This window comes from Mobula birostris, chromosome 1 (assembly GCF_030028105.1).
Source record: "Mobula birostris isolate sMobBir1 chromosome 1, sMobBir1.hap1, whole genome shotgun sequence".
NCBI lineage: Eukaryota > Metazoa > Chordata > Chondrichthyes > Myliobatiformes > Myliobatidae > Mobula > Mobula birostris.
The window spans coordinates 4092497-4164585 of NC_092370.1; the positions used below are offsets into that span (position 1 = coordinate 4092497).

At 43.8% G+C, this 72089-nt stretch overlaps 1 protein-coding gene across 3 annotated transcripts; it reads left to right on the top strand.

The window, feature by feature from the left end:
• Window positions 1-13490: 13490 nt before the first annotated feature.
• cfap418 (cilia and flagella associated protein 418) lies at window positions 13491-53033 on the top strand. Of its 3 annotated transcripts, none has more exons than XM_072275133.1 (6): window positions 13491-13642; window positions 17715-17808; window positions 26722-26777; window positions 39302-39367; window positions 39886-39981; window positions 51441-53033. In XM_072275133.1, exons 1-6 carry the CDS (start codon window positions 13509-13511, stop codon window positions 51592-51594), a joined length of 600 nt encoding a protein of 199 aa, XP_072131234.1. In that variant the 5' UTR covers window positions 13491-13508; the 3' UTR covers window positions 51595-53033. The 3 variants fall into 3 exon arrangements, with proteins under 3 accessions (XP_072131234.1, XP_072131905.1, XP_072132515.1); XM_072275804.1 differs by having other exon boundaries at window positions 13491-13631; XM_072276414.1 differs by lacking the exon at window positions 13491-13642 and adding an exon at window positions 14863-14947.
• Window positions 53034-72089: the final 19056 nt, after the last annotated feature.

Here is a 72089-nt window from a genome sequence, read left to right on the forward strand (position 1 = left end):
CAGCGGACATGGTCAAGAGGTTCAGTTGTTGTTCAGACCAAACAACAGAATGGGGAAGAAATGTGATCTAACCATGGAATGGAATGATTGTTGGTGTCAGACAAGGTGGTTTGAGTATTTTAGAAACTGCTGATCTCCTGGGATTTTCACACACTACTCTCTAGAGTTTACAGAGAATGGTGTGAAAAACAAAAAAAACACTGTTCTGTAGGTGAGAACACTTTGTTGATGAGAGAGGTCAGAGGAGAATGGCCAGACTGGTTCAAGCTGACAGGAAGGTGACAGTAACTCAGATAACCACGGGTCACAACAGTGATGTGCAGAAGACCATCTCTGAATGCACAACACATCGAACCTTGAAGTGGATGGGCTACAGCAGCAGAAACCATGAATATACACTCAGTGGCCATTTCATTCAGTAGAGGAGCAGCCTAATAAAGTGGGTCCTGAGTACACTATGAGTCTTTGCTAGTGGAAATTCAGATTCACCAAGGTATCGGAAGCCACCTTTAGCCAGGCTTCTTCACCACACATTGAAAGTATTTCACTGATTTGATGTAACAGTCATCCCACAGACTATCCGTCGCACTGAAATATTTGGTTAATATCTCTGAACTGTTAGCTCCCTCCAGTGCTTTCATGCAAACTTTAACTTTGATTTCTTAATGCACTGTACTGCGTACATGGTTATGTCTTTCAACATCCTAACTTGCAAATTTACAAATAAGCACATGCATTTGGAAAGGTAAGTGATTAGGGATAGTGAGTGTGAGGAAATTGTGTGTGGTCATACCATCATACAGCACTACAACACAGAAACAAACCCCATGTAGTCCATGACAAACTGTTATTCTGCCTAAGGCTCTAGCAGATTACTGTAGATGTACTATGGAGAGCATTCTAACTGGTTGCATCATTGCCTGGTGTGGAGGCTCCAGTGTCCAGTGTTGGAAAAAGCTCCAGAGTGTTCAGCCAACTCCATCATGGGCACTAGCTTCCCCAGCATGGAGAACACCATCAAAAGGTGATGCTCAAAAAGGTGGCGTCCATCATTATGGTCCATAAGACCATAAGACATAGGAGGAAAATTAGGCCATTTATCCATCGAGTCTGCTCCGCCATTCCATCATGGCTGATCCTGGAACCCACTCAACCCTATACACCTTCCGTCTTGCCATATCCTTTGGTGCTTTGACCGATCAGAAAACTATCAAATTCCGCCTTAAATATAATCACGGACTTGGCCACCACTGGAGTCTATGGCCGAGCATTCCATAGGTACACTACTCACTGGCTAAAAAAAATCGTCCTTACCTCTGTTTTAGAAGGTCGCCCCTCCATTTTGAGGCTGTGCCCTCTAGATCCAGATACCCCCACCATAGGAAATACTATCATTAGTAGCTCCTGTCTATCCCTGCTTCACTTTCCCTAACAAGCCGAAGGTCATCGAGCTAACATGGTCTCTAAGAAGCTGCAGCTCGATGCACTTTGTGCAGATGTGGCCATCGAGGAGGCTGGGAGTCTCCTGGAAATCCCACATCTGACTGGCTGTGCAGACCTGCCCCCTATCCATCATCCAGGACATGCCCTCTTCTCATTGCTGCCATCAGGGAGGAAGTACAGGAGCCCGAGGACACACACTCAATGATTCAGGAAAACCTTCTTCCCCTCTGCCATCAGATTTCTGAACGGGCAATGAACCGATGAACACCACCTCACTATTCGTGCTCTTCTTTTGCATTCTGTATTTATTTATTTTATATTTCTCATTATAATTTATAGTATATTTTATGTATTGCTCTATGTTGCTGCCACAAAAGGTTCACCAGATTGATTCCTGGGATGGCAGGACTTTCATATGATGAAAGACTGGATCGACTAGCCTTGTATTCTCTGGAATTTACAAGATTGAGGGGGGGATCTGATTGAAACGTATAAAATCCTAAAGGGATTGGACAGGCTAGATGCAGGAAGATTGTTCCTGATGTTGGGGAAGTCCAGAACGAGGGGTCACAGTTTGAGGATAAAGGGGAAGCCTTTTAGGACCGAGATGAGGAAAAACTTCTTCACACAGAGAGTGGTGAATCTGTGGAATTCTCTGCCACAGGAAACAGTTGAGGCCAGTTCATTGGCTATATTTAAGAGGGAGTTAGATATGGCTCTTGTGGCTAAAGGGATCGGGGGTATGGAGAGAAGGCAGGTACAGGGTTCTGAGTTGGATGATCAGCCATGATCGTACTGAGTGGCGGTGCAGGCTCAAGGGGCCAAATGGCCTACTCCTGCACCTAGTTTCTATGTTTCTAGGTTTCTAAAACAACAAATTTGTTGGTCTCATCTCCTGGTCTGATGGTAACTGAAGCACCTGTCTGGAACTGCGGCTTTCCGGGGCCCATTCTCTGGGCACAGAACTCGGAAAAAGCGACGCAACAGACTTTTAACATTGTTAATCAGTGAGTTCTTTGTTATGTCTCACCCCTCGCTGTGAAATGGGGACACCTCTTTTTCCCTTATCAGGGAAAGAGAGAGCCTGTGATATGTCGAATTACCGGGTGGCCGGGGTACTGCAAGTCTGTGTCTGCTTTCATGTTTGCTGCACGCTTGAGTGCTCGATGGAGGATGCTGTTGCATTTGTGCTGGTGGGGATGGTTGGGGGGGGTCATTGACTTGCTGCTGCTTGTGCATGGGAGCAGGGAGTTGGGTAGGCAGAGTTTTGGGGTTTCAACGTTTAACTGTCATTCATTCTTTGGGGCACTCCACTGTTCTTGCGGATGTTTGCGAAGAAAAAGAATTTCAGGATGTATATTGTATACATTTCACTGACATTAAATGTACCTATTGAAACCTATTGATTTATGAAGTTGCACTTTATGGTGGAGTTTTGTTGGTTGATGAGACAGTACGATGCACGGTAACAGACAACAAGTTTGAATTGCTGGGCTTGTTCTGAACCTGTCCAATTTAGCATGGTAGTAACGTCACACATACACTAAGTTGTGTCCTCGGAATGCGGACATAGAACATAGAACATAGAATAGTACAGCACAGTACAGGCCCTTCAGCCCACAATGCTGTGCCAATCCTTAAATCCTGCCTCCAATATAACCCCCCTCACCTTAAATTCCTCCATATACCTGTCTAGTAATCTCTTAAATTTCACTACCACTGACTCAGGCAGTGCATTCCACACACCAACCAATCTCTGAGTGAAAAACCTTCCTCTACTATCCCCCTTGAACTTCCCACCCCTTACCTTAAAGCCAAGTCCTCTTGTATTGAGCAGTGGTGCCCTGAGGAAGACACACTGGCTATCCACTCTTTCTATTCCTCTTATTATCTTGTATACGTCTATCATATAACCAATTTCCCCCGGGATTAATAAAGTATGACTATGACTATGACTATCATGTCGCCTCTCATCCTCCTTCTCTCCAAAGAGTAAAGCCCTAGCTCCCTTAACTTCTGATCATAATGCTTACTCTCTAAACCAGGCAGCATCCTGGTGAAGCAACACACATAAAAGTTGCTGGTGAACGCAGCAGGCCTGGCAGCATCTCTAGGAAGAGGTGCAGTCGACGTTTCAGGCGGAGACCCTTCGTCAGGACTAACTGAAGGAAGAGTGAGTAAGGGATTTGAAAGTTGGAGGGGGAGATCCAAAATGATAGGAGAAGACAGGAGGGGGAGGGATGGAGCCAAGAGCTGGACAGGTGATAGGCAAAAGGGATATGAGAGGATCATGGGACAGGAGGTCTGGGAAGAAAGACAAGGGGGGGGGGGACCCAGAGGATGGGCAAGGGGTATATTCAGAGGGACAGAGGGAGAAAAAGGAGAGTGAGAGAAAGAATGTGTGTATAAAAATAAGTAACAGATGGGGTACGAGGGGGAGGTGGGGCATTAGCGTAAGTTACAGAAGTCGATGTTCGTGCCATCAGGTTGGACCTCCCCCTCGTACCCCATCTGTTATTTATTTTTATACACACATTCTTTCTCTCACTCTCCTTTTTCTCCCTCTGTCCCTCTGAATATACCCCCTGCCCATCCTCTGGGTACCCCCCCCCTTGTCTTTCTTCCCAGACCTCCTGTCCCATGATCCTCTCGTATCCCTTTTGCCTATCACCTGTCCAGCTCTTGGCTCCATCCTTCCCCCTCCTGTCTTCTCCTATCATTTTGGATCTCCCCCTCCCCCTCCTACTTTCAAATCCCTTACTCACTCTTCCTTCAGTTAGTCCTGACGAAGGGTCTCGGCCTGAAACGTCGACTGCACCTCTTCCTAGAGATGCTGCCTGGCCTGCTGCGTTCACCAGCAACTTTGATGTGTGTTGCTTGAATTTCCAGCATCTGCAGAATTCCTGTTGTTAGCATCCTGGTGAATCTCCTCTGTACCCTTTCCAACGCTTCCACATCCTTCCTATAGTGAGGCGACCAGAACTGGACACAGTTCTCCAAGTGTGGCCTAACCAGAGTTTTATAGAGCTGCATCATTACATCGCGACTCTTAAACTCTATCCCTCGACTTATGAAAGCCAACACCCCATAAGCTTTCTTAACTACCCTATCTACCTGTGAGGCAACTTTCAGGGATCTGTGGACATGTACCCCCAGATCGCTCTGCTCCTCCGCACTACCAAGTATCCTGCCATTTACTTTGTACTCTGCCTTGGAGTTTGTCCTTCCAAAGTATACCACTTCACACTTCTCTGGGTTGAATTCCATCTGCCATTTCTCAGCCCACTTCTGCATCCTATCAATGTCTCTCTGCAATCTTCGACAATCCTCTACACTATGCAGAACACCACCAACGTTTGTGTCATCTGCAAACTTGCCAACCCACCCTTCTACCCCCACATCCAGGTCATTAATAAAAATCATGAAAAGTAAAGGTCCAAGAACCGCTCCTTGTGGGACACCACTAGTCACAATCCTCCATCTGAATGTACTTCCTCCACCACTACCCTCTGCCTTCTGCAGCAAGCTAATTCTGAATCCACCTGGCCAAACTTCCCTGGATCCCATGCCTTCTGACATTCTGAATAAGCCTACCATGTGGAACCTTGTCAAATGCCTTACTAAAATCCATGTAGATCACATCCACTGCACTACCCTCATGTATATGCCTGGTCACCTCCTCAAAGAACTCTATCAGGCTTGTTAGACACAATCTGCCCTTCACAAAGCCATGCTGACTGTCCCTGATCAGACCATGATTCTCTAAATGCCCAGAGATCCTATCTCTGAGAATCTTTTCCAACAGCTTTCCCACCACAGACGTAAGGCTCACTGGTCTACAATTACCTGGACTATCCCTACTATCTTTTTTGAACAAGGGAGCAACATTCACCTCCCTCCACCCTTCCGGTACCATTCCCATGGACAACGAGGACATAAAGATCCGAGCCAGAGGCTTAGCAATCTCTTCCCTCGCCTCATGGAGAAGCCTGGGGAATATTCCATCAGGCCCTGGGGACTTATCCATCCTAATGTATTCTAATAACTCCAACACCTGCTCTCCCTTAATATCAACATGCTCCAGAACATCAACCTCACTCATATTGTCCTCACCATCATCAAGTTCCCTCTCATTGGTGAATACTGAAGAGGAGTATTCATTGAGGACCTCTCTCACTTCCACAGCCTCCAGGCTCATCTTCCCACCTTTGTCTCTAATCAGTCCTACCTTCACTCCTGTTATCCTTTTGTTCTTCACATAATTGAAGAATGCCTTAGGGTTTTCCTTTACCCTACTCGCCAAGGCCTTCTCATGCCTTCTTCTTGCTCTTCTCAGCCCCTTCTCAAACTCCTTTTTGCTATCCTATATTCCTCAATAGACCCATCTGATCCTTGCTTCCTAAACCTCATGTATGCTGCCTTCTTCCACCTGACTAGATTTTCCACCTCACTTGTCACCCATGGTTCCTTCACCCTACCATTCTTTATCTTCCTCACCAGGACAAATTTATCTCTGACATCCCGCAAGAGATCCCTGAACATCGACCACATGTCCACAGTACATTTCCCTGCAAAAACGTCATCTTAATTCACACCCGCAAGTTCTATCCTTATAACCTCATAATTTTCCCTTCCCCAATTAAAAATTTTCCTGTCCTCTCTGATTCTATCCTTTTCCATGATAATGCTAAAGGCCAGGGAGGGTGGTCATTGTCCCCCAGATGCTCACCCACTGAGAGATCTGTGACCTGACCCGGTTCATTACCTAGTACTAGATCTAGTATGGCATTCCCCCTAGTCGGCCTGTCAACATACTGTGACAGGGATTCCTCCTGGACACATTTAACAAACTCTGCCCCATCCAAACCCTTGGAACTAATCAGGTGCCAATCAATATCAAGGATGTTAAAGTCACCCATGATAACAACCTTGTTATTTTCGCACCTTTCCAAAATCTGCCTCCCAATCTGCTCCTCGGTATCTCTGCTGCGACCAGGGGACCTATAGAATACCCCCAATAGAGTAACTGCTCCCTTCCTGTTCATGACTTCTAACCATACTGACTCAAAAGAGGATCCTGCTACATTACCCACCCTTTCTGTAGCTGTAACAGTATCCCTGACCAGTAATGCCACCCCTCCTCCCCTTCCCCCACTCTCTATCCCTTTTAAAGCACTGAAATCCAGGAATATTGAGAATCCATTCCTGCCCTGGTTCCAGCCAAGTCTCTGTAATGGCCACCACATCATAATTCCATGTATCTCAGTTCATCACCTTTGTTCCTGATGCTTCTTGCATTGAGGTACACACACTTCAGCCCTTCTACCTTACTGTCTTTACACCCTTTATTTTGCTTCTCTTTCCTCAAAGCCTCTCTGTATGTTAGATCTGGCTTTACTCCATGCACTTCTTTCACTGCTCTATCGCTCTATTCACCTGACCTGCTGAATTTCATTTCTATATTGGATTTTGAATTTATTATGTTGCATTTAATTGCAACTATCAACCATGCAATGCTGGTAGAGGCAGCTACAGTAGAGGTGTTGTACTGGTCTATTTTCAATTACGCGCCGAAGAATGAATTAACTACAGCTTGCATAGCTTGCTGCACTCACATCTCTTTTGAATGCTTATAGCAAATGGTTACATAACACTACATCATAATTCCATGTATGTATCCAAGCTCTCAGTTCATTCTTTGTTCCTGATGCTTCTTGCATGGAGGTACACACACTTCAGCCCTTCTACCTTACTGCCTTTATACCCTTTATTCTGCTTCTCTTTCCTCAAAACCTCTTTATATGTTAGATCTGGCTTTACTCCATGCACTATACTTGCAGTTCTCGCATGACCTTTATCCTCCTCCACCTCACTATCTGCTCTAACACTCTTGTTCCCCTCCCCCTGCAAATCTAGTTTAAACCCCCCAGAGCAGCACTAGCAAACCCACCCTCAAGGATGTTAGTCCCCCTCCAGTTCGGGTGCAACCCGTCCCGTCGGAACAGGTCCCACCTTCCCTGGAACAAGGCCCAATTGTCCAGAAACATGAAGCCCTCCCTCCTGCACCAACTCCTTAGCCGCGTATTTAGCTGCATTATTTTCCTATTTCTAGCCTCACTAGCACGTGGCACGGGTAGCAATCCCGAGATTGCAACCCTGGAGGTCCTGCCCTTCAACTTTGCACATAACTCCCTAAGTTCTCTTTGCAGGACCTCCTCCTCCTTCCTATCCACGTCATTGGTCCCTACATGGACCACAACATCTGGCTGCTCACCCTCCCTCCTGAGAATACTGAGAACTCGATCTAAGATATTGCGGACCCTGGCACCAGGGGGGCAACAGACCATCTGGGATTCTCAATCTCTTCCACAGAATCTCTTACCTATCTCCTGGACCGTGGTATCTTACCAAGGACCGTGGCAGTGATATCAGTGCTGGCACAGATTGGTAGCTCTGCCCCTGGACTAGGGACAAAGTGAAGAAAGTTCTCCCCTCCTGTGGACTCTTTCCGGATCAGTTTAGTACCTGATCACTTTGTGACTCTGCAGGCTTAGTCAGTATTGGTGGATGCTGTTGGAATCTGATTTTTTTGATCCAAAGTTCTTTCAGAAGTCAAAAAAGGTGTTATAATTTCAGAAGATCTGTTCATACAGTATGTGCAATTACGAAGAAAGCATGGCAGCAGCTCTACTTTCGTAGAAGTTGCAAAAATTCGGCAAGACAACTAAAACTTTGACATATGTGTTGATGGAGAGTATAATGACTGAACCCTTGGACACTATCTCACATTTTTAATATATAATATTTCTGGTTTTTGCATGTTTTTAAACTATTCAATATACGTATACTGTAATTGATTTACTTATTTATTTATTTTTTCTCTCCGCTAGATTATGTATTGCATTGAACTGCTGCTGCTAAGTTAACAAATTTCACGTCACATGCTGGTGATAATAAACCTGATTGTGATTCTGATTCTGACTCTTGATTGCATCATGGTCTGATATGGAAACACTAATGCCCTTGTACAAAAGTTAGTGGATATGGCCCAGGCCATCACAGGTACAACCCTCCCCACCATTGAGCACATCTACACGGAGTGCTGTCACAGGAAAGCTGCATCCATCACCAGGACCCTGACCATCGAGGAGCAGAATTACCATTGAGTTTGCTCTGCCATTTCATCACAGCTGACATTATCCCTCTCAACCCCATTCTCCTGCCTTCTCCCCATAACCTTTGATGTCCTTACTAATCAAGACCATATCAACCTCCACTTTAAATATGCCCAATGACTTGGCCTCCACAGCCCTCTGTGGCAATGAATTCCACAGATAAATTTTAAATAACATAACTATGGAGAGAAAGGCACCTAGTATTATAATGCCCTTCATAAAATATCCTCTTGCCACAGTAAAAGCACTTTCCAGTCCTGATGAAGCTCTCACCCCAAACGTTGCCTGTTTACTCCCCTCCATAGATGCCACCTGACCTGCTGAGTTCATTCAGCATTCTTTGTGTGTGTTGCTCTGGATTTCCAGCGTCTGCAGATTTTCTTGTTCGTGAGTGTTCATGAGTTCATGTTTCATTCAGAAATCTGATGGTGGAGGGGAAAAAGCTGTTCCAGTGTTTGTCTAGAGGCTCCTATAACTCCTCCAGGATGGTAGCAATGAGAAGAGGGCCTGTCCTGGGTGATGGGAATTCTATATGATGGATGCTGCCTTTCTGAGACATCATCTTTTGAAGGTGTCCTCGATGTTGGGGAGGCTGGTGCCCATGACGGATGGCTGAGTTTACAACTTTCTGCAGATTTTTCTGATCCTCTGCATTGGGGCCTCCATTCAAAGCGGTGATGCAACCAATCAGAATGCCCTCCAACGTACATCCATAGAAATTTGCAGGATTTCTCACCTTGTCCGCAACCTACTTTTTGGAATGGCCTCCTAAAATTGATATTTTAACTAAGGAATAGAGATCACACTCAAACTATTTACAGAGGGCAGGCATTGATTCAAGTTTTATTCATTTTTATTTAGTGATACAGCACAGAGCCAGCCTTTTCTGCCAGTGCTACACATGCCCTTACACTTCCTCCCTTACCACCATTCAGGGACCCAGACAGTCCTTCCAGGTGAGGCGACACTTCACCCGTGAGTCGGCTGGGGTGATATACTGCGTCCGGTGCTCCCGATGTGGCCTTCTATATACTGGCGAGACCCGATGCAGACTGGGAGATCGCTTTGCTGAACACCTACGCTCTGTCCGCCAGAAAAAGCGGGATCTCCCAGCGGCCACACATTTTAATTCCACGTCCCATTCCCATTCTGATATGTATATCCACAGCCTCCTCTACTGTAAAGATGAAGCCACACTCAGGTTGGAGGAACAACACCTTATATTCCGTCTGGGTAGCATCCAACCTGATGCCATGAACATTGACTTCTCTAACTTCCGCTAATGCCCCACCTCCCCCTCGTACCCCATCCATTATTTATTTATATACACACATTCTTTTTCTCTCACTGCTTTTTCTCCCTCTGTCCCTCTCACCATACTCCTTGCCCATCCTCTGGGTTTCCCCCCTCCCCCTTTTCTTTCTCCCTAGGCCTCCCATCCCATGATCCTCTCATATCCCTTTTGCCAAATAACTGCCCAGCTCTTGGCTTCATCCCTCCCCCTCCTGTCTTCTCCTATCATTTCGGATCTCCCTCTCCTCCTCCCACTTTCAAATCTCTTACTAGCTCTTCCTTCAGTTAGTCCTGACGAAGGGTCTCGGCCTGAAAAGTCGACTGTACCTCTTCCTATAGATGCTGCCTGCCTGGCCTGCTGCATTCACCAGTAATTTTTATGTGTGTTGCTTGAAATTCCAGCATCTGCAGATTTCCTCGTGTTTGCCTTCCTGCCCCTCAAGCTATGTCACCACAGCAGTCCCCGACAAACCCAATTAACCCTGTTCTAAGCACAGGACAATTTATAATGGCTGATTAACCTAACCAGTACATGTTTTGGCTCGGGAGAAAAGCAGAGCAGCCGGAGGAAACCCACACGTTCCACGGGGAGGATATACAGAGACTCCTTACAGAACGGCACTGGAATTCAATGCCTGGAGCTGTAACAGCATCACACTAACCACTACACTACTATCCAACCGTGACACAACTTCCCAGGGATTATGGATCTGTACTCTGATCTACAGCTCTCCTCAGTGCCCGACCACTCACTGCGTAAGTCCTATCGTGGTTGCTCCTCCCACAACTGCAACACCTCACGCTTACCTGCATCACATTCCATCTGCCATTTTATACATTAGTTCTGACACCTGCCGAAGCCCTGCTGCCAAAAACTTGTTCACCAATCACACCGCTGCTTACATTTATTTGCTGGCTGGCTCCCAGTCTGACAGTGCCTCAGCTTGTAATTGAGGCAATGAGACACCTCAGGGTGAAGGAGCACATATTCTGTCTCGGTACCCTCCAACTTAATGTTATGAACATGATTTCTCCTTCAGTAAATGTTTTCCTCCCCTTTCCTGCTTCTTCTATTCATCATTCTGGCCTCTTTCCTCTTCTTAGACCAGAAGACAAAGGAACAGAATTAGGCCATTCAGCCCATCGAGTCTTCTCTGCTATTTCATCATGGCTGATCCCAAATCCCACTCAACCTTATTCTTCTCACCTGCCCATCACCTACTCCGGTGATTCTCCTCCTTCCCTTTCTCCCATGTCTACTCTCCTCTATCAGATTTGTTCTTCTCCAGCCCTTTACCTTTTCCACCTATCACTTTCCTACTTTCTTACTTCATTCCCCCCCCGCCAACCTACCAGGTCTCACCTATCAGCTCCAATCGTCATGGCTTCCATGCCATTGGAATCAGTTGGTTGATTTGTGAAGTATCGTGTGCTTCTTGTAATGCCACATCAAGTACACCTTAAACAAATACATGCACAGGCATCTTCGCTCTGTGGGTCACTTCTTCAGAATGAAGACCATCATCCTCGACCTTGAGAGAGAGCCACAACAATCACCTTCCAGCATGTCCTCCTTCCCCTCAACCCACCTTTTTATTCTGATATCTTCCACCTTCCTTTCCGGTACTGAAGAAGAGTCTTGGCCTGAAACATCGACTGTTTATTCATTTCCATAGATGCTGTCTGGATTTCCAGCATCTGCAGATTCTCTCAATTTGTAAATTGTTGTTCTTGTTTTCGATATTCTCCAAGGCCTCGTCTCTCTCTGCCTGTCTGTCTATATAATCTCTTCCAGCCCCACAGCAAACCTGAATCTGGCACTACTAGGCTGCAAGTCCCGGTGGAGTTGTCACCTTAAAGAAAATTGCAAAATCAAGTCCAGTTGACCAAATACTGTTTTAACTGGCTACAGGCCAAATAGCTTCAAACCCCTAAAACAAAAACTGGTAGCTGGCACAATCCAAAACACGTGCTCCTGTTCATTTTTTAAAGGTGTCTTTTGCCAAAAGCAATAGGAATGTTCCTCAAGTAAACCAGAAGACTATAAGACATAGGAGCAGAATTAGGCCTTTTGGCTTATTTATCATCCCTCTCAACCCTATTCTCTTGCCTTCCCCACCCCTGGAACCTTTGACACCCTGACTAATCAAGAACTTATCAACCTTCACTGTATATACACCCAATGACTTGGTCTTCAGTGTCTGTGGCAATGAATTGCGCAGATTAACCACTGTCTAACAAAAGAAATTCCTCCTCACTTCTGTTCTAAATGGATGTCCCTCTGTTCTAAGGCTGTGCCCTCTGACTCCCCCACTATCCTCTTCACATCCACTCTATGGAAACATCTCAATATTTGATAGGTTTTCATTGAGAAATCCTTCATTGAGATACTTATTCATACTCCACCAGTGAGTACGGGCCTAGGAAAAGGAAGGAAAGGAAACTGCCTTTTAAAGGCATGAGACAGCATAGGCCATGAACTTTTTGTTGTTGATGTTTCTGTAGCAGGCAATTTCTTTTTTATGAGGTCAAGTTGCTAGCTCAACACTCAACCCAGCACAGATGGAAAGCGGGCTGGGGAGGCAGGCTGGGTTCGAACTCAGGAGCCTTCACTCCAAAGTCCAGTGCTGATGCCACTACGCCACCAGCCAGCTGAGGACAAACCCAGAGCTATGTGTTAATCCCTTCATTCCTGGAATAATTCTTGTGACTCTCCTCTGAACCCACTGCAATGGCAGTGCATCTGTTCTTAGGTAATGGGCCCAAAACTGCTCACAATACTCCAAGTGCAGTCTAAAACCTCAGCATTACATAGTTCCATTTTATGGGAGGTTTTCTTTTGACTTCTGCAGGCTGATTTGATGAAGCCTCAGAGAACAGGAGTTTGAACTAAAGCAAGAGAAGTCAGCTGCCCTTCCTGCAGAAGAAATCCAATCCCCTTCCTCCAAACTTGTATTCACAGCCCCATATACACTCAGTAGCCATTTGATTAGGTACCCCCGTCCCTATAAAGTGACCACTGAGTGCATGTCCGTGGTCCTCTGCTGTTGTAACCCATCCACTTCAAGATTCAACATGTTGTGCATTCAGAGGGGCTCTTCTGCACATCACTGTTTAATTTATAGTAATTTATAGTTTTATTCCTATGTATCGCAATGTACTGCTGCTGCAAAACAACAAATTTCACGACATATGCGGATGATATTAAACCTGATTCTGATTCTCATTCTAATCGTGACCCTTCTTCCTATTATTTGTTTTACAAATTTATTCAACGTATAACAATGTCAAGCAAAGCAAATTAATGAAATGCATTTGTTCTAAGATAAGTCTTTAATTTCACAGGCTAACTACCTATTCTGTGCTTTCACTCCACACGCTGACCGACAGTCCCACCGACACGGAGACAGCCCGCTCGCTTTGCCGCCGTTCCCAGCCGCCTGTTGCCAAGGCAACGTGCGCGCTCCCAGCACCCCCCCCCACCCCCCCCCCCCCCCCACCGCGCTCCGTTCGCGTGCGAGCTCAGCCCGTACGTCGAGACGTGAAATATGAACGCGCGCGTAATGACGCTGGCTCCAGGCAACCGGCGAGGTCGCGATGGCGGACGACCTGGATGAGCTGCTGGACGAAGTGGAGCTGCGGTTCTGCAGAGGCGGCTCTGCGGCGGCGGGGGCGGGCCGCGAGGGGGAGGAGAGGACGGGCGGAAGCCCGGTCAAGGAGGTGAAAATCAGGTTAAACCCCAGAATTGTGTCTCTGTGGGAGCGAGGGGTTGGGGGAGCGATTCCTGAATGAAAGGCCCTGACAGGTGGGACCAGCAACACACTCAACCTCAACATAAACCATAGAGGTTCTGCAGGTGCTGGAAATCCGGAACGACACACACAAAATGCTGTAGGAACTCAGCAGGACGGGCGGCATCTATACACAGTCAAATATTTGGGACGAAACTCCTCGTCTTGAAGAAGGGTGTCAGCCCGAAACATTTCCATAGATGCTGCCTGACCTACTGAGTTCCTCACCTCAACACAATTGATGTAGACAGGAGCATGTGGACCGCCCCCCCCCCACAACCTTCCTTAAACTCTGTCCCGCTCTTTTGCTGCCATTGAGAGGAAGGTTGTTGTCTGGACACCATGTCATTGAGCTCTCTATCTCCTTACAATACTTCAACTCATTGCTATTTCATATATAAGGTCATAAGACAAAGGAGCAGAATTGGGCATTCAGCCCATCAAGTCTGCTCTGCCATTCCATCATGTCTGATTTATTATTCTATTCCATTCTCCTGCCTTCTCCCTGTAACCTTTAATAACCTGACTAATCAAGAACCTCTTTTGTAAACATACCAATGATTTGACCTCCACAGCCATCTGGAGCGATGAATTCCACAGATTCACTACCCTCTGGCTAAAGAAATTCCTCCTCATCTCTGTTCTAAATGGACTTTTCTCTATTCCAGGGCTGTGCCTTCTGGCCCTAGACTCCCCCACTGTAGGAGACATCCTCTCCGCAGATATATAGCCCACTACTGTCGTATCACCTGCAGACTTGTAGATGGATTAGTGCAGAATCTGGCCACGCAGTCATGAGTGTACAGTGGGTGGAACAGGGGGGTGGTGCTGACGACTCAGCCTTGTGAGACACCAGTGTTTAGAATAATGGTAGCAGAAGTGTTGCTTCCTGATTGTCAGGAAATTGAGGATTCAGTTGCAGAGGGAGGCATTGACTCAGTTGCGGAGTTTAGTGATGAGTTTGCTTTAGTAATAGTATTGAAGGCCGAGCTGTAGTCGATAAACAATTGTCTGACGAGCTGACCAGATGCTGTTCTTTCTCCTGGTAATACTTTTCCTTCCTTCCATCTCCTGCATTTGCATCTTAAAATTTGTTGCATCACTGACTTTCATTACTGTTGAGATCACTGACCTGAAACATTATGTGCTGCTTTTCAGAGACGTTGTCTTGTCCTGTGGATTTCTAAAGTTCAAAGTAAATTTATTGTCAAAGTCCATGTACGTCATGATCCTGAGGTTTCAAAGGTACATTTAATGTCAGAGAAATGTATACAATATACATCCTGAAATGCCTTTTCTTCGCAGCCATCTGGAAGGAAAAATGGAAGATCAGATTATTATTTAAATGGTAAAATATTGCAGCATACTGCTGTGCAGAGTGTCTTGGGAGTGCTTGTGCATGAATCACAAAAGGTTGGTTTGCAGGTGCAGCAAGCTATCAAGAAGGCAAATGGAACATTGGCCTTCATTGCTAGAGGGTTTGCATTTAAGAGCAGGGAGGTTATACTGCAACTGTACAGGGTACTGGTGGGGCCGCATCTGGAGTACTGTGTGCAGTTCTGGTGTCCTTACTTGAGGAAGGATATACTGGCTTTGGAGGCAGTACAGAGGAGGTTCACCAGGTTGATTCCTTGAGATGATGGGGTTAGACTATAAGGAGAGATTTAGTTACCTGGGACTGTACTCACGAAAATTCATAAGAATGAGAGAAGATCTTATGGAAACATATAAAATTATGAAAGGGATAGATGAGATAGCGGCAGGAAAGTTGTTTCCACTAGTAGGTGAGACTAGAACTAGTGGACATAGCCTCAAGATTCAGGGGAGTAGATTTAGGACAAAGATGAGGAACTGCTTTTCTCAGAGGGTGGTGAATCTGTGGAATTCTCTTCGCAATGAAGTAGTGGAGACTTCCTCAGTAAATATATTTAAGACCAAGTTGGGTAGATTTTTGCATAGTAGGGGAATTAGACGTTATGGGGAAAGGCAGTTAAGTGGAGATGAGTCCATGGTCAGATCAGCCATGAATACCGGAGCAGGCTTGACAGGCCAGATGGCCTATTCCTGCTCCCCTTTCTTATGTTTCCTTTCCCCTTTGCTCTGTTGAACCTGCCAAGTATTTCCTCTATTTTTATTCCTGATGAAAATTTTCAGCCCAAAACATCAACTATTTATTCCTCTCCATAGATGCTGCCTGGCCTGCTGAGATTCTGCTGCATTTTGTGTGTGTTGCTCTGCATTTCTAGCATCTGCAAAATCTCTTGTGTCCATAATATTTTGTGTTTAGATAAATGCTAGTATTAATTTGTTTAATCTGCGTACAAGTCACAGTCCATGTAGATTATGGGCATTAGGGAGAGGAAATAGTCACAGAAAGTGCTGAAAATACTCAGGATGCGTCTGTGGATGAGAAATGGAGTTAATGTTTCAGGTCAATGGGCTTTCATCTGAACAAAGGTAAATTAGAAATCAAACTTCTGAAGTTGTAGGGAGGTGGAGTGTGTCTGTGAAAGAACGAGTGACCTTGTGACCGGCTGGGTATGATGTCTATCTGAGATAGAAATAGCAAAAGAATAAGGACAAGAGAGAGCAAATTTGAGATGCAAAACACTACAGAGCCAAGAAATTTAAAGTAAAAAGAATTCTGGAAATGTTTAGCAGATAAGTCAAAAAAAATCTAAGTTAACATTACAAAATGTGACCTTTCATCACCTCCCTCTAGTACCTCTCCACCTTCACTTTCTCTCATTGTCCACTCCCCTCTTCTCTCAGATTCTTCCTTCTTCAGCTTTCTACCTCTTCTCAGAAAGGCGACGTCTATTATTAAGGACACCTAGCACTCAGGACTTGCCCCCTTCTCATTATTACCATCAGGGAGGAGGTACAGGAGCCTGAAGGCACACACTCAGCAATTCAGGAACAGCTTCTTCCCCTCTGCCATCCAATTCCTAAATGGACATTGAACCCATGAACACTACCTCACTTCTTTTTTATTATTTATGTTCTTGCACTACTATATTAAATTTAACTATTTAATTAATTTAATTAACTAATTTAATTTGATTGTGTGAATAGTCAGAGGCTTTTTCACAGGGCTGAATAAGGTGCTTGGAAGTAGGTCAGGGGTAAGATTTTTACACAGAGAGTGGTGAGTGCGTGGAATGGGCTGCCGGCAACAGTGGTGGAGGCGAATACGATAGGGTCTTTTAAGAGATTCCTGGATGGGTACATGGAACTCAGAACAATAAAGGGCTATGTGTAACCCTGGGTAATTTCTAAATTAAGTACATGTTCAGCACAGTATTGTGGGCTGAAGGACCTGTACTGTGCTGTATGTTTCTATGTTACACATACACTTACTGTGATTCATTTATTTTTTTCTATATTTATTGCCTATTTCATTGTACTACTGCCACTAATTTTACAAATTTCGTGACATATCCCAGTGATATTAAACCTGATTCTAATTCTGATTCTTCCTATCACCTCCCAGCTTCTCACTTCACCCTTCCCCACCAACCCCCCCGCAATCCCTTACCTGGTCTCACCTATCACCTGCCAGCTTGTACTCCTCCCACTCCACCCCCCCCCGCCTTCTTATTCCGGCTTCAGCCGCCTTCTTTTCCAGTCCTGAAAAAAGATCTCAGCTCAAAATGTCAACTATTTAATCTGCTGAACTCAATGGGCTAGAAGGGCCTGTTACGTGAAATAAATAAATAAATTTGCCACTTAACCATTGAAATTTGCTATTGGAGCAAATTTTTGCATGATGGCTTCTTAATTTTTTGTGACCATGAGAAGAATTTCTTTGTCTCCTAAAGAATGTGAAAATTTCTGTTTGTAGAGTAGGTTCTGACTAATCTGAGTTATTGCTGTTTTACATTTTGATTTTAAACATTTGGAAGTTATAGATGTTGCTCACATGTTGCTGTGAAATATTTGGTGCTAGATTTCATTCATCACACTTGCTCTCATATCGATTGACTTTGACATATTTTGTTCTGGTTTTCAGCTCACCTTCAGATGAAACTTTCCAGGAAGAAGATGATTTAAATGATCTTATTAACGATATTTTTTATGATGATCCAAGTATATCAGACCTTTCTGTAAGTGATATGAAATTTGTTTAATGCAAACTCACCTAAAGAAAATGTCCAGGATAAGTTTAGATAACATTTTTATGTATTTAAAAATTATTATATACAATGATTTTTGTTCATTTTAAAGTTGTTGTACAATAGTTATTGTACTGTACTTTTATTTGGAAATGCGGGGTGGAATAGGCTGTTCCAACCCTTTGAGCCGCAAGCCCAGCAACCCTGATTTAGCCCTAAACCAATCGTATTAATGATTGTAAACTGAATTTACGATGACCAGTTAAACTACCAGTACATCTTTGAACTGTGGGAAGAAACCAGAAAAAACGCACACGCTCATGGGGAAGACGTAGAGACTCCTTAGGGAGAACATAGGAATTGAACTCTGAACTCCAACGCCCTGAGCTATAATAGTGGCATGCTAACTGTTATGCAGCTATGGCATGGAGATACAGCAATCTTCTCAGTTTATGATGAAGCATTTTTTAATTTACGCTATGGTTTATTTTTACAGTAATTATCTGCCTTCTGGTCCCTGTCACATGCTTCACTTGAAAATTTTGAGCATTTGCTGAACATAAGACCTAGGAATAGAATTAAGCCTTTTGGCCCATGGAGTCTGCAGCTTCGTTCCATCATGGTTGATTTATTATCCCTCTTAATCCCATTCTCCTACCTTCTCCGTGTAACCATTGTCACCCTGATTAATCTATCAACCTCCACTTTAAATATAAGACCATAAGGCATAGGAGCAGAATTAGGCCATCTGGCCAATCGAGTCTGCTCCACCATTCAATCATGGCTGATCCTTTTTCTTCTCCTCCTCAACCCCAGTTCCCAGCCTTCTCCTCATAATCTTTGATGCTCTGTCCAGTCAAGAACCTATCAATCTCTGTCTTAAATACACCCAACGACCTGGCCTCCACAGCTGCATGTGGCAACAAATTCCACAAATTCACCACCCTCTGGCTAAAGAAATTTCTCCACATCTCTGTTTTGAAAGGGTGCCCCTCTATCCTGAGGCTGTGCCCTTTTGTCCTAGACTCTCCCACCATGGGAAACATCCTTTCCACACCTACTCTGTCTAGGCCCTTCAACATTCAAAAGTTTTCCATGAGATCCCCCCTCATCCTTCTGAATTCCAGCAAGTACAGACCCAGAGCCATCAAACATTCCTTGCATGATAACACTTTAATTCCTGGAATCATCCTTGTAATCCTCCTCTGGACCCTCTCCAATGTCAGCACATCTTTTCTAAGATATGGGGCCCAAAACTGTTCACAATACTCAAGGTGAGACCTCACTAGTGCCTTATAAAGCCTGAGCATCACATCCTTGCTCTTGTATTCTAGACCTCTTAAAATGAATGCTAACATGGCATTTGCCTTCCACTCCACCGACTCAACCTGAAAGTTAACCTTTAAGGTGTCCTGCACAAGGACTCCTAAGTCCCTTTGCGTTCTCAGATTTTTGGACTTTCTCCCCATTTAGAAAATAGTCCGCACATTTATTTCTACTACTAAAGTGCATGACCATGCATTTTCCAACACTGTATTTCATTTGCCACTTTCTTGCCCATTCTCCTAATCTGTCTTAAGTTCTTCTGCATCCTACCTGTTTCCTCAACACTGCCTGCCCCTCCACCATTCTTCGTATCATCTGCAAACTCGGCAACAAAGTCATCTATTCCATCATCTACAGCATAAAAAGAATCGGTCTCAACACCGACCTCTGCGGAACACCACTAGTCACTGGCAGCCAACCAGAAAAGGATCCTTTTATTCCCAATGTCTTGGACTTCACAGCCATCTATGGCAATGAATTCCATGGAGTCGCAATTTTTTAGAAATTATTCCTCACCTCTGTTCTAAATGATTGCCCCTCAATTCTGAGGCTGTGCCCTCTGGTCCTGGAGTGCCTTGCACCTCCCCACATCCACTCTATCCAGACCTTTCAATATTTGATCGACTTCAATGAGGTCCCCTCTCATTTTTCTAAACTCCTGCGAGCACAGTCCTAAAGCTCTTCATATGTTAACCTCTTCATTCCTGGGATCATTTTCAGGATTCTCTTCCAGTGGTCCCCAACCACTGGGCCGCAAAGCGTGTGCTACCAGGCCATGAGGAAACGATATGATTTGGGGATATGAAACGATATAAGTCAGCTGCACCTTTCCTCATTCCCTGTCATGCTCAGTGTTGAACTGGAACGCACACAAAGTCATCAGTCGGTCATTAACCTACAACTACTCAATCAGTAAGAAACAAACGTCACTTGAGAGTTTCTTTGGAAGAGATGATAGGGGACATAAAAGGCCTAACGATGATGATAACGCAGACAGCTGAGGCCGAGACCGCAAAAAAAAAAGAAAGCTTCCTTCAACAGAAAATACAACGACTCATACATAAAATATGGCTTTTTGCAACCAGTGACTCGCACGCTTCAAGGCCCCTGTGTGTGATATGTGGAGACAAGTTGTTTAATGAGGCAATGAAGCCCTCAAAACTGCTTCGGCACCTTGAGTCCAAGCACCCTGCACTTAAAGACAAACCCAACTGAGTTTTTTGAGCAGAAAAAACGTGAGCAAGTGGGACAGAAGCAAGTGCTGAGAGCCACCACCTCCACAAATGCTGCTGCTCTGAGAGCGTCGTACTTAGTGGCTAGCCGTATTGCTAAGGCTAATTCCCATTCCCATTCTGACATGTCTATCCACGGCCTCCTCTACTGTAAAGATGAAGCATCTCCCCCATTTCACGTACATCTGCTCTCACTCCATCCTCCCGCCACCCCACTAGGAATAGGGTTCCCCTGGTCCTCACCTACCACCCCACCAGCCTCCGGGCCCAACATATTATTCTCCGTAACTTCCGCCACCTCCAATGGGATCCCACCACTAAGCACATCTTTCCCTCCCCCCCCCCCTCTGCATTCCGCAGGGATCGCTCCCTACGCAACCCCCTTGTCCATTCGTCCCCCCCATCCCTCCCCACTGATCTCCCTCCTGGCACTTATCCGTGTAAGCGGAACAAGTGCTACGCATGCCCTTACACTTCCTCCCTTACCACCATTCAGGGAACCAAACAGTCCTTCCAGGTGAGGCAACACTTCACCTGTGAGTCGGCTGGGGTGATATGCTGCGTCTGGTGCTCCCGATGTGGCCTTTTATATATTGGCGAGACCCGACGCAGACTGGGAGACCGCTTTGCTGAACACCTACGCTCTGTCCGCCAGAGAAAGCAGGATCTCCCAGTGGCCACACATTTTAATTTCACATCCCATTCCCATTCTGACATGTCTATCCACGGCCTCCTCTACTGTAAAAATGAAGCCACACTCAGGTTGGAGGAACAACACCTTATATTCCGTCTGGGTAGCCTCCAACCTGATGGCATGAACATCGACTTCTCTACCTTCCGCTAATGCCCCACCTCCCCCTCGTATCTCATCTGTTACTTATTTTTATACACACATTCTTTCTCTCACTCTCCTTTTCCTCCCTCTGTCCCTCTGAATATACCCCTTGCTCATCCTCTGGGTCCCCCCTCCCCCCACCTGTCTTTCTTCCCGGACCTCCTGTCCCATGATCCTCTTGTATCCCTTTTGCCTATCACCTGTCCAGCTCTTGGCTCCATCCCTCCCCCTCCTGTCTTCTCCTATCATTTTGGATCTCCCCCTCTCCCTCCAACTTCCAAATCCCTTACTCACTCTTCCTTCAGTTAGTCCTGACGAAGGGTCTCGGCCTGAAACGTCGACTGTGCCTCTTCCTAGAGATGCTGCCTGGCCTGCTGCGTTCACCAGCAACTTTTATGTGTGTTGCTTGCTAAGGCTGAGAAGCCTTTCGCTGTAGGTGAAGAATTGATTCTGCCTGCTGCCAAGGACATGTGCCGTGAACTGCTGGGAGAAGCTGCAGCTCCTCCCCGGTGAATCATCCATGTCAGCGCAGGAAGAAGTTCAACTCCTCGAGCTTGCAAATGACAGTGGGGTGAAAAGTATGTTTGACATAACATCTCTGCTGGCATTCTGGAACAAAGTCAAGGCTGAATATCCTGAGATAGCCACGAAAACGTTGCTTCCATTTCCAGCGTCATATCACTGCGAAGTGGGGTTTTCTGCAATGAATGCAACAAAAACTAAATTACAGAATAGACTGGACAAAAGGAACCCCCTTCGAGTATCACTATCTCCCATCACCCCTCGATAGGACCGTCTTGTTGCAGGAAAACAAACCCAGGGCTCCCACTGATTCAGCGATATTGGTGTGTTGCAATGATTTTATATGTTCATACGGAGAAAATATGTGCTGTGTGCTTAATATCCAAACGTTACTTAAAATATCCCTATATTCATGCGAGGAAAATATGCGCTGTGTGTTTAATATTAAATTCGTTAGGTAAACCCTTTTAGAAACGAAATTGAGTGTATTAGCCACTTATAAGTGACTTATAGTTGACTTATCACCTATATTCCGGGTGTGATTAACACCTCCCTCCCCCCGGTCGGCCAGTCCGCAAGAATATTGTCAATATTAAACTAGTCCGCAGTGCAAAAAAGGTTGGGGACCCCTGCTCTATGCTTTTCCAGTACATGTTCTAGCTATTTGAGATTTCCTCCTAGAATACAATACCCATTAATTTTTGGTTCTGATTCAAACCAGACTGCCAGCGAGCCAGTTGCTGACTCAAAGTCAAACATAACAGTGGGTTTGAACAGACTCAATCAATTTCTGATGGATTCGCAACTACCAAAAATAGCACATGCAAAATTCTTTAAACCACGCCTAGTTTCTAGGCGAGAAACCTACCTCGAGCATGACAGGGAACCCAATCTTTGGGAGCACAATAGAATTTCAATTGAACAAAATACGAAGTGGCTTACTACTACTAAACTGCACGTGGATTTAATTTTAGTTTAAAATAAATACTTGGTTGATTATCACAAACTGACTTTCGCATCAATGATGTTTGAAGCTAGATGAACGCATGGAGGGAAATAAAAACACATTTACACCGTTGAATTTAGATACAAATTTGCACTGTGGTGTGTAAACTTTGCCATATTCTTTGTTAAGTATTGCATGTAATGAATTAGTACTGATAGCACACTGGCTTAAGAATATAATGACTAAGGTTTAAAGCTTATGTCCTTCTGAAGGGTCATGCAGCCATGTAAATTCACATTTAAACAGCAGGACTAAACAGATATAAACTATTCATTAAAAGGGTTAGCAAACATTAGAATATGTTAGCAAAGTTGCAGAGAAGCTTGTGTTATGTAACCATTTGCTATAAGCATTCAAAAGAGATGTGAGTGCAGCAAGCTATGCAAGCTGTAGTTAATTCATTCTTCGGCGCGTAATTGAAAATAGACCAGTACAACACCTCTACTGTAGCTGCCTCTACCAGCATTGCATGGTTGATAGTTGCAATTAAATGCAACATAATAAATTCAAAATCCAATATAGAAATGAAATTCAGCAGGTCAGGTGAATAGAGCGATAGAGCAGTGAAAGAAGTGCATGGAGTAAAGCCAGATCTAACATACAGAGAGGCTTTGAGGAAAGAGAAGCAAAATAAAGGGTGTAAAGACAGTAAGGTAGAAGGGCTGAAGTGTGTGTACCTCAATGCAAGAAGCATCAGGAACAAAGGTGATGAACTGAGATACATGGAATTATGATGTGGTGGCCATTACAGAGACTTGGCTGGAACCAGGGCAGGAATGGATTCTCAATATTCCTGGATTTCAGTGCTTTAAAAGGGATAGAGAGTGGGGGAAGGGGAGGAGGGGTGGCATTACTGGTCAGGGATACTGTTACAGCTACAGAAAGGGTGGGTAATGTAGCAGGATCCTCTTTTGAGTCAGTATGGTTAGAAGTCATGAACAGGAAGGGAGCAGTTACTCTATTGGGGGTATTCTATAGGTCCCCTGGTCGCAGCAGAGATACCGAGGAGCAGATTGGGAGGCAGATTTTGGAAAGGTGCGAAAATAACAAGGTTGTTATCATGGGTGACTTTAACATCCTTGATATTGATTGGCACCTGATTAGTTCCAAGGGTTTGGATGGGGCAGAGTTTGTTAAATGTGTCCAGGAGGAATTCCTGTCACAGTATGTTGACAGGCCGACTAGGGGGAATGCCATACTAGATCTAGTACTAGGTAATGAACCGGGTCAGGTCACAGATCTCTCAGTGGGTGAGCATCTGGGGGACAATGACCACCCTCCCTGGCCTTTAGCATTATCATGGAAAAGGATAGAATCAGAGAGGACAGGAAAATTTTTAATTGGGGAAGGGAAAATTATGAGGTTATAAGGATAGAACTTGCGGGTGTGAATTAAGATGACGTTTTTGCAGGGAAATGTACTGTGGACATGTGGTCGATGTTCAGGGATCTCTTGCGGGATGTCAGAGATAAATTTGTCCTGGTGAGGAAGATAAAGAATGGTAGGGTGAAGGAACCATGGGTGACAAGTGAGGTGGAAAATCTAGTCAGGTGGAAGAAGGCAGCATACATGAGGTTTAGGAAGCAAGGATCAGATGGGTCTATTGAGGAATATAGGGAAGCAAGAAAGGAGATTAAGAAGGGGCTGAGAAGAGCAAGAAGAAGGCATGAGAAGGCCTTGGCGAGTAGGGTAAAGGAAAACCCCAAGGCATTCTTCAATTATGTGAAGAACAAAAGGATGACAGGAGTGAAGGTAGGACCGATTAGAGATAAAGTTGGGAAGATGTGCCTGGAGGCTGTGGAAGTGAGCGAGGTCCTCAATGAATACTTCTCTTCAGTATTCACCAATGAGAGGGAACTTGATGGCGGTGAGGACAATGTGAGTAAGGTTGATGTTCTGGAGCATGTTGATATTAGGGGAGAGCAGGTGTTGGAATTGTTAAAATACATTAGGACAGATAAGTCCCCAGGGCCTGACGGAATACTCCCCAGGCTGCTCCACGAGGCAAGGGAAGAGATTGCTGAGCCTCTGGCTCGGATCTTTATGTCCTCGTTGTCCATGGGAATGGTACCGGAGGATTGGAGGGAGGCGAATGTTGTCCTCTTATTCAAAAAAGGTAGTAGGGATAGTCCGGGTAATTATAGAACAGTGAGCCTTACATCTGTGGTGGGAAAGCTGTTGGAAAATATTCTTAGAGATAGGATCTATTCCCATTTAGAGAATCATGGTCTGATCAGGGACAGTCGGCATGGCTTTGTGAAGGGCAGATCATGTCTAACAAGCCTGATAGAGTTCTTTGAGGAGGTGACCAGGCATATAGATGAGGGTAGTGCAGTGGATGTGATCTATATGGATTTTAGTAAGGCATTTGACAAGGTTCCACACGGTAGGCTTACTCAGAAAGTCAGAAGGCATGGAATCCAGGGAAATTTGGCCAGGTGGATTCAGAATTGGCTTGCCTGCAGAAGGCAGAGGGTGGTGGTGGTGGGAGTACATTCAGATTGGAGTTTTGTGACTAGTGGTGTCCCACAAGGATCTGTTCTGGGACCTCTACTTTTCGTGATTTTTATTAACGACCTGGATGTGGGGGTAGAAGGGTGGGTTGGCAAGTTTGCAGACGACACAAAAGTTGGTGGTGTTCTGGATAGTGTAGAGGATTGTCGAAGATTGCAGAGAGACATTGATAGGATGCAGAAGTGGGCTGAGAAGTGGTAGATGGAGTTCAACCCAGAGAAGTGTGAGGTGGTACACTTTGGAAGGACAAACTCCAAGGCACAGTACAAAGTAAATGGCAGGATACTTGGTAGTGTGGAGGAAGAGAGGGATCTGGGGGTACATGTCCACAGATCCCTGAAAGTTGCCTCACAGGTGGATAGGGTAGTTAAGAAAGCTTATGGAGTGTTAGCTTTCATAAGTCGGGGGATAGAGTTTAAGAGTCGCGAGGTAATGGAGCGGCTCTATAAAACTCTGGTTAGGCCACACTTGGAGTACTGGGTCCATTTCCGGTCGCCTCACTATAGGAAGGATGTGGAAGCACTGGAAAGGGTACAGAGGAGATTTACTAGGATGCTGCCTGGTTTAGAGAGTATGGATTATGATCAGAGATTAAGGGAGCTAGGGCTTTACTCTTTGGAGAGAAGGAGGATGCGAGGAGACATGACAGAGGTGTACAAGATATTAAAAGGAATAGATAGAGTGGATAGCCAGCCCCTCTTCCCCAGGGCACCACTGCTCAATACAAGAGGACATGGCTTTAAGGTAAGGGGTGAGAAGTTCAAGGGGGATATTAGAGGAAGGTTTTTTACTCAGAGAGTGGTTGGTGCGTGAAATGCACTGCTTGGAGGCAGATACATTAGTGAAATTTAAGAGACTACTAGACAGGTATATGGAGGAATTTAAGGTGGGGGGTTATGTGGGAGGCAGGGTTTGAGGGTGTACTGTGCTGTACTATTCTATGATCTATGTTCTATGTAGGTGCATCTATAGCAGGAGTTCCTAACGTAGGGGCGACGGACCCTTACTTAGTGGTATTGGTCTGTGACACAGAAAAGGTTGGGAATGCTTGATCTACAGAGAAGAATAAAGAACCGACATTTCAGGCCTAGAGCCTTTGTCAGGGCCACTCTTCATCAGATCCTGTTGAAGGATCTCGGCCCAAAGCATCGGCTCTGTATTCCTCTCCATAGATGCTACCTGACGTGCTGAGTTTCTCCTGCATTTTTTTGCTTGTGATTTCCAGTATCTGCAGAATCTCATGTTGCAAGTTGTCTTTCCTATGAATTCACAAAATTCAGCATGAAAATACTAAAATATGTCAAAATATGCTTTTGCTGGTGGCATTAAGTGGACATTTACAGATGTTCTAGGTTTAGACCCATTTTGTGTTCATTCCAATGCTGGAAAAAATTTTTAATAATGTTTAGTTTAGATTTTTATTATTTCTATCAGTTGAAACATCACTCATTGTTTTATGTTGTTTTCAGATGTCAAGCCCAGGAGCAGTAACAAATTGTGTAGGTCAGAGGGCCAAAGGTACAAAGTAAGTTTAAAGATTTTAAGAAAGGCCAAAAGGCCTGTTTCTGTGCTGTAGTTTTTCTATGGTTTCTATGGTTTCTATTACATTCTATATACAGATTTAATGTTGGTAATCATAGGTGGCAATGGTTAAATGTTAATTGTTTAATTCTGATTGATACAGTTCTGTTCAAACTGCTTAATGTCAGCCTGTTTATTCCTGGTCACTTCACCCACTTTTTCTGCTGAATAGACCACAATAATATGAAAGAAAAAAATTCTTGCTTTTAATTATATATTGGAAACTTGCCCAACAACTTGATAATATTTTACCCTTTTATATTGCATTAGTAGAATATCCCTCTACATGCAGCAGATTAGCATGAGTAGAGGATTGGTTAACTAATAGAAAGCAGAGAGTTGGGATATCTTGCCCTTCTAATGCCCAAGTTCACAATATATGCACCCAACAGAGGAGATAACCCAAAATTATAGGGTGGGAGTACATACAGGCCCTTCAGCCCACAATGCTGTGCCAACCTTTTAACCTACTCTAAGATCAATCTAACTCTTCTCTCCTACATAACCATCAGTTTTTCTACCATCCATGTACTTATCTAAAAGTTCCTTAAATGTCCCTAATATATCTGCATCTATCACCACCCCTGTCAGCATGTACCACACTCCCTGTGTAAAAAAGAAACTTACCTCTGACATCACCCCTATAGTTTCCTGCAGACACCTTAAAATTAGGCCCTCTTGTATGAGCCATTTCCACCCTGGGAAAAAGCCTCTTTCCATCTTGTACACCTCTATCAAGTCACCCCTCATCCCCCTTTGGTCCAAGAGAAAAGCCCTAGCTTGCTCAACCTATCTTAATAAGACATGCTCTCTAATCCAGGCAGCATCCTTGTAAACCTCCTCTGCAGCCTTTCTGAAGCTTCTACATCCTTCCTGTGATGAGTCGACCAGAACTGACCACAGTACTCCATGTGGTCTCACCAGGGTTTCAAAGCTGCAACATTACCTCGCGGTTCTTGAACTTATTCTCCTGACTAGTGAAAGCCAACACACCATAAACCTTTTTAACCACCCTATCAACTTGTGCGGCAATTTTGAGGGATCAATAGACATGGACAATGTTCAAGATTCCTCTGTTCCTCCACACTATGAAGAATCCTGCCATTAATCCTGTTTCCTGCCTTCAAATTAGACCTTCCAAAGTGAATCACATCACACTTCTCCAGGTTGAAGTGCATAACTGGCTTTTCTTTTGGCATATTTCCATATGACCATATTCTCAACTATCCAACTATAAGCCACGTTTCAGTTTGTGCTACATTGAATATGTTACTTCAATCTCTTGTATAAACATCCTCGCAGTTTTCTGTTCAATTTAAGTAACTATTCATCTTTTTGGAGACATTTATGAAACTCTTAGGTAGGTACATGGATGATAGAAAGATGGCGGGCTTTGCAGGAGGAATGGGTCAGATTGATCTTGGAGCAGGTTAAGTGGTTTGCACAGCATTGTGCAGTGAAGGGCCTGTGCTGTGCTGTGCTGTTCTAAGACTCTGTGTTTACTGATGTTAGGCAACAAATACAAGGAATAACTCCAAAACCAGTTCTGATATTCTCCAGTGAGAACACAAGCGTGCGTTTCAGTAAACATCAGTAAATAGAAGCCTGGAGTGTGACATCTAGATTGTTATTCTCTTCCAAGTGCTGCATTGCTGAGAATAAATTTAACTCTCGCGAGCTGCTCCAGAAGTTCCAACTACCTCAAACCGACCTAGAAATGAACTCTGTCACTTTCTGCATTTTGTGTATCTTGTCATCAGAGTGGTCTAGGGACATTAGTATATTTGAAATGTATGCTGCTTCTCTTCAGAGAACAGGTTTCATTCTATCTCTAATGCCACACATACAGGTGCTGTTCCTAGACACACTAGCGATAAATTGATGTAATTACAGCAGTGTAAATGTGAAGATAATAAACACTTATTGTTTGAAGATGCTGTGCCCTGTGGCTAATTAAAAATAATTGATAAGCCTCAAAGTTTCAAAGCTCTGGTCAGTGATCATGTTGTTACTGCAGAATGGCCATGGAGCATTCAGCTCCAATAGTGCTTCCCTCCATACATATTGACAAGCATTAGGAACAAAACTCTGCCAATCTAAGCATTTATCAAGGTGGATTGAAAAAGCTTTTTCAAGTATATAAGAAATATAAGAGACGAGAGTGGATATCGGACCACTAGAAATTATAACGGGGGACAAGGAGATGGCAGATGAACTAAATGAGTACTTTGCACCAGTCTTCACTGTGGAAGAGACTAGCAGTGTGCCAGCTGTTAAAGAGTGTGGGGGAAGAGAAGTGAGTGCAGTTACTATTACAAGAGAGAAGGTGCTCAAAAAGCTGAAAGACCTAAACATAGAAACATAGAATATAGATGCAGGAGTAGGCCATTCGGCCCTTTGAGCCTGCAACGCCATTCAGTATGATCATGGCTGATCATCCAACTCAGAACCCTGTACCAGCCTTCCCTCCATACCCCCTGATTCCTTTAGCCACAAGGGCCATATCTAACTCCCTCTTAAATATAGCCAGTGAACTGGCCTCAACTGTTTCCTGTGGCAGAGAATTCCACAGATTCACCACTCTCAGTGTGAAGAAGTTTTTCCTAATCTCGGTCCTAAAAGGCTTCCCCTTTATCCTCAAACTGTGACCCCTCGTTCTGGACTTCCCCAACATCGGGAACAATCTTCCTGCATCTAGCCTGTCCAATCCCTTTAGGATTTTATACGTTTCAATAAGATCCCCCCTCAATCCTCTAAATTCCAGAGAGTATAAGCCTAGTCGATCCAGTCTTTCATCATATGAAAGTCCTGCCATCCCAGGAATCAATCTGGTGAACCTTCTTTGTACTCCCTCTATGGCAAGAATGTCTTTCCTCAGATTAGGGGACCAAAACTGCACACAATACTCCAGGTGTGGTCTCACCAAGGCCTTGTACAACTGCAGTAGTACCTCCCTGCTCCTGTACTCGAATCCTCTTGCTATGAATGCCAGCATACCATTCGCCTTTTTCACCACCTGCTGTACCTGCATGCCCACTTTCAATAACTGGTGTATAATGACACCCAGGTCTCGTTGCACCTCCCCTTTTCCTAATCGGCCACCATTCAGATAATAATCTGTTTTCCTGCTTTTGCCACCGAAGTGGATAACCTCACATTTATCCACATCAAATTGCATCTGCCATGAATTTGCCCACTCACCTAACCTATCCAAGTCACCCTGCATCCTCTTAGCATCCTCCTCACAGCTAACACTGCCGCCCAGCTTCGTGTCATCTGCAGACTTGGAGATGCTGCATTTAATTCCCTCATCCAAGTCATTAATATATATTGTAAACAAATGGGGTCCCAGCACTGAGCCTTGCAGTACCTCACTAGTCACTGCCTGCCATTCTGAAAAGGTCCTGCTTATTCCCACTCTTTGCTTCCTGTCTGCCAACCAGTTCTCTATCCACATCAATACCTTATCCCCTATACTGTGTGCTTTAAGTTTGCACACTAATCTCCTGTGTGGGACCATGTCAAAAGCCTTTTGAAAATCCAAATATACCACATCCACTGGTTCTCCCCTAACCACTCTACTAGTTACATCCTCAACAAATTCTATGAGATTCGTCAGACATGATTTTCCTTTCACAAATCCATGCTGACTTTGTCCGATGATTTCGCCGCATTTCAAATGTGCTGTTATCACATCTTTGATAACTGACTCTAGCATTTTCCCCACCACCGACGTTAGGCTAACCGGTCTATAATTCCCTGGTTTCTATCTCCCTCCTTTTTTAAAAGGCGGGGTTACTTTAGCCACCCTCCAATCCTCAGGAACTAGTCCAGAATCTAAAGAGTTTTGAAAAATTATCACTAATGCATCCACTATTTCTTGGGCTACTTCCTTAAGCACTCTGGGATGCAGACCATCTGACCCTGGGGATTTATCTGCCATTAATCCCTTCAATTTACCTAACACCACTTCCCTACTAACATGTATTTCCCTGAGTTCCTCCATCTCACTGGACCCTCTGTCCCTTACTATTTTCGGAAGATTATTTATGTCCTCCTTAGTGAAGACAGAACCAAATTAATTATTCAATTGGTCTGCCATGTCCTTGCTCCCCATAATCAATTCACCTGTTTCTGTCTGTAGGGGACCTACATTTGTCTTGACCAATCTCTTTCTTTTCACATATCTATAAAAGCTTTTACAGTCAGTTTTTATGTTCCCCGCCAGTTTTCTCTCATAATCTTTTTTTCCCTTTCCTAATTAAGCCCTTTGTCCTCCTCTGCTGAATTTCTCCCAGTCCTCAGGTGAGCCGCTTTTTCTGGCTAACCTGTATGCTTCTCCTTTGGAATTGATACTATCCCTAATTTCCCTTGTCTGCCATGGGTGCACTACCTTCCCTGATTTATTCTTTTGCCAAACTGGGGTGAACAATTGTTGTAGTTCATCCATGCGATCTTTAAATGCTTGCCATCGCATATCCACCGTCAATCCTTTAAGTGTCATTTGCCAGTCTATCTTAGCTAATTCACGTCTCATACCTTCAAAGTTACCCCTCTTTAAGTTCAGAATCTTTGTTTCTGAATTAACTATGTCACTCTCCATCTTAATGAAGAATTCCACCATATTATGGTCACTCTTACCCAAAGGGCCTCTCACGACAAGATTGCTAATTAACCCTTCCTCATTGCTCAAAACCCAGTCCAGAATAGCCTGCTCTCTAGTTGGTTCCTCGACATGTTGGTTCAAAAAACCATCCCGCATACATTCCAAGAAATCCTCTTCCTCAGCACCCTTACCAATTTGGTTCACCCAATCTATATGTAGATTGAAGTCACCCATTATAACTGCTGTTCCTTTATTGCACGCATTTCTAATTTCCTGTTTAATGCCATCCCCAACCTCACTACTACTGTTAGGTGGCCTGTACACAACTCCCACCAGCATTTTCTGCCATTTTCTTAGTGTTATACAGCTCTACCCATGTCGATTCCACATCCTCCCAGCTAATGTCCTTCCTTTCTATTGCGTTAATCTCCTCTCTAACCAGCAATGCTACCCCTCCTCCTTTTCTTTCATGTCTATCTCTCCTGAATATTGAATATCCCTGAATGTTGAGCTCCCATCCTTGGTCACCCTGGAGCCATCTCTCTGTGATCCCAACTATATCATATTCATTAATAACAATCTGCACTTTTAATTCATCCACCTTGTTATGAATGCTCCTTGCATTGACTCACAAAGCCTTCAGGCTTGCTTTCACAACACTTCTAGCCCTTGTACAATTATGTTGAAAAGTGGTCCTTCTTGATTTTTGCCCTGGATTTGCCAGCCTGCCACTTTTACTTTTTACCTTACTACTTTTTGCTTCTACCCTCATTTTACACCCCTCTGTCTTTGTGCACTTGTTCCCATCCCCCTGTTGTGAACTAACCTCCTCTCTCCTAGTCTCTTTAATTTGATTCCCACCAGCCCCCCCCCCCCGCAACCATTCTAGTTCAAAGTCACCTCAGTAGCCCTCGCAAATCTCCCTGCCAGGATATTGGTCCCCCGAGGATTCAAGTGTAACCGGTCCTTTTTGTACAGGTCACACCTGCGCCAAAAGAGGTCCTAATGATCCAAAAACTTGAATCCCTGCCCCCTGCTCCAATCTCTCAGCCACGCATTTATCCTCCACCTCATTGCATTCCTACTCTCACTGTCGCGTGGCACAGGCAGTAATCCCGAGATTACTACCTTTGTAGTCCTTTTTCTCAACTCCCTTTCTAACTCCCTATATTCTCCTTTCAGGACCTCTTCCCTTTTCCTACCTATGTCATTGGTACGTATATGTACCACAACGTACCACGGTGCGTAAGCCACCAGAACCAGATGAGCTGCACCCTAGGGTTCTGAAAGAGGTAGTGGTAGAAATTGTGAAGGCATTAGTAATGATCTTTCAAGAATCATTAGACTCTGGCATGGTGTCGGAGGACTGGAAAATTGCAAATGTCACTCCACTCTTCAAGAAAGGAAGAAGGCAGCAGAAAGGAAATTATAGACCAGTTAGCCTGATCTCAGTGGTTGGGAAGACGCTACAGTCAATTATTAAGGGTGAGGTTATGGAGTACTTGGTGAGGCAAGACAAGATAGGACAAAATCAGCAAGGTTTCCTTCAAGGAAAATCCTGCCTGATGAACCTGTTGGAATTCTTTGAGGAGATTACAGGTGGGATAGATAAAGGGGATGCAGTGGATGTTGGATATTTGGGCTTCCAGAAGGCCTTTGACAAGGTGCCACACATCAGGCTGACTACCAAGTTAAGAGCCCATGGTATTACAGGGAAGTTACTGGCACGGTTAGAGCATTGGCTAATTGGTAGGAGGCAGCAAGTTGGAATAAAAGGATCCTTTTCTGGTTGGCTGCCAGTGACTAGTGGTGTTCGGCAGGGGTGGTGTTGGGACCACTTCTTTTTATGCTGTATATAAGTGTTTTAGACGATGGAATAGATGGCTCTGTTGCCAAGTTTGCAGATGATACGAAGATTGGTGGAGGGGCAGGTAGTGTTGAGGAAACAGGTAGGCTGCAAAAGGACCTAGACAGATCAGGAGAATGGACAAGGAAGTGGCAAATGAAATACAATGTTGGAAAATGCATGGTCATGCAATTTGGTAGTAAAAATAAATGTGCAGGTTATTTTCTAAATGGGGAGAAAATCCAAAAATCTGAGATGCAAAGGGACTTGGGAGTCCTTGTGCAGAGCACCCAAAAGATTAACATGCAGGTTGACTCAGTGGTGAGGAAGGCAAATGCCATGTTAGCATTCATTTCAAGAGGTCTAGAATACAATAGCAGGGATGTGGTGCTGAGGCTTTATAAGTCAAGTCACTTTTTATTGTCATTTCGACCATAACTGCTGGTACAGTACACAGTAAAAATGAGACAACGGTTTTCAGGACCATGGTGCTACATGAACAATACAAGAACTACACTGAACTATGTAAAACAGCGCAAAACTACACTAGACTGCAGACCTACCCAGGACTGCATAAAGTGCACAAAACAGTGCAGGCATTACAATAAATAATAAACAAGACAATATTCACAGTAGAGGTTGGTGTCAGTCCAGGCTCTGGGTATTGAAGAGTCTGATGGCTTGGGGGAAGAAACTGTTACATAGTCTGATCGTGAGAGCCCGAGTACTTTGGTGCCTTTTGCCAGATGGCAGGAGGGAGAAGAGTTTGTATGAGAGGTGCGTGGGGTCCTTCATAATGCTGTTTGCTTTACGGATGCAGCGTGTGGTGTAAGTGTCTGTAATGGCGGGAAGAGAGACCCCGATGATCTTCTCAGCTGACCTCACTATCCGCTGCAGGGTCTTGTGATCCGAGATGGTGCAATTTTCGAACCAGGCAGTGATGCAGCTGCTCAGGATGCTCTCAGTACAACCTCTGTAGAATGTGGTGAGGATAGGGGGGTGGGAGATGAACTTTTCTCAGCCTTCGTAGAAAGTAGAGACGCTGCTGGGCTTTCTTTGCTATGGAGCTGGTGTTGAGGGACCAGGTGAGATTCTCCGCCAGGTAAACACCAAGAAATTTGGTGCTCTTAACAATCTCTACGGAGGAGCTGTCAGTGTTCAGCGGAGAGTGATCGCTCCGTGCTCTCCTGAAGTCAACAGCCATCTCTTTTGTTCACATTCAGAGACAGGTTGTTGGCTCTGCACCAGTCTGTTAGCCGCTGCACCTCCTCTCTGTATGCTGACTCATCGTTCTTGCTGATGAGACCCACCACAGTCGTGTCGTCGGCGAACTTGATGATGTGGTTCGAGCTGTGTGTTGCAGCACAGTCGTGGGTCAGCAGAGTGAACAGCAGTGGACTGAGCACACAGCCCTGGGGGACCCCGTGCTCAGCGTGATGGTGTTGGAGATGCTGCTTCCAATCCGGACTGACTGAGGTCTCCCAGTCAGGAAGTCTAGGATCCAATTGCAGAAGGAGGTGTTCAGGCCCAGTAGGCTCAGCTTTCCAATCAGTTTCTGAGGAATGATTGCGTTGAATGCTGAACTGAAGTCTATGAACAGCATTCGAACGTACGTGTCTTTTTTGTCCAGGTGGAGGGTGATGGCAGTGGCGTCGTCTGTTGAACGGTTGGGACGGTACGAGAACTGCAAGGGTCCTGTGAGGGGGGCAGCAGGGTCTTGATGTGTCTCATGACGAGCCTCTCGAAACACTTCATTATGATGGATGTGAGTGCGATGGGACGGTAGTCGTTGAGGCAGGACACTGAAGACTTCTTTGGCACGGGGACGATGGTGGCGGCCTTGAAGCACATAGGAACGACAGCGCTGCTCAGGGAGATGTTGAAGATGTCAGTGAGGATCTCAGCTAGCTGGTCTGCACATCCTGTAAGCACTCTGCCAGGAATATTGTCTAGTCCAGCAGCCTTCCATGGGTTGACCCTGTACAGGGTTTTCCTCACATCGGCTACGGTAAGACACAGCACCTGATCGTTTGGAGGAGGGGTGGTCTTCCTCGCTGCCACGTCATTTTCCGCCTCAAAACGAGCGTAGAAGTTATTCAATGCATCTGGGAGGGAGGCATCACCAGCACAGGCAGGTGGTGTTGTCTTGTAGTTGGTGGTGTCCTGAATGCCCTTCCACATGCGCCGCGTGCCGTGTCCTGGAAGTGGCTGTGGATTCACTGGGCGTGTGCACACTTTGTCTCTCTGATGGCCCGGGACAGTTTGGTCCTCGCTGTTGTTAGGGCTGCCTTGTCGCCTGCTCTGAAGACAGGCTCACGGGTCTTCAGCAGATAAGGCACTGGTGTGGCCTCGTATTGAGTATTGTGAACAGTGTTGGGCTCCTCATCTAAGAAAAGATGTGCTGGCCTTAGAGAAGGTTCAGAGGAGGCTCCAAAGGATGATTCTAGGAATGAAGGGGTTATCATACAAGAAATGTTTAATAGCTGTGGGTCTGTACTCACTGGAATTTAGAAGGCTGGGTGGGGTGGGGTGGGGATCTCATTGAAACCTTTTGAATGTTGAAAGACCTAGAAAGAGTAGATGTTGGAAAGGATGTTCTCATGGCGGGGGAGTCTAGGACAAGAGACCACCGCCTCAGGACAAAGGGGCATCCACTTAAAACAGAGATGCAAAGAAATTTCTTTAGCCAGAGGGTGGTGAATTTGTTACCTCGGGCAGCTGTTGAGGCCAGTTTGTTTGGTGTATTTAAGGCAGAGTTTGATAGGCTCTTGATTGGACATGGGCATCAAAGGTTATGGGGAGAAGGCCGGGGAGTGGGGCTGAGGATCAGCCGTGATTGAATGGCGACGCAGACTCAAGGGGCCAGGTGGCCTAATTATCCTCCTGGGTCTTATGGTTTAAATAATGAATTTAGCAAGTACTATCTGAGTATAACAATTCACACTTTGGTTTGTGTCTAGCCATGTTTCACAGCATTTTTTTCCTGAATAGCATGGCTTCGATGCTACCCAAGTTATACATATGTATATATTTCTGATTGTCATTTATAGTAATATTTTAATGCAATAGACTCTTCTGCTGCAAAGCAACAAATTTCAGTGCATATGCCAGTGATAATAAACCTGATTCTGATTTCTGCTACCCATGAACAGCAGCGTTCCATTTCCATGTCATCCCTTGCTATATTCCAACAAAATGAATAACATATTTCTTCAGGGAATTAACATTTTGAGTTATTGATAATATCTGACCGATTTCTACTCTATTTTGTCAGTTTGTCGGAATTGTGTATAATGCTTCATGCGTGGTCTAATTAGAATTTTGCAAAGTTCTGGCAGAATATTCTCCCCTTTATGTTTTAGCTCTCCAGGTATTCAGTCAGGCTTTTTGAATTTTTTTTTTATTCCTGATGATGCCTCTCTCTACTCTTGCCTTTAACTGAGGTAATACTTGCATCTTTATTGGTCCAAAATGAATGGTATCCTTGTAACTGTTAAAGTTTTGTTCTTTCATATAATGCATCAATAAATCAACTTGATTATCTATTCAATTAATGATTTCATTGTTGATGGATGCCATAGATCCCTTAATCTTTGTGTTTTGACTGTACGTTTATAGATGCGTTTATCCCCATGACATTTAGCACATAGCAGTAAGACTTCGGAGCAGAATTAGACCACTCGACCTATCATGTCTGCTCTGCCATTCCATCGTGGCTGAATCATTATCCCTCTCAATCCTATTCTCCTCCCTTCTCCTTGTAACCTTTGACGCTCTGACTGATTAATAACCTATCAACCTCTGCTTTTAATATACCCAATAACTTGGCCTCCAGAGCCATCTGTGGCAGTGAATTCTACAGATTCACTACTCTTTGGCTAAAGATATTCCTCCTCATCTCTGTTGTAAATGGACATCCCTCTCTTCTGAGGTGGTGCCCTCGGGTCCTATGCTGTCCTACTATATGAAATATTCTCTCAACATCCACTCTGTTTAGTCCTTCCAATATTTGATAGGATTCAATTAGAGGTCCCCTCCGCCCATTCTTCTAAGCTCCAGCAAGTACAGGTCCGGAGGCCATCAAACACTCTTCAAATACCTTTCTTTCCCGGAATTATTATTGTCTGGGCCCTCTCCAATGCTAGCATATCCGCTGTCTATAAAGAATTTGCCTGTTCTCTCCATGGCCGCGTGTGTTTCCTTCATGTGCTCCAGTTTCCTCCCACTTTCTGAAGACGTATGGGTTCATAGGTTAATTGGCTACGTAAGTGTAATTGGGCGGTGTGGGTTTGTTGGGCCGGAAGGGAATCTAAAATAATAGTATGGGGAGGTTTCATCTAGATCCTCAGCCCTACTGTCAGTACATAGGATTTGTGCCACAGGTCTCAAGCCATGGCTTATTACCACTTCCATTCTCAATCAGAATATTGATATGCTTGTTTGTTGGGTGGAACTCAGCCTCAAAAATATCAAAGAGGGTGAGTTATTAAGATGCAAATTCCGGCCCTGCAAGGTCCATCGTTCCCTACTGGTCTCCCCTTCCTTTCCAATAATATTAATTAAGGCCTCCTTTTTTAACATTGTGCCTTATAGATTACTTCCTTTCCTAGTGTCATAGGTTAAAGCAGCAGTCCCCAACCACCGGGCCGCAAAGCATGTGCTACTGGGTCGCGAGGAAACGATATGATTTGGCGATATGAATCAGTTGCACCTTTCCTCATTACCTGTCATGCGCACTGTTGAACCTGAACGCACGCGAGGTCATTACCCGCATGTCATCCATGTCAGCGCGGGAAGGAGATCAACTCCTCGAGTTTGCAAATGACGGCGGGCTGAAAAGTATGTTTGACATAACATCTCTGCTGGCATTCTGGATCAAAGTCAAGGCTAAATATCCTGAGATAGCCACGAAAGCACTGAAAACGTTGCTTCCATTTCCAACATATCTCTGCAATGAATGCAATGAAAACTAAATAGCGGAATAGACTGGACATAAGGAGCCCCCTTCGAGTATCGCTGTCTCCCATCACCGCTCGATAGGACCGTCTTGTTGCAGGGAAACAAGCCCAGGGCTCCCACTGATTCAGTGATATTGGTGCAATGATTTTGTATGTTCATACGGGGAAAATATGTGCTGTGTGTTTAATATCCAAACGTTACTTAAAATGTTATGATGCTATTGACTTATAAGTGACTTATATAACCATATAACAATTACAGCACGGTAACAGGCGATCTCGGCCCTTCTAGTCCGTGCTGAACGCTACTCTCACCTCGCCCCACTGACCTGCACTCAGCCCAAAACCCTCCATTCCTTTCTTGTCCATATACGTATCCAATTTTTCTTTAAATGACAATATCGAACCTGCCTCTACCACTTCTACTGGAAGTTCATTCAACACTTACTTCAAGCTCCTCTGTCCTCCCCTGATAATTGATTTATCACTATATTCATGCGAGGAAAATATGCGCTGTGTGTTTAATATCAAATTCATTAGATAAACCCTTTTAGAAACAAAATCGGGTGTATTAGCGACTTATCACCTATATTCCAGTCGTAATTAACACCCCCACCCGAACAGAATCACCAAAAATGACTTGTAGAAAAAAATTCCGCACATACACACATGCGCACGTCACGCATGTGCACTGGTGCCCGCGCAAGGTTTCATGGTCATTGTAGTCTTTCTCGGGGTAAACACAACATATTTGACTGTTACTCTTGTCCGTGTGTCAAAGCAGTCCGAGGATGTGCTGGGACAGCCCGCAAGTGTCACCGCACTTCAATACCAACATACCATGCCCACAACTTACTGATATGTCTTTGGAACGTGGGAGGAAACGCGCAAGGAGAACTGAAAATTCCTTTCAGACAGCGACAGGAATGGAGCCCCCATCACTGGCGCTGTAAAGCCATTGCACTAACTGCAACACTACTGTGAAATGTCATTTCCATTTGTGTCCAATATTACTTCTGTATATTTTTGGATCTGAACACTGGTTGCTTTATTTTTAGGTGTTCCCCAGTTTATCTGGGTGGTAGCTCTGCACCCCTCGGACTGGGAACTAATACTTCTCACAGGTAACCCATTCTCATATTTTTATTATTAACCCATAATTTAATTCAAGAAAACAAAACATTATAAGAGAGAAATATGATGCACCATCTTGTTATGGCACATTTTAATATATAAATATAAATATGCATATGAATTCAGAGTTCAGTCCCAGTGTCCTCTGTAAGGAGTCTCTGTACATCTTCACTATGGAATGCATGGGTTTTCCAGTTTCCTCATGACAGTCCAGAGACATACTCTGTAGGTTAAATGGTCGTGTAAGTGGTCCTGTGATTAGGTTAGGATTAAATTGGGGTAGTCAGAGGTTGCTAGGATGGCGTGGAATGAAGGGACAGAAGGGCCTATTCCACACTGTATAATTAAGTAAAAATTTCCAAAAGCATCTTAAGATTTTTTTTAAACTGAAGAGTAAAATGCAATAAATGGTCAGATAGACTAATGGTTCAATGTGAATTGTGCAATCCTTTGTGATTGATTATAACTACTTTGAATGCGTAATTTCTAAAGACTTTTTTATTTACAGAACCTGTGACCAACTCCGCTGTACTACCTGTGACTTCAGGGTGGTAATACTTGATAACTATGAATGGAGCAAGTCGTGTGACTACCTTTTTTTCAGGTATATTTGGACGTGGGCGGCACGGTGGCGTAGCAGTTAGCATAATGCTTTACAGTGCCAGCTGTAAAACTGGGGTTCAATCCTTGCCACTGATTGTAAGGAGTTTCTTCGTTCTCCCTGTGACTGCTTGGGTTTCCTCTGGGTGCTCTGGTCTCCTCCCATATTCTAAAGATGTACGGGGTGGAGTTAGTGAGTTGTGGGCATGCTACATAGACACTCGAAGCATGGCAACACTTGCGGGCTGCCCCACCAGCACATCCTCTGCCATCCGATTCCTAAATAGACATTGACCCCTTGGACACTACCTCACTTTTTTTTAATACACGGTATTTCTGGGGGGGGGTTTAGCATGATTTTTAATCCATTCAATATACGTATACTGTAATTCATTTATTTATTTTTTTTATTATTTTATTTTGTTATTTTTTCTTCTATATGATGTATTGCATTGAACTGCTGCTGCTAAGTTAACAAATTTCACGTCATATGCCGGAGATAATAAACCTGATTCTGATTCAGCACGTTTCACTGGATGCTTTAAAGACAAATAAAGCCAATCCAATCATGTGCAGATAATCCAGTTGTAACTGAGAATTTCCAGCCAAAGTCTGATATTGTAATGATTTCCTATGCCCCAAAATCTATGCTAATCCTTGTTTTGCAAATAAATACTTGACTGATTTTTGTGATTTGTACAAAAGGGACAAGTTACACCTGAACCTCAGGGGACCAATATCCTTGCGGGCAGGTCTGCTAGAGCTGCTGGGGGGTTTAAACTAATTTGGCAGGGGATGGGAACTGGAATAAGGTAGATGAGCTTGTGGTCCATTTAGAGATTGGCAGGTATGATATGGTGGGCATCTCTTGAGCTGGGCCTGAAAGATCATAGTTGGGAGCTTAACGTTCCAAGAATACCCCCCCCCCCCCCCGGTATAGAAAGTAGGCAGGTAGGCAGAGAGGGTGAGGTGGTTCTGTTGGTAAAAAATGAAATTAAATCCTTAGAAAGAGGTGACATTAGAATCAGATGTAAAAATCCTTGTGGGTAGAGTTAAGAAACTGCAAGGGTAAAAAAAATCTTGATGGGAGCTATATACAGGCATCCGAACAGTAGCCAGAATGTGGGATACAAGTTACAACAGGACATGGAAAAGGCATGTAAAAAGCATGATTTTGTGATAATCATGGGGGATTTCAATATGCAGATAGATTGGGAAAATCCATAAGACGTAGGAGCAGAATTAGGGCATTTGGCCCATCGAGTCTGCTCCACCATTTCGTCATGGTTGATCCACTTTTCCTCTCAGCCCCAACCTCCTGCCTTCCTCCACACCCCTTCATGCCCTGACCAATCAAGAATCCATCAACCTCTGCTTTAAATATACATACAAACTAGGCCTCCACAGCTGCCTGTGGCAACAAATTCCACAGATTCACCACTAAAAACACGGTTGGTTCTTGATCCCAAGAGAGGAAATTTGTAGAATGCCTATGAGATAGCTTTTTAGAGCATCTTGTTATTGAGCCCACTGTGGGAAAGGTAATTCTGAATTACAGCACAGGAACAGGCCATTTGGTCTACAGTGTTTTGCTGAATCAGCTAAAAAGCAAATCAAAAACACCCAAGCACTAATCCCTGTTACCTACACCATGTCCATGTCCGTCCATCTTCCTTACATCCATGTGCCTATCCAAATATCTCTTAAAAGCCTCTAATGTATTTTCCTCCATCACCATACCAAGCAGCACATTCTAGGCACTTACGACTCTGAGTGAAAAACTTAACCCTCACATCCCCCTTGAACCCTCTGTCATCTTCATGGCATCCCCTCTGGTATTAGACGTTTCAACCCTGGGAAACAGATTCTCCTGACCACTCTATCTATGCCTCTCATAATCTTATAAACCTCTATCAGGTCTCTTCTTGGCCTCCACTCCAGAGAAAATAACCCAAGTTTATCCAGCCTCTCATCACATAACCCTCTTAACCAGGCAGCATCCTGGTAAACTTCTTTTGCACACCTTCCAAAGCCTCAACATCCTTCCTATGGTGGGGTAACCAGAACTGTATGCAATACTCCAGATGTGGCTGATCCAGAGTTTTATAAAGTTGTACATAACCTTTTGACTTTTGATCTCAGTGTCTCAACTAATTAAAGCAAGCATTCTATAAGCCTTCTTAACCACCTTATCAACCTGTGTATCCACTTTCAAGGGACTATGAACTTGGATCCCAAGATCTCTCTGCCCAGCAACACTGTTAAGGATCTTGCTCTTAACAGTGTACTGTCTCCTTGGATTTGCCTTACCAAAGTGCAACACCTCATATTTATTTGGATTAAACTCCATCTGCCATTTCTCTGCCCATATTGCAACTGATGTATATTGCGCTGTGTTCTTTGCCAGTATTCTACACTATCCACAAATCTACCAATCTCATTATCATCCGCAAACTTACTAACCCACCCATCTACATTTTCATCCATGAGAAAGGATCTAAAAAGCGTGGATTGGGACAGGTTGTTCTCTGGCAAAGATGTGATTGGTAGGTGGGAAGCCTTCAAAGGTGGAATTTTGAGAGTGCAGAGTTTGTATGTTCCTGTCAGGATTAAAGGCAAATTAAATAGGAATAAGGAACCTTGGTTCTCAAGGGATATTGCAACTCTGATAAAGAAAAAGAGGGAGTTGTATGAAATGTATAGGAAACAGGGGGTAAATCAGGTGCTTGAGGAGTATAAGAAGTGCAAGAAAATACTTAAGAAAGAAATCAGGAGAGCAAAAAGAAGACATGAGGTTGCCTTGGCAGTCAAAGTGAAGGATAATCCAAAGAGCTTTTACAAGTATATTAAGAGCAAAAGGATTGTAAGGGATAAAATTGGTCCTCTTGAAGATCAGAGTGGTCGGCTTTGTGCGGAACTAAAGGAAATGGGGGAGATCTTAAATAGGTTTTTTGCGTCTGTATTTACTAAGGAAGCTGGCATGAAATCTATGGAATTGAGGGAATCAAGTAGTGAGACCATGGAAACTGTACAGATTGAAAAGGAGGAGGTGTTTGCTGTCTTGAGGAAAATTAAAGTGGATAAATCCCCGGGACCTGACAAAGTGTTCCCTCGGACCTTGAAGGAGACTAGTGTTGAAATTGCGAGGGCCCTGGCAGAAATATTTAAAATGTTGCTGTCTACGGGTGAAGTGCCGGAGGATTGGAGGGTGGCTCATGTTGTTCCGTTGTTTAAAAAAGGATCGAAAAGTAATCCAGGAAATTATAGGCCGGTGAGTTTAACGTCAGTAGTAGGTAAGTTATTGGAGGGAGTACTAAGAGACAGAATCTACAAGCATTTGGATAGACAGGGGCTTATTAGGGAGAGTCAACATGGCTTTGTGCGTGGTAGGTCATGTTTGACCAATCTGTTGGAGTTTTTCAAGGAGGTTACCAGGAAAGTGGATGCAGGGAAGGCAGTGAATATTGTCTACATGGACTTCAGTAACGCCTTTGACAAGGTCCCGCATGGGAGGTTAGTTAGGAAAATTCAGTCGCTAGGTATACATGGAGAGGTGGTAAATTGGATTAGACATTGGCTCGATGGAAGAAGCCAGAGAGTGGTGGTAGAAAATTGCTTCTCTGAGTGGAGGCCTGTGACTAGTGGTGTGCCACAGGGATCAGTGCTGGGTCCATCGTTATTTGTCATCTATATCAATGATCTGGATGATAATGTGGTAAATTGGATCAGCAAGTTTGCTGATGATACAAAGATTGGAGGTGTAGTAGACAGTGAGGAAGGTTTTCAGAGCCTGCAGAGGGACTTGGACCAGCTGGAAAAATGGGCTGAAAAATGGCAGATGGAGTTTAATACTGACAAGTGTGAGGTATTGCACGTTGGAAGGACAAACCAACGTAGAACATACAGGGTTAATGGTAAGGCACTGAGGAGTGCAGTGGAACAGAGGGATCTGGGAACACAGATACAAAATTCCCTAAAAGTGTCGTCACCGGTAGATAGGGTCGTAAAGAGAGCTTTTGGTACATTGGTCTTTATTAATCGAAGTATTGAGTATAAGAGCTGGAATGTTATGATGAGGTTGTATAAGGCATTGGTGAGGCCGAATCTGGAGTATTGTGTTCAGTTTTGGTCACCAAATTACAGGAAGGATATAAATAAGGTTGAAAGAGTGCAGAGAAGCTTTACAAGGATGTTGCCGGGACTTGAGAAACTCAGTTACAGAGAAAGGTTGAATAGGTTAGGACTTTATTCCCTGGATCGTAGAAGAATGAGGGGAGATTTGATAGAGGTATATAAAATTATGATGGGTATAGATAGAGTGAATGCAAGCAGGCTTTTTCCACTGAGGCAAGGGGAGAAAAAAACCAGGGGACATGGGTTAAGGGTGAAGGGGGAAAAGTTTAAAAGGATCATTAGGGGGGAGCTTCTTCACACAGAGAGTGGTGGGAGTATGGAATGAGCTGCCAGACGAGGTGGTAAATGCGGGTTCTTTTTTAACATTTAAGAATAAATTGGACAGATACATGGATGGGAGGTGTATGGAGGGATATGGTCCGTGTGCAGGTCAGTGGGACTAGGCAGAAAATGGTTCGGCACAGCCAAGAAGGGCCAAAGGCCTGTTTCTGTGCTGTAGTTTCTATGGTTCTATGGTTCTAAGTCATTTATATACATCACAAACAAGAGTTCCCAACACAGATCCATGTGGAACACCATCCGGCTCAAATAAGTCCCTTCAGTCACTGCCTCCAGATTTAATATGGAAGCTTAGGGTACAAGATCCCTTAGGAGGCAGTAATCAAAATATAGAATTCACCGTGCAGATTGAGAAGGAGAAGATAAAATCGAATGTATTAGTATTATAGTGGAGTAAAGGGAATTACAGAGTTATGAGAGTAGAGTTGGCCAAAGTTGATTGGCAGGGGACACTAGTAAGGACGACGACAGAACAGCAATGGCTGGCATTTATGACAGAAATACAGCCGACACAGGAAAGATGCATCCCAAAGATGAAGAAGTATTCTAGGGGAGGATGAGGCAACCTGTTTCCTCAATACCACCTCCCCCTCCACCTGTATACGTATCTGTCAAACCTGGCCAGAAAGCCTTCAATTCCTTCTACCAAATAAGTGACTGCAATGTGAAAAGAAGCGGCCCCAACACAGATCCCTGTGAAACATCACTAGTCACCAACAGCCAACCAGAAAAGGCCCCCTTTATTTCCACTTTTACCTCCTGCCAGTCACCACGTCTTAACACAGAAACATAGAAAACCTACAGCACAATACAGGCCTTCGGCCCACAAAGTTGTGACAAATATGTCCCTACCTTAGAAATTAGTAGGCTTACCTATAGCCCTCTGTTTTTCTAAACTCCATGTACTTATTCCAAAAGTCTCTTAAAAGACCCTATCGTATCCATCTCCACCACTGTTGCCGGCAGCCCATTCCACGCACTCTGAGTAAAAAACTTACCCCTGACATCTCCTCTGTACCTACACCCCAGCACCTTAAAACTGTGTTCTCTTGTGGCAACCATTTCAGCCCAGGGAAAAAGCCTCTGACTATCCACACGATCAATGCCTCTCATCAGCTTATACACCTCTATCAGGTCACCTCTCATCCTCCGTTACTCCAAGGACTAAAGGCCGAGTTCACTCAACTCAAACTCTCTGGAATTTAGAAGAATGTGGGGGGCGGGGGTGGGAGTGGGGATCTCATTGAAACCTACGGAATGTTGAAAGGACTAGATAGGGTGGATGGTGGATAGAGTACCTGCCCAAAGCTGCCAAATGGTCCTCATATGTTAACCCCTTCATTCCCAGAATCATGATTGTGAACAACCTCTGGGCTCTCTCCAAAGACAACACATTCTTTCTGAGATATGGGGCCCATAACTGTTGACAATACTTCAAGTGCGGCCTGACTAGTGTCTTATAAAGGCTCAGCATTATCTACTTGCAGTTATAGTCTATTCCCCGTGAAATAAATGCCAACACTGCATTTGCCGCCTTTACCACAGACTCAACATGTAAATTAACATCTGGGAGTCTTCCACAAGGACTCCTAAGTCCCTCTGTACTTCTGATGTTTGAACCTTCTCTCCATTTAGATAATAGTCCACACTATTGTTCCTTTTACTAAAATGCATTATCATACATTACCCAACACTGTATTTCATCTGCCACTTTTTTGCCCATTCTTCCAATTTGTCTAAGTCCTGCAATCACATTGCTTCCTCAGCACTACCTACCCCTCCACCTACCTTTGCATCGTCCGCAAGCATTGCCACAAAGCCATCAATTCCATTATCCAAATCATTGACAAACTATGTGAAAAGCAGTGGTCCCAATACTGACCCCTGAGGAACACCACTAGTCACCAGCAGCCAACCAGAAAAGGTACCTTATATTCCCACTCACTGCCTCCCGCCTGTCAGCCATTCTGTTATCCATGCCAGTATCTTTCCTGTAACGTCATAGGATTTTACCTTGTGTGGCACCTTATCAAACACCTTCTGAAAATCCAAGTAAATGACATCCACTACCTCTCCTTTGACGACCCTGCTTGTTAATTCCCATAAAAACTCTTAACTGATTTGTCAGGCAGGATTTACCTTTACAGAAACCATGCTGACTGACTTATTTTATCATTAGTCTCCAAGTACCTCAAAACTTTATCCTTAATAACAGACTCCAACATATTCCCAACCACTGAGGTCAGACTAACTGGCCTATAATTGTCTTTCTTTTGCCTTCCTCCCTTCTTAAACAGTGGAGTGACATTTGCAATTTTCCAGTCATCCAGGACCATGCCAGAATCAAGTGATTTTTGAAAGATCATGACCAATGCATCTGTTACCTCTTCAGCAACCTCTCTCAGGACTCTGGGATGTAGTTCATCTGTTCCAAGTGACTTATCCACCTTAAGACCTTTCAGTTTGTTAGTGCTTTTTCCTTTGTAATAGCAATGGCACTCACTCCTGCTCCCTGACACTCACAGACCTCTGGCACACTGCTAGTGTCTTCCACAGTGAAGACAAATGCAAAGTACCCATTAAGTTCATCTGCTATTTCTTTGTCCCCCGTTACTACCTCACCAGCATCATTTTCCAGAGGTTCAATATCAACTCTCACCTCCCTTTTGCTCTTTATATAACTGAAAAAACATTTGGTATCCTGCTTTATATTATTGGCTAGTCTGTCCTCATATTTCATCTTCTTTTTTATAGTTTTTTTAGTTGCCTTTTATTGGATTTTAAAAGTTTCCCAATCATCCAACTTCCCACTCACTTTTGCTACTTTATATGCCCTTTCCTTGGCTTTTATGTAGTCCTTAACTTCCTTTGTCAGCCATGGTTGCCTACCCCTGCCATTTGAGAACTTTCTCCTCTGTGGGACATGCCCTGCGCCTTCTTAACTATTCCTAGAAACTTCAGCCATCTCTGCTCTGCCGTCATCCCTGCCAATATCCCCCTCCAATCCACCTGGGCAACCTCTTCTCTCATGCCTCTGTAATTCCCTTTATTCCATTGTGACACTGATACATGTAATTTATGCCTTTACTACCACTCTCTGGCTTCTCCCACAAAGCCAATGTCTAATCCAATTTACTACCTTATCTTGAATGACTAATACGTGAACAATCTTGCCAATCTCCCATGCAGGACCTTGTCAAATGCCTTGCTAAAGTCCATGTAGACAACATTCACTGCCTTGCCTTCATGAACTTTCCTGTTAACTTACTTAAAAACACCGTAGGATTGGTTGGACACGACTTACCATGCACAGAGCTATGCTGACTACCCTTAATTTTCTCATTGCCTCCAAGTCTCATCCTTAATAAGAGGCCCCAACATCTTCCCAACCACTGAAGTCAGGCTAACTGGCCAAAAATTTCCTTTCTTCTGCCACTTTCTCTTAAAGAGTAGAGTGACATTTGCAATTTTCCAGTGCTCAGGAAGCATTCCAGAATCTAGTGATTCTTGAAAGCTCATTGCTGACACCTTCACAATCTCTTCAGCTACCTCTTAAAAACCCCTGGGCTGTAGTCCATCAGGTATAGGTGCTTATCTATCTTCAGGCTTATCAGCTTGCCAAGCTTTTCCTTAGTAAAAGCAACAACGCTCTCTTCTGCCCCCAACACTCGAATTTCTGGCATACTGCTAGTGTCTTCCATAGTGAAGACTGATGTAAAATACTTAAGTTCATTCACCATTTCTATGTCCCTCATTACTACCTGTCCAGCATCCTTTTCCAGTGGTCCTCTCTTTTACTCTTTTTATATCAGAAAAAACCTAGTGGTTGGTAAGTTGATGGAGAAGATCCTGACAGGCAGGATTTATGAACATTTGGAGAGGCATAATATGATTAGGAATAGTCAGCATGGCTTTGTCAAAGGCAGATCGTGCCTTACGAGCCTGAATGATTTTTTTGAGGATGTGACTAAACACATTGATTGAGTTAGAGCAGTAGATGTAGTGTATATGGATTTCAGCAAGGCATTTGATAGAGTACCCCATGCAAGGCTTATTGAGAAAGTAAGGAGGCATGGGATCCAAAGGGACCTTGCTTTGTGGATCCAGAACTGGCTTGCCCACAGAAGGCAAAGAGTGGTTGTTGGCAGGTCATATTCTCCATGGAGGCTGGTGACCAATGGTGTGCCTCAGGGATCTGTTCTGGGACCCTTACTCTTTGTGATTTTTATAAATGACCTGGATGAGAAAGTGGAGGGATGGGTTAGTAAATTTGCTGATGACACAAAGGTTGGGGGTGTTGTGGATAGTGTGGAGGGCTGTCAGAGGTTACAGTGGGACATTGATTGGATGCAAAACTGGGCTGAGAAGTGGCAGATGGAGTTCAACCCAGATAAGTGTGAAGTGGTTCATTTTGGTAGGTCAAATATGATGGCAGAATATAGCATTAATGGTAAGACTCTTGGCAGTGTGGAGGATCTTGGGGTCCGAGTCCATAAGACACTTAAAGCTGCTACGCAGGTTGACTCTGTGGTTAAGAAGGCATAGGGTGCATTGGCCTTCATCAATTGTGGAACTGAGTTTAAGAGCCGAGATGTAATGTTGCAGCAATATAGGACCCTGATCAGACCCCATTGGAGCATTGTGCTCAGTTCTGGTCGCCTCACTACAGGAAGGACTTGGAAACCATAGAAAGGGTGCAGAGGAGATTTACAAGGATGTTGCCTAGATTGGGGAGCATGCCTTATGAGAATAGGTTGAGTGAACTCGGCCCTTTCTCCTTGGAGCGACGAAAGATGAGAGGTGACCTGATAGAGGTGTACAAGATAATGAGAGGCATTGATTGTGTGGATAGTCAGAGGCTTTTCCCCAGGGTTGAAATGGCTAGCAGGAGAGGGCATATTTTTAAGGTGCTTGGAAGTAGGTTCAGAGGAGACGTCAGGGGTAAGTTTTTTACGCAGAGAGTGGTGAGTGCATGGAATGGGCTGCCTGTGGCAGTGGTGGAGGCAGAAACGATAGGGTCTTTAAAGAGACTCCTGGATGGCTACATGGAGCTTAGAAAAATAGAGGGCTATGGGTATAGCCTAGGTAATTCTAAGGTAGTGACATGTTTGGCACAGCTTTGTAGTCCGAAGGGCCTGTATTGTGCTGTAGGTTTTCTATGTTTCTATGTATCCACGTATTGGCTAGCTTCATCCTTATCCCTGCAGAAGGACATAGACGGGGAATGGGCAAAGAAGTGACAGTCAGTATATCATATAAGGAAGTGCATGATCATGCACTTTGGCAGAATGAATAATGGCATGGACTAATTTCTCAGTGGGAAGAAAATTTTAAAAAACCAGAGGTGCGGAGGTGCTTGGGAGTCCTCATGCAGGATTTCCTAAAGGTTCGTTTGCAGCTTGAGTCAGTGGTAAGGAAAGCTAATGCAATACTATCGTTTATTTTGAGAGGACTAGAGTACAAAAGCAAAGGAGTGCTGTTGAGGCTTTGTAAGGCATTTGCCAGACCACGCTCGAGTATTGTGAGCAGTTTGGGGCCTCTTATCTAAGAAAGGACGTGCTGTCATTGGAGAGGGTCCAGAGGAGGATCACCAGTCTCTTAGATGGCCCTGAGTCTGCCTTTCCATCCATCCTGGTTTTAAAAAAAGCATCCGTTAGTCTTGCGAGACCATGGATCTGCGCCTGGAAAGTCTTCACTCTCCACGGTGCAGGCCTGGGCAAGGTTGTATGGAAGACCAGCAGTTGCCCATGCTGCAAGTCTCCCCTCTCCACGACACCAATGTTGTCCAAGGGAAGGGCATTAGGACCCATACAGCCTGGCACCAGTGTCGTCACAGAGCAATGTGTGATTAAGTGCCTTGCTCAAGGACACAACACGTTGCCTCGGCTGGGGCTCGAACTCACAACCTTCAGGTCACTAGTCGAATGCCTTAACCACTTGGCCATATGCCCACGCAGGTTAGCGTGTTCCATACACCTACCATTCTCTGCATAAAAAAATCTTACCTCTGACAGTCCCCCTATGCTTTCCTCCAATCACCTTAAAATTGGCCATTTCTGCCTTGGGAAGAAGTCTTTTGCTGTCCTCTCAATCGATGCCTCTTATCATCTTGTCACCTCTCATCCTTCTACACTTCAAGAAGAAAAGCCATAACTCACACAACATCTCCACATAAGATATGCTCTCTAATCGAGTAAATCTTCTCTGCGCCCTCTCTAAAGCTTCCATATCCTTCCTATAATGAGGAGGCATTAGAGAAGGTGCAGTGATTTACTAGTAACATTCTCATAAAATACTTAAGAAATTTTTAAACACATTCACTTCAATATCTGAAAGTAATTTTTATTAAAATTTTTATATATGTGTATATATAAAAAATAAAAATAATATATATTATATATAAAAATAAGAATATATTATTAAAATATTATTAGAAAAATAGAGGGCTATGGATAACCCGAGGTAATTTCTAAAGTAAGAACATGTTCGGCACAGCTTTGTGGGCCGAAGGTCCTGTATTGTGCTGTAGGTGGGAAAATAAATAAGAAATACAATAGAATTTATGAAAAACTATACATAAACGAAGATTGACAACCAACCAATGTGCAAAAGAAGACAAACCATGCAAACAATAATATAAAAACAATAAGTAGATAAATAATACTGAGAACATGAATTGTAGTCTTCTTGAAAGTGAGTCTGTAAGTTGTGGAATCAGTTCAGTGCTGAGGTGAGTGAAGTTATCCACGCTGGTTTAGGAGCCTAATGGCACCAATGACTCCTGTACCTCCTTCCCAAAGGTAGCAGCTATGTAAATTATACTAGGAAATTCCAACAAAACTCAAATGTGAGTGCTGGCTGAATCAATAACTTCCAGAATTTAATCACTAGCTCTAGTGATTTTAAAAAACTATGGATAAATTTGACGTAATAATAAACTGATGATGAATAGATGGGTTGAATTCACCCATTGTTAACTTTCACCAACAGAAACAACATACCTGACATAAATAAACTGAAAACAAAGGCATTACATAAGAGAGGTGTGCGAGCTTATGCCTGCCAGTGTAGCTGGAGATCCATCCAGAACCTGACTGACCTCAAGGAAGAGCAACGACTTCGATGGGTCTGTGGCAAACATTAAGGCTGATCTGCGTTGGTCTTGCCCATTCTCCAGCAGACTGATATTGTGGAGACTGTTCCAATGCATTACCTGAAGTAATACTGGGGCATAAGCCACAGACAGCAACTCACCAGAGTTCCCTGCCCTGGGCCGTTCCTTCACGTTGTCTGCAGGTGTAGTTCATCGAAGAGCCTTCCTCTGCCAGGGAAGAGGTATTTGGAGCTTCTGTTGGCATTTCTGTGGCTCTGGGTTTTTACAGGGTGGGGTTGCTAGCCTCTTTGTCCAACACCCCAACACCCCTCTTTTCACAGCTGGGCTTGGGACCGTCCATGGTGGAGTTAATACCATGGAGTTAATACAGAATTTTTACTAAACACAAGACAAGCTACAGCAGTTTTAGCAGAATTCAGTTTTTCCCAATGTTTGATGTTCGGGAGTGGCTCTTTGGCTAGATGGAGCCAAGTTGAACTGCTCAATATCAATTTTACAGTCAAACCATTGTGATATACCTTGTCATGCAAAACTAGAATTGACCCTGTTTCTTGCCAGAAGGTGAAACAAAACTGACATCATGGAGACGTAATTGAAAATGCCACAGTAGCATAGCAATTAGCGCAACACCATTTTACAGCTCAGGGCATCAGAGTTTGCAGTTTAATTCTAGCGTCCTCTGCATACAAGTCTGTATGTTCCTTCACATGTGCGTGTGGGTTTCCTGTCCAAGTTCTCCGGTTTCCTCCCACAGTCCAAAGTCATAGCACTTAGTAGGTTAATTGGTCATTGTAAATTGCCGGGGTTAAATCAATGGTTTGTTGGAGGTAGGGCTCGAAGGGCCCGTTCCACGCCGTGTCTTTAAATGAAATTTTCAATTGAATTCATGTCATTCTGCATTTAATCCCTTTACTACAAGATCTACTGACGTTGCCTTTAATGATTGAACATTATGGGATGTTTATGTAATTTTTCATGGTTGATCATGGTGGAAGTTGTCTTCACCACAAGGACTGCGACAGTTTAATCCACTGACTCACTGTCTGTTCTATAATGCAATAAGGAACGAGCAATTTGTTTGGAACATTGGAGATGGATTTCCTCCGATGGATTGGATTTGCTGAATATTATACAGCCATTGTAATGGTAAAAAGCTGTAGTCAACCCCAAGAGTACATTTATGATTTTGGGGAATTACTCAAATTGGCAAGCTTAAGTTTAAAACAGTGTTCCACAGGGAAAGAGAAAATGTTTTTAAAATCACCATTCTTCAGTCAGGAAGAGATTTATTGAGTTTATTAAATATTCTGGATTAGAACCTCTGGCATCAAAATTCTTAAACACTGGATAAAGAAGTGCGGGAGTTCCATTTTATGTTCTAGTTTATATAACTTGTTTGATAGTTTTTCATTTTTCGTTATGTTCCCTGCTATGTATTTGGTCAAGTATGTAAATAAAGTTGAATTTTGGCAAGTAACTGCTGTTATAATTTATTTTTTTCTGTTCAGCTGTATGTCTTTATCACAGAAACATAGAAAACTTACAGCACAATACAGGCCCTTCGGCCCACTAAGTTGTGCTGAACATGTCCCTACCTTAGAAATTACTAGGCTTACATATAGCCCTATATTTTTCTAAACTCCATGTACCTATCCAGAAGTCTCTTAAAAGACCCTATTGTATCCGCCTCCACCACAGTTACAGGCAGCCCATTCCACGCACTCACCACTATCTGAGTAAAAAAACTTACCCCTGACATCTCCTCTGTACCTACTCCCCAGCACCTTAAACCTGTGCCCTCTTGTGGCAACAATTTCAGCCCCAGGAAAAAGCCTCTGACTATCCACACGATCAATGTTCTCATCATCTTATACCCTGTATCAGATCACCTCTCATCCTCCGTTGCTCCAAGGAGAAAAGGCCAAGTTCACTCAACCTATTCTCATAAGGCATGCTTCCCAATCCAGGCGACATCCTTGCAGATCTCCTCTGCATCCTTTCTATGGCTTCCACATCCTACCTGTAGTGAGGCGACCAGAACTGAGCACAGTACTCCAAGTGGGGACTGACCAGGGTCCTATAGAACTGCAACATTACCTCTCGGCTCTTAAACTCAATCCCACGATTGATGAAGGCCAATGCACCGTATGCCTTCTTAACCACAGAGTCAACCTGCGCAGCAGCTTTAAGTGTCTTATGGACTCGGACCCCAAGATCCCTCTGATCCTCCACACTGCCAAGAGTCTTACCATTAATACTATATTCTGCCATCATATTTGACCTACCAAACTGAACCACTTCACACTTATCTGGGTTGAACTCCATCTGCCACTTCTCAGCCCAGTTTTGCATCCTATCAATGTCCTGCTGTAACCTCTGGCAGCCCTCCACACTGTCCACCACACCCCCAACCTTTGTGTCATCAGCAAATTTACTAACCCATCCCTCCACTTCCTCATCCAGGTCATTTATAAAAATCATGAAGAGTAAGGGTCCCAGAACAGATCCCTGAGGCATTCCAATGGTGACCAACCTTCATGCAGAATATGTCCTGTCTAAAACCACTCTCTGCCTTCCGTGGCAAGCCAGTTTTGGATCCACAAAGCAATGTCCCTTTGGAACCCATGCCTCCTTACTTTCTCAATAAGCCTGGCATGGGGTACCTTATCAAATGCCTTGCTGAAATCCATATACACTACAGCTACTGCTCTTCCTTCATCAATGTGTTTAGTCACATCCTCAAAAAATACAATCAGGCTCGTAAGGCACGACCTGCCCTTGATAAAGCTATACTAACTGTTCCTAATCATATTATGCCTCTCCAAATGTTCATAAATCCTGCCCCTCAGGATCTTCTCCATCACCTTGCCAACCACTGAGGTAAGACTCACTGGTCTATAATTTCCTGGGCTATCTCTACTCCCTTTCTTGAATAAAGGAACAACATCCACAACCCTCCAATCCTCCGGAACCTCTCCCGTCCCCATTGATGATGCAAAGATCATCACCAGAGGCTCAGCAATCTCCTCCCTCGCCTCCCACAGTAGCCTGGGGTACATCTCATCTGGTCCCGGCGACTTATCCAACTTGATGATTTCCAAAAGCTCCAGCACATCCTCTTTCTTAATATCTACATGCTCAAGCTTTTCAGTCTGCTGCAAGTCATCACTACAATCACCAGGATCTTTTTCCATAGTGAATACAGAAGTAAAGTATTCATTCAGTACCTCTGCTATTTCCTCCAGTTCCATACACACTTTCCCACTGTCAGACTTGGGGTTTTCCTTAATCCTGCCCACCAAGGCCTTCTCATGGCCCCTTCTGGCTCTCCTAATTTCCTTATTAAGCTCCTTCCTATTAGCCTTATAATCTTCCAGATGTCTAACATTACCTAGCTCTCTGAACCTTTTGTAAGCTTTTCTTCTTGACTAGATTTATTACAGCCTTTGTACATCACAGTTCCTGTACCCTACCATAACTTCCCTGTCTCATTGCAACGTACCTGTGTAGAACTCCACACAAATATCCCCTGAACATTTGCCACATTTCTTCCGTACTTTTCCCTGAGAACATCTGTTCCCAATTTACATAGAACATAGTCTGTAGTCTAGTGTAGTTTTGTGTTTTTAGTTCAGTGTAGTTTTTGTATTGTCTCATGTAGCACCATGGTCCTGAAAAACGTCTTGTTTTTACTGTGTACTGTACCAGCAGTTATGGTCGAAATGACAATATAAAGTGACGACTTGAAAATTCAATCAGGCTAGTAAGGCATGATCTGCCTTTGACAAAGCCATGCTGACTATTCCTAATCATATTATGCCTCTCCAAATGTTCATAAATCCTGCCGCTCAGGATCTTCTCCATCAACTTACCAACCACTGAAGCAAGACTCACTGGTCTATAATTTCCTGTGCTATCCCTACTCCCTTTCTTGAATAAAGGAACAATATCTGCAACCCTCCAATAGAACATAGAATAGTACAGCACAGTACAGGCCCTTCGGCCCACAATGTTGTGCCAACCCTCAAACCCTGCCTCCCATATAAGCCCCCACCTTAAATTCCTCCATATACCTGTCTAGTAGTCTCTTAAATTTCACTAGTGTATCTGCCTCTACCACTGACTCAGGCAGTTCATTCCACGCACCAACCACTCTCTGAGTAAAAAACCTTCCTCTAATATCCTCCTTGAACTTCCCACCCCTTACCTTAAAGCCATGTCCTCTTGTATTGAGCAGTGGTGCCCTGGGGAAGATGCACTGGCTGTCCACTCTATCTATTCCTCCTAATATCTTGTACACCTCTATCATGTCTCCTCTCATCCTCCTTCTCTCCAAAGAGTAAAGCCCTAGCTCCCTTAATCTCTGATCATAATGCATACTCTCTAAACCAGGCAGCATCCTGGTAAATCTCCTCTGTACACTTTCCAATGCTTCCACATCCTTCCTATAGTGAGGCAACCAGAACTGGACACAGAACTCCAAGTGTGGCCTAACCAGAGTTTTATAGAGCCACATCATTACCTCGCTCTTAAACTCTATCCCTTGACTTATGAAAGCTAACACCCCATAAGCTTTCTTAACTACCCTATCTACCTGTGAGGCAACTTTCAGGGATCTGTGGACATGTACCCCCAGATCCCTCTCTTCCTCCACACTGCCAAGTATCCTGCCATTTACTTTGTACTCTGCCTTGGAGTTTGTCCTTCCAAGGTGTACCACCTCACACTTTATGCTTCCAATTTCCTGCCTGATAGCTTCATAATTCCCCTTACTCCAATTAAACCCTTTTCTAACTTGTCTGTTTCTATCTCTCTCCAATGCAATTGTAAAGGAGATAGAATGCTCTCCCACTGAGAAATCTGACACCTGACCAAATCAAGTACAGCCTTTCCTCTTGCAGGCTTATCTACATATTGTGTCAAGAAACCTTCTTGACACACCTAACAAACTCCACCCCATCTAAACCCCTCGCTCTGAGGAGATGCCAGTCAATATTTGGGGAATTAAAATCTCCCATCACGACAACTCTGTTATTATTATACCTTTCCAGGATCTGTTTCCCTATCTGCTCCTCGATATTCCTGTTACTATTGGGCAGCCTATAAAAAACACCCAGTAAAGTTATTAACCCATTCCTGTTCCTAACCTCCACCCACAGTCTCTGTCTACGGACAGAGACTCTGTAGACAATCCCTCCATGATGTCCACCTTTTCTGCAGCCGTGGCACTCTCTCTGATCAACAGTTCCATGCCCCCACCTCTTTTGCCTCCCTCCCTGTCCTTTCTGGAACATCTAAAACCCAGCACTTGAAGTAATCATTCCTGTTCCTGAGCCATCCAAGTCTCTGTAATGACCACCACATCATAGCTCCAAGTACTGATCCACGCTCTAAGCTCATCCGCTTTGTTCACAACACTCCTTGCATTAAAATGGACTCATTTCAAACCTTCAGTCTGAGCGCATCCCTTCTCTATCACCTGCCTGTCCTCTCTCTCGCACTGTCTACAAGCTTTCTCTATTTGTGAGCCACCCTCCTCTTCCCCAGTCTCTTCAGTTCGGTTCCCACCCCCAACAATTCTAGTTTAAACTCTGCCCAGTAGCCTTAGCAAATGTCCCCGCCAGGATATTGGTCCCCCTGGGATTCAAGTGCAACCTGTCCTTTTTATACAGGTCACACTTGCCCCAAAAGAGGTCCCAATGATCAGGGTAAGGACTTGCAAGGGTAAAAAGACCCTGATGGGAGTTGTATACAGACCTCAAATAGTAGTAAGGATGTGGCCTACAAATTACAATGGGAGATACAAAATGCATGCCAAAAGGGCAATGTTACAATAGTCATGGGGGATCTTCAATATGCAGGTAGATGGGAAAATCAGGCTGGTGCTGAATTACAGGAGGGGAAGTTCTAGAGTGCTTACAAGATAGCTTTTTAGAGGAGCTCATGATTGAGTTCATGAGAGCATCAGCTGTTCTGGATTGGGAATTGTGCAATGAAACAAAATTGATTAGAGAGCTTAAGGTAAAAGAATCTTTGGGTGAAGTGATCATAATATGATCAAATTCACCCTCAAATTTGAGAAGGAGAAGCTAAAGTCAGATGTACCAGTATTACGGTGGAGTAAAGGGAATTTACAGAGGCATGAGATAGGATTTGGCCAGAATTAATTGGAAAAGAACACTGGCAGGGATGATGGCAGAGCAATGATGGCTGGAATTTCTGGAAGCAATTCAGAAGGCACAGGATAAAAACATCCCAAAGAGGAAAAAAGTATTCTAGAGGAAAGGTGACACAGCCGTGGCTAACAAAAGAAGTCAAAGCCAAAGAGAGGGCAAAAAATAGTAGGAAATTACAGGATTGGGAAGCTTTTCAAAGCCTAAAGAAGGGAACTGAAGTCCTTAAGAAGGTAAAGATGGAATATGAAAGTAAGCTAACCAATAATATTAAAGAGAACATGTATTTAGATACATAAAGCGTAAAAAGAGGCAAGAGTGGATATCGGACCACAGGAAAACATTGCTGAAGAGGTAGCAATGGGGGACAACAAAATGGCAGAAGAACTGAAGGCGCTAGCAATAAGGTGGAAGTTCCAGATGTCAGGGGTCATGAAGTGTGTGAAATTACCATTACTAGCGAGAAGGTTCTTGGGAAACTGAAAGGTCTGAAGGTAGCTAAGTTACCTGGACCAGAAGGTGTATGCCCCAGGGTTCTGAAAGAGGTGACTAAAGAGATCGTGGAGGCATTAGTAATGACCTTTCAAGAATCACTAGATTCTGGAATGGTTCCAGAAGACTGGAAAATTGCAAATGTGACTCCACTCTTCAATGAAGGAGAGAGGCAAAAGAAAGGAAACTATAGGCCAGTTAGTCTGACCGCAGTGGTTGGGAAGATTTTGAAAGATTAAGGGTCAAGTCTCAGGGTACTTGGAGGTACATGATAAAATAGGCCATAGTCAGCATGGGTTCCTCAAGAAAAGATCTTGCCTGACAAAGCTGCTGGAATTCTTTGAAGAAATAACAAGCAGGATAGACAAAGGAGAATCAGTTGACCCTGTGTACTTGGATTTTCAGAAGGCCTTTGATAAGGTGCCACATGTGAGGCTACTTAACAAGCTATGAAACATAGAAAACCTACAGCACAATACAGACCCTTTGGCCCTCAAAGCTGTGCCGAACATGTCCTTACCTTTGAACTACTTAGTCTTACCCATAGCCCCCTCTTTTTCTAAGCTCCATGTATCCATCCAGGAGTTCCTTAAAAGACCCTATCGTTTCTGCCTCCACCACCTGCGCCTGCAGCCCAGTCCACGCACTCACCACTCTCTGCTTAAAAAACTTACCCCTGACATCTCCTCTGTACCTACTTTCAAGCACCTTAAAACTATGCCCTCTCCTGCTAGCCATTTCAGCACTGAGAAAAAGCCTCTGACTATCCACGCAATTAATGCCTCTCATTATCTTGTACACCTCTATCAGGTCACCTCTCATCCTCCGTCGCTCCAAGGACGAAAGGCTGAGTTCACTCAACCTATTCTCATAAGGCATGCTTCCCAGTCCAGGCAACATCCTTGTAAATCTCCCCTGCACACTTCCTATGGTTTCCAAGTACTTCCTGTAGTAAGGTGACCGGAATTGAGCACAGTACTCCAAGTGGGGTCTGACCAGGGTCCTATATAGCTGCAACATTACCTCTCGGCTCTTAAACTCAGTCACACGATTGATGAAGGCCAATGCACGGTATGCTTTCTTAACCACAGAGTCAACCTGCGTAGCAGCTTTAAGTGTCTTATGGACTCGGACCCCAAGATCCTCCACACTGCCAAGAGTCTTACCATTAATGCTATATTCTGCCATCATATTTGACCGACCAAAATGAACCACTTCACACTTATCTGGGTTGAACTCCATCTGCCACTTCTCAGCCCAGTTTTGCATCCTATCAATGTCCCACTGTAACCTCTGACAGCCCTCCACACTATCCACAACACCCCCAACCTTTGTGTCATCAGCAAATTTACTAACCCATCCCTCCACTTCCTCATCCAGGTCATTTATAAAAATCACCAAGAGTAGGGGTCCCAGAACAGATTCCTGATTCACACCACTGGTCACCAACCTCCATGAAAAATATGACCTGTCTAAAACCACTCTTTGCCTTCTGTGGGCAAGCCAGTTTTGGATCCACAAAGCAATGTCCCCTTGGATCCTTTACTTTCTCAATAAGCCTCATCAAATGCCTTGTTAAAATCCATATACACTACATCTACGGCTTTACCTTCATCAATGTGTTTGGTCACATCCTCAAAAAATTCAATCAGGCTCATAAGGCTCGATCTGCCTTTGACCCATGCTGACTATTCCTAACCATATTATGCCTCTCCAAATGTTCATAAATCCTGTCTCTCAGGATCCTGTCCATTAACTTACCAACCACTGAGGTAAGACTCACTGGTCTATAATTTCCTGGACTATCTCTACTCCCTTTCTTGAATAAGGGAACAACATCCGCAAACCTCCAATCCTCCGGAACCTCTCCTGTCCTTAGGATGATGCAAAGATCATTGCCAGAGGCTTAGCAAACTCCTCTCTCGATTCCCACAGTAGCCTGGGGTACATCCCATCCAGTCCCGGTGACTTGTCCAACTTGATGCTTTCCAAAAGCTCCAGCACATCCTCTTCCTTGATATCTCTATGTTCAAGCTTTTCAGTCCACTGCAAGTCATCCCTACAATTGCCAAGATCCTTTTCCATAGTGAATACTGAAGTAATGTATTCATTAAGTGCCTCTGCCATCTCTTCCGGTTCCATACACACTTTTCCACTGTCACTCTTGGTTGGTCCTATTCTCTGATGTCCTATCCTCTTTCTCGTCACATACTTGTAGAATGCCTTGGTGTTTTCCTTAATCCTGTCTGGCTGTCCTAATTTCATTCTTAAGCTCCTTCCTTCTAGCCTTATAATCTTCTATGAGCCCATAATATTACAGGAAAGATTCTAGCACGGATAAAGCAGTGGCTGATTGGCAGAAGGCAAAGAGTGGGAATTTTCTGGCTGGCTGCCAATGACTTGTGGTGTTCTACAGGGCACTGTGTTGGGACCAGTTCTTTTTACATTATATGTCAATGATTTGAATTATGCAATTGATGGCTTTGTTGCAAATTTTGATAGATGGAGTACAGTGTCAGGAAGTGTATGGTCAAGCACTTTGGTAGAAGAAATGAAAGGGTTGACTATTTTCTAAATGGAGAGAAAATACTAAAGCCTGAGGTGCAAAGGGACTTGGGAGACCTCGTGCAGGATTCCCTGAAGTTTAACTTGCAGGTTGAGTCTGTGGTGAGGAAGGCAAATGCAATGTTAGCATTCATTTCACGAGGACTAGAATATAAAAGCAAGGATGTAATGTTGAGACCTTATAAAGCACTGGTGAGGCCTCACTTGGAGTATTGTGAGCAGGTTTGGGCTCCTTATCTTAGAAATGATCAAGGGTGCAGTTCTAACTTTTTAGGTGCTGGAGCTGACAAAATGCTTGCCATTTCCTATATCTTCTCTATATATATTTCACACGCAATTTGTGTACCTGCTCATTTCATGTTCTGCGCAACTTCCTTGCCCCATTGGAGTAATGAGCAGGTACACAAATTGGGTGTGACATATATATATGAATAGGGCTGCTTATAATGTCAAGCACTAAACCAAGGTGAAAGAAATGTATGAATTCCAGAGTTCAACAGAAATAATGATACTTCAGACATTAACAAGATTAAAGCCTATCACTACATTTCAGTGTATAACTGGTACAATAAAACATATAATACTTAATTCAATAATATGACAAGGTATTGCACGGTTGCACTCACTAATTATCATAAAATATAATTATCAAGCAAGTAAAGAAAAAGATGGTAATCATGTATTTTACCAATTTAAATGTAATTACCTACTTACCAAATGCCACCAATGAGACGTTTCACAATAATTTCCACAAAAGATCAGGCGTAATGTGTATTTGAGTGTCTGAAGCAACTCTTGTCCTGTTGTCATCTGCTGATCTGTGGCACCGCAACCATGATGTGACATACGGTTCAGGATTCCACTGAACTAGAGGAGGTCCGTGTAGTTTAACAAACATAAGTGCTGATACATCATTTATGAGAACTTTTGAGTGTTGTTGTTGTTATCTTGTGCATGTGACTGAATCCTCTCTCACACTCAGCAGTACTAATAGGAATAACTTGTGAACAGCTCAGTAATGGATGTAAATCTTGGGGGATGGGGTGTCCACGATCCTCCACATAATCTCTGAAGGCATCTATCACAGAGGAAGAAGGAAGTTTAAACCTCTTACAGAGAGATGATATTGCAGCTTCTCCATAATTAGGCAGTATTTCAGCAGGCCAGTTATCTTTATCAAGGACACACATTTCATTTAGCAGGGATTTATACATACTTTGAGGTTTAGAAGTTTGAGAACCTTTCAAGGATGTTACCATGAACATACGGTGCTGTAAATTGTTTATAAGACGAGTAAGAAACTGTAGATAATTAATGGAGACTATTTTGTTATTGCTTGTTAAGGTAATTCCTCCAAACTTCCCCTTTTCAACTGCCTCTTGAGCTTCTAGAGTTTTTGTACCAGGTTGCTCTTTCACTCCATGCAGTGATCTTATGCTCCGTTGGATCAGTTTGTCTGCATAAACAATCGTAGTAGTGGGTTTCTGTAAACACTCTGACAGTAAACCAAGTTCATTCAACGTGTCATACATTAGAGTCCAATAGAAACTGTTCTGAAGAGAGTCTTTTCAACAGACCTTCATAGGTTTTTCTGTCACTCCCAGATCTTGTTTCATGCTTCATTGCTTTTTCAAAATGAAAACATAGTGCTTCATAATTTTGCCACACTGCTGGAACTGTTCAAAACGAGCTAGCTACCCACCCGGTGCCCAGAACATGGCCTATTTTGCAAATTTGTTGTTCTAGTTGAGAGGCACATTCAGACAGTTCCTTTTGATTTAGAGGTGATCTACTGTAAACAGAGGACAATTTGTCCATAAATGGTTGAAAATGATTGATTCCATGAACTTCTCTCACCGAATCACCTACTGCAAGTTCTAATCTGTGATTAAGACAGTGCCAAATTATCACATCAGGGTAATGTTCCTTGAGAATTGTAGCAACACCAGATTTAACACCAAGCATTACGCTCACCCCATCAGTAGCAAATGCTACAAGGTTCTGTTTCAAGTAAGAGTCATCAAACCCATGGTTATTGAGACATTTCAATAGATGCTCAGCAATAGTTGCAGCTTTCTGATCAGGCAGTTCAATTAGATCTATAAACATAAAATGGGGATCACTTTCCTTATCACTTTCACATTTCAAATAAACTATTAGGGTGGTCTTAATGCTCAGGCTTGTTGATTCATCAATGAGAACAGAAACTTTGCCATTTATCTGCTTGACATGCTGGCAAATTTTATTTTTCATATTAATGGCTATGTGATTAATTATTTCTGTAGCACTAGTGCGGGAGTGCAGTCCAATTCCAATGTCAATACCATTAATTTTTTGAAGTTCCAATAAGCCAAAGTGATCAGAGTATGGTATGTCATTCTGAGCTAAATAATATGCAGAATGAAAAATTGAACAAGTTGCCTTTAGATGCGAAGCAATCATGGTGTCACATAACTTTCCAAAGGCATCTTCAGTAGCTATATTTTCAACACTTAGAGCAGCAGTATGAGCTTTTGATAGTTTGTGATCAACAATTTTTTTTTCTGAGAGACTTCAAGCGCGTACTTCGATCCGCTGCATAATAGGGTACTTGGTACATCTGCCCTGCCGATTCTCCCGTGGTCTTTAAGTTCCTGAGGCTGTAGCGCTTTACATAGCTAGCCAGTCATCCCTTACTAGCCTTAAACCCCTTCCTCTCGCTCTCCTCAACACTCTCACAGTAGTGCTGATAGAGGCTCAGTGTTTTTTCACGCATAATTTTGCCATCAACAGGGACATGCTTCTGTGACATGTCCTCTAGCCGCATACTTAATGCTTTCTCAGTCTTTCCAAGCACTTTATCACGAACCAGAGAGGCCATTTTTGCCGTTGTAGAGGTAGCACTAACACTGGAAATGATGTGTTGAAACTGGAGAGGATTCAAAGGAGATTCACAAAAATGATTCCAGGATTGAATGGCTTGTAATTTGAAGAGTGTTTGATGGCTCTGGGCCTGTATTCACTAGGATTCAAAAGAGTGAGGAGTGACCTCATTGAAATCTATCAAAAGGTGAAAGGCCTTGATAGAGTGGATGTGGAGAGGATGTTTCCTACGGTGGGAGAGATTAGAGGGGTGTCCTTTTAGAACAGAGATGAGGAGGAATTTCTTCAGCCAAAGAATGGTGAATCTGTGGAATTCTTTGCCACAGGCAGCTGTGGAGGCCAAGTCTTTATGTATATAAAAGGCAGAGGTTCATAGATTCTTGATTGGTCAGGGCATGAAGGGATACAAGGAGAAGACAGGAGATTGGGGCTGAGAGGATGAAATGGCTGAGCAGACTCGATGGTCTATCTCTTATGGTCTTATTTAATATACATATATGATCCTCCAACAGTCAGAGTCAATGATGGATGTTGCATCCTAACTGTCTAGGTGTGCAAGCCTGGGCAGTAAGATTTGGAGAACAAGCTGTTGCCCGTGTAGCAAGCTCCCCTCACCACACATCTGATGAACCCAAAGAAACAACAGAGACCGATTCATTTCGGTACCAGCAGTGTCGCAGGAATTGCCAGTCAACATTGAACTCAGTGAGGACTGCCTTAGGGCCTCCAGCTCGGGATATTTCCCTCAAGGTTTACTCCCAAAGTCTTCCCCATGAGTGGGTTTAGCCACTAGGCAGCAGAGGTTGGAGATCAGAGCTTTCCTTCTCCTAGATGAGCTGCCAGCCATGGCTGATGAGCCCCATCTGCCCAAAGCAACTGGTTTTAAGCTGCGAGTAACCCGGCTTTGAGTGGAAACCATTCCATCAGGCTTAGTAGCTAAGCCACATGTGAAAGCCAGGAGCTGGACTTAGTTGTCAGAGGCTATTTGAGGTGCACACCATTTGGAACCATTTAATAGGTATTGGGAGCTTGTCCCCATTACCACCCACCCCTCCCCCACGGCTACAGCAACCTTAAGGAACCATATATACATATATATATATACACACACATTTACATTCACAACACGCTAGAGGAACTCAGCAGGTCGGGCAGCATCCGTGGAAATGAACAGTCAATGTTCCAGCCCGAAACGTTGACTGTTCGTTTTCATGGATGCTGCCCAACCTGCTGAGTTCCTCCAGCGTGTTGTGAGTGTTGCTTTGACCCCAGCACCTGCAGAGTATTTTGTGTTTACTGTAATTCATTTATTTATTCTTTTCTAAATTTATCATATATTGCATTATACTGCTCCCTCCATATTAACAAATTTCATGACATATACCAGTAATATTAAATGTGATTCTGATATAGTGCTCTGAGATTCATTTTCTTGCAACTTTAACTGTAGAACAAAGAAATACAATAGAATCAATGAAAACTACACACAAAGACTGAGAAATATCTGATGTGCAAAGGAAGACAAAAGTGTAGTTATAATGAAAGGTAATATAATTAATACTGAGAACACGAGTTGCAATTTATTGGAAGTGGGTCCACAGGTTGTGTTCAGTGATCAGTTCAGTAGGGTGAGTCAAGTTATCCACATTGATTCAGGAGCCTGATGGTTGAGAGTTAATTACTGTCCCTGAACCTGGTGGTGTGGGTCCTGATGCTCCTGTATCTTCTTCCTGATGGCAGAAGCGAGAAAAGAGCATGGACTAGATGTAAGGGATCAAATTGGACTAACACATAAAAAGAGTTCTGCAGTATTAACTTTCAATTTACAAATCTGGGGTGTAATATCTAGAATGATATACAAAGCACAAAAAAAAGTTTCTAGGATTTAACGATTTGCAGTGTTGCAAAATGATCCTAAATTAAGTAGATTAGATTCTGTTGCTGAGAATTCCAAAGAAAGTTCTTAGCCAGAAACTTCAGCTCTTTATTCCTTTCCATAGATGCTGCCTAACCTGTTGAGTTCCTCCAGCGGTTTTTGTGTTCTGATTGTCTTGACCATTTTCATATTTCTCACATGAATGGAAATCATTTCCAATGAGGGGGCATTTCTTCACTCAGAGGGTGATGAAAGTGTGGAGCAAGCTGCCAGTGGAAGTGATAGATGTGGGTTTGATAGATAGCAACATTTATAGAGTCATAGTACAACACAGAAACAGGTCCTTCAGCCCATTTAGTCTGTGCCTAACTAGTTAAACTGCCTACTTCCATCGACCTGCTTCCAGGCCATATCCCTCCCTCCCATCCATACCCCTCCCATACAGGTACTTATCCAAACTTCTCTTAAATGTTGAAATCGAATTTGCATGCACCACCCTTGCTAGCAGCTCATTCCACACTCTCACAACCCTCTGAGTGAGGAAGTTTCCCCTCATGTTCCCCTTAAACTTTTCACCTTTCACCCTTAACCCATGACCTCTGGCTGCATTCACCCTATCTGTCCCCTCATAATTTTGTATGTCTCTGTCAAATCCCCTCTCAATTTTCTACGTTCCAAGGAATAACGTCACAACCTATTCAGTTTTGCTTTGTAACTAAGGTCCTCTAGAGCCAGGGACATCCTTGTAAGTTTCAGAGAAATTTGGATAGGTACATGGATGGGAGGGATATGGAGGGCTACGGTCTGGTGCAGGTCGATGGGAGTAGGTACATTGATAGTTTGGCATGGACTAGATGGGCTGAAAGTGTGCTTCTGTGCTGTACTGCTGTATGATACCATGAATAAGTTAAACATGCTTTCATTTTAACAAAATCATATTGACTTTAGCTGAGTGTGTTAGCTTCCAACACTTCTCCAATGATAGATAGAAGCTAACTGGCTGTGGTTTCCTGTTTCCTGCCTCCATTTATACAGTATATATTTTATACATTTGCTGTTTTCATCCCCAGAATGGAAGGGATTCAGGAAAATGAACAACAACGCTTCACTGTCACTGGCCAGTTTTAAATCCCTAGGATGAAATCCGTCAGAATAAGGAGACTTGTCCACCTATCAGCTCCAAGAATTTGGTCCGTACAAATTTCCTAAGATCCATCCATCCCATTCCCAACTTAAGAGCTACAGTGCCTTGAAAAAGCATTCATCCCCAACAACTATTTGCACATCTTACTGCCTCATTTTCTAAATTCAAAAAAAAATTGAAGCAGGATTTTTGACCTCATCTACAAAACATTGTTCATCACATCAAATCAAAAGAAAAATTCCAAAGCTTGTCAACAATTTACTATAAAATTAAAAACCAAAAATTGTGAGGCTGAAAAAGTATTCATCCCCTTTGTAATTACTACACTAACCTTCCTCAGTGCAATAGAGGTAACTCACCCAATTTGTTGATGTAACAAATTGGAGGGTCACGCATTTTCAGTGAATTCACAAAAATAAATACCCCCTCTCTCTGTAAAGTCAAACAGTATGGTACATTTTCAACAGACCAAACCAAAATGAAGACAAAAGAGCATTCATGTCAAGTCAGGGAAATTATACAAGAAGCACAAGTCAGGGGAAGGATACAAGACTATCTCAGAGGCGCTGAACATACAGTGGCTGCCCGTGCATGAGCCTCCCCACGTTTAACAATATCCTGCAGAGGCGTTCTCCATGAGGGAATCCACCCTAACAACCTGGTTATGTGGATCCTGGAACAGCCTCTACAGTGACCCGAGTATCCACCGATAGACAACTCATCAGGAGAACATCACAGCCGACTGGAATGATCGCTGGACACCTAATAGTGGTGACGGACTGCTGAAATTAATTAGAACAGTAGATGGCGCCATGTGCAAGAGAAAGAAGACATCAAAAAGTAATTCTGGAAAATAAACCGGGGACTTAGTCTAGAAATAATAAAACAATTAATGGAATGAGAAGCAATGCTGGAAAATTAAATTTAAAGGATTTAATGGACCTGGGCCTGGAGTTTAGGAGAATAGAACATAAGAAATAGGAGCAGGAGTCGGCCATCTGGCCCATCGAGCCTGCTCCACCGTTCAATAAGATCATGGCTGATCTGACCATGGACTCACCTCCACCTACCTGCCTTTTCCCCATAACCTTTAATTTCCCTATTACGCAAAAATCTATCCAACCTTGTCTTAAATATATTTACTGAGGTAGCCTCCACTGCATCATTGGGCAGAGAATTCCAGAGATTCACCATTCTCTGGGAAAAGCAGTTCCTCCTCATCTCTGTCCTAAATCTACTCCCCATAATCTTGAGGCTATGTCCCCTAGTTCTAGTCTCACCTACCAGTGGAAACAACTTTGCTGCCTCTATCTTTTCTACCCCTTTCATAATTTTGTATGTTTCTATAAGATCTCCTCTCATTCCTCTGAATTCCAGCGAGTACAGTCCCAGACGACTCAATGTCTCCTCATAGTCTAACCCACCCCCCCCCCCCCCCGGCGAGATCTCATTGAAGCCTATTGAATGTGGAAAGGCCTAGATGAAGTGTGAAGTGGATGTGGAGAGGACGTTTCCTGTAGCGGGGGAATCTAGGGACAGAGGGCACAGCATCAGAATAGAGGAACATCCATTTAGAACAAAGATGAGGAGTGATTTCTTTAGCCAGGGGGTGGTGAATCTGGAATTCATCGCTACAGCTAACTGTGGAGGCCAAGTCATTGGCTATATCTATGGCAGAGGGTGATATGTTCTTGATCAGTCAGGGCGTCAAAGGTTACGGGGAGAAGGCAGCAGAATGAGGATAAAAGGGATAATAAATCAGCCATGGTGAAATGGTGGAGCAGACTCGATGGGCTGAATGGCCTAATTCTGCTCCTGTGTCTTCTGGTCTTATGGTCTCGTAGTCTTGTGGTGCAATTTGCAGGTTTAATATTCACAGTGTGTGTTTGTTCACCAGTAGAGAGAGGAAACCTTTGCAGGACTATGAAGAAGTACAGTTGACTGTGAGGAATTGGATAACCACTTCAAAGAGCCTATACAGTCACAATGTGCTGAGAGTCAAAGCTCTCCGCTGTCTGGGTATTAAAAATAAACAATAAATTACCACAGGAACATAGAAACATAGAAAATAGGTGCAGGAGTAGGCCATTCGGCCCTTCGAGCCTGCACCGCCATTTATTATGATCATGGCTGATCATCCAACTCAGAACACCGCCCCAGCCTTCCCTCCATACCCCCTGATCCCCGTAGCCACAAGGGCCATATCTAACTCCCTCTTAAATATAGCCAATGAACTGGCCTCAACTGTTTCCTGTGGCAGAGAATTCCACAGATTCACCACTCTCTGTGTGAAGAAGTTTTTCCTAATCTCAGTCCTAAAAGGCTTCCCCTCTATCCTCAAACTGTGACCCCTCGTTCTGGACTTCCCCAACATCGGGAACAATCTTCCTGCATCTAGCCTGTCCAATCCCTTTAGGATCTTATACGTTTCAATCAGATCCCCCCTCAATCTTCTAAATTCCAACGAGTGCAAGCCCAGTTCATCCAGTCTTTCTTCATATGAAAGTCCTGCCATCCCCGGATGAACCAATCTGGTGAATCTTCTCTGTACTCCCTCTATGGCAAGGATGTCTTTCCTCAGATTAGGGGACCAAAACTGCACACAATACTCCAGGTGCGGTCTCACCAAGGCCTTGTACAACTGCAGTAGTACCTCCCTGCTCCTGTATTCAAATCCTCTCGCTATAAATGCCAGCATACCATTCGCCTTTTTCATCGCCTGCTGTACCTGCATGCCCATTTTCAATGACTGGTGTATAATGACACCCAGCTCACGTTGCACCTCCCCTTTTCCTAATCGGCCACCATTCAGATAATAATCTGTTTTCCTATTTTTGCCACCAAAGTGGATAACTTCACATTTATCCACATTAAATTGCATCTGCCATGAATTTGCCCACTCACCCAACCTATCCAAGTCACCCTGCATCCTCTTAGCATCCTCCTCACAGCTAACACTGCCACCCAGCTTCGTGTCATCCGCAAACTTGGAGATGCTGCATTTAATTCCCTCATCCAAGTCATTAATATATATTGTAAACAACTGGGGTCCCAGCACTGAGCCTTGCGGTACCCCACTAATCACCGCCTGCCATTCTGAAAAGGTCCCGTTTATTCCCACTCTTTGCTTCCTGTCTGCTAACCAACTCTCCACCCACACCAATACCTTACCCCCAATACCGTGTGCTTTAAGTTTGCACACTAATCTCCTGTGTGGGACCTTGTCAAAAGCCTTCTGAAAATCCAAATATACCACATCCACTGGTTCTCCCCTATCCACTCTACTAGTTACATCCTCAAAAAATTCTGTGAGATTCGTCAGACATGATTTTCCTTTCACAAATCCATGCTGACTTTGTCCGATCATTTCACCACTTTCCAAATGTGCTGTTGTCACATCCTTGATAACTGACTCCAGCAGTTTCCCCACCACCGACATTAGGCTAACCGGTCTATAATTCCCCGGTTTCTCTCTCCCTCCTTTTTTAAAAAGTGGAGTTACATTAGCCACCCTCCAATCCTCAGGAACTAGTCCAGAATCTAACGAGTTTTGAAAAATTATCACTAATGCATCCACTATTTCTTGGGCTACTTCCTTAAGCACCCTGGGATGCAGACCATCTGGCCCTGGGGATTTATCTGCCTTCAATCCCTTCAATTTACCTAACACCACTTCCCTACTAACATGTATTTCGCTCAGTTCCTCCATCTCACTGGACCCTCTGTCCCCTACTATTTCTGGAAGATTATTTATGTCCTCCTTAGTGAAGACAGAACCAAAGTAATTATTCAATTGGTCTGCCATGTCCTTGCTCCCCATAATCAACTCACCTGTTTCTGCCTGCAGGGGACCTACATTTGTCTTTACCAATCTTTTCCTTTTTACATATCTATAAAAGCTTTTACAGTCCGTTTTTATGTTGCCTGCCAGTCTTCTCTCATACCTTACCAGGAATATATATGTTCAGAAAATTAAAACAAGGAGAAATAAAATATGTCAGTCAACTCAATAATTAGGCAATGCTTAACAATATTTCCCCAAATGTATAACATGCAATCCCAGCAGGTAAGCCTTCCCACTAAAGCAGAACATTGTAATGTACGTTCAGAGGCCACCTGTACACCTGCTCACTAATGCAAATATCTAATCTGGAGAATAGCCAGACTGGTTCAAGCCGACAGGAAGACACCAGTAACTCAAATAACCACAACACACAACAGTGGTGTGCGGAAGAGCATCTCTGAACACACAACACATCGAACCTTGAAATGGATGGGCTACAGCAGCAGAAGACCATGAACATACACTCAGTGGCCACTTTACTAGGTACAGGGGATATCCCACTGGATGTATGGTACATTATTTCCACAAAAGGACATGAATACATTATTGCCCAGAGAAAATCTGAGTTAAATCTAGGTAATCCCTCCCACTGTGTGGCAGCAGGACTAAGGAAACCGAGCAGAAATTAGTAAAGCAAAAATACCTGAAATAAGGTCACAGAGTCATAGAAAAGTACAGCACAGAAACAGGCCCTTCAGCCCATCTAATCCATGCTGGACCATTTAAACTGCCTATTCTCATCGACCTGCACTGGGGACATAGACTTTCATACCCCACCCATCCAGATATCAATCCAAACTTCTCTCAAATGTAGAAATCGAGCTCGCCTGCACCACTTGTGCTGGCAGTTCTTTCCACACTTTCACGGCCCTCCAAATGAAGAAGTTTCCCCTCATGTTTCTCTTAAACTTCCCACCTTTCACCCTTAACTGGTTGTAGTCCCACTCACCTCAATGGAAAAAGTCTGTTTGTATTTACCATATCCATACCCCTCATAATTTTGTATACCTCTATGAAATCTCCCCTTAATCTTTTCTACATTCCAAGGAATAAAGTCCAAAACTATTCAATCTTCTTTTGTAACTCAGGTCCTTCAGGTTCGGCAACATCCTTGTAAATTTTCTCTGTATTTTTTCAACCTTATTTGCATCTTCCCTGTAAGTAGGTGACCAAAACTGCACACAGTACTCCAAATTATACCTCACCATTGCCTTACACAACTTCAACACAACATCCCATCTCCTGTACTCAGTACTTTGACTTATGAAGGCCAATGTGCCAAAAGCTTTCTTTACAACCCTATGCCACTTACAGTAAATTATGAATCTGTATTAAAATATGTCTAAAATGGTGAATGAGTGAAGTATCTTCTGTGTTCTGTCTGTGAAACAAAGCGGATTGAGAGATTGATAGAGGTATACAAAATTATGACCCCTCAGAGTTCTGATGAAGGGTCTCAGCCCGAAACGTCAACTGTACTATTTTCCGTAACTGCTGCCTGACCTGCTGAGTTCTTCCAGCATTTTAGACAATAGACAATAGATAATAGACAATAGACAATAGGTGCAG

Coding starts and splice junctions, on each gene's coding strand:
- cfap418 (XM_072275133.1), top strand. CDS start 13,509: ATGGCGGACGACCTGGATGAGCTGCTGGACGAAGTGGAGCTGCGGTTC. Junction 13,643..17,714: donor GTCAAGGAGGTGAAAATCAG/GTTAAACCCCAG, acceptor TCTGGTTTTCAG/CTCACCTTCAGATGAAACTT. Junction 26,778..39,301: donor CAGAGGGCCAAAGGTACAAA/GTAAGTTTAAAG, acceptor CTTTATTTTTAG/GTGTTCCCCAGTTTATCTGG.